Source organism: Ruditapes philippinarum, unplaced genomic scaffold (genome assembly GCF_026571515.1).
Source record: "Ruditapes philippinarum isolate M1 unplaced genomic scaffold, ASM2657151v2 ctg4830_1_1_1_1, whole genome shotgun sequence".
NCBI lineage: Eukaryota > Metazoa > Mollusca > Bivalvia > Venerida > Veneridae > Ruditapes > Ruditapes philippinarum.
In genome coordinates this window covers 56,527-128,615 of record NW_026854607.1, presented here as the reverse complement: position 1 = coordinate 128,615, position 72,089 = coordinate 56,527, and the positions used below count along the sequence as shown (strand labels likewise).

At 32.1% G+C, this 72,089-nt stretch overlaps 4 protein-coding genes across 6 annotated transcripts in view; 1 reads left to right on the top strand and 3 right to left on the bottom strand.

Moving 5' to 3' along the window:
• The window catches only part of LOC132740578 (annexin A4-like), a 30,032-nt gene extending 12,636 nt beyond the window's left edge, over positions 1 to 17,396 (bottom strand). For both annotated transcript variants that reach the window (XM_060728505.1, XM_060728506.1), the window contains exons 1-12: positions 17,247 to 17,396; positions 13,169 to 13,313; positions 9,994 to 10,107; positions 8,991 to 9,080; positions 8,246 to 8,677; positions 7,614 to 7,695; positions 5,182 to 5,276; positions 4,595 to 4,708; positions 2,996 to 3,086; positions 1,967 to 2,046; positions 1,410 to 1,466; positions 1 to 118 (exon numbers count right to left, since the gene is read on the bottom strand). The exon at positions 1 to 118 is cut by the window's left edge and continues 72 nt beyond it. In XM_060728505.1, coding sequence (XP_060584488.1) covers positions 1 to 118; positions 1,410 to 1,466; positions 1,967 to 2,046; positions 2,996 to 3,086; positions 4,595 to 4,708; positions 5,182 to 5,276; positions 7,614 to 7,695; positions 8,246 to 8,677; positions 8,991 to 9,080; positions 9,994 to 10,107; positions 13,169 to 13,294 — 1,399 coding nt within the window. In that variant the 5' untranslated portion in view covers positions 13,295 to 13,313; positions 17,247 to 17,396. The remainder of the gene's footprint in view (positions 119 to 1,409; positions 1,467 to 1,966; positions 2,047 to 2,995; positions 3,087 to 4,594; positions 4,709 to 5,181; positions 5,277 to 7,613; positions 7,696 to 8,245; positions 8,678 to 8,990; positions 9,081 to 9,993; positions 10,108 to 13,168; positions 13,314 to 17,246) is intronic.
• A 20,470-nt stretch (positions 17,397 to 37,866) lies between these two features.
• Positions 37,867 to 42,975, bottom strand: LOC132740575 (WW domain-binding protein 2-like). Its single transcript, XM_060728500.1, has 5 exons — positions 42,820 to 42,975; positions 41,386 to 41,488; positions 40,694 to 40,832; positions 39,836 to 39,928; positions 37,867 to 38,051 (listed from the first exon to the last, which is right to left on the bottom strand). Exons 1-5 carry the CDS (start codon positions 42,873 to 42,875, stop codon positions 37,867 to 37,869), a joined length of 576 nt encoding a protein of 191 aa, XP_060584483.1. The 5' UTR covers positions 42,876 to 42,975.
• Positions 42,976 to 44,795: 1,820 nt separating this feature from the next.
• On the top strand, positions 44,796 to 64,778 carry LOC132740577 (uncharacterized). 2 transcript variants are annotated; one of them, XM_060728504.1, is made up of 6 exons: positions 44,796 to 45,202; positions 52,292 to 52,414; positions 54,624 to 54,761; positions 58,373 to 58,485; positions 60,441 to 60,578; positions 63,766 to 64,778. In XM_060728504.1, exons 1-6 carry the CDS (start codon positions 44,962 to 44,964, stop codon positions 63,973 to 63,975), a joined length of 963 nt encoding a protein of 320 aa, XP_060584487.1. In that variant the 5' UTR covers positions 44,796 to 44,961; the 3' UTR covers positions 63,976 to 64,778. The 2 variants fall into 2 exon arrangements, with proteins under 2 accessions (XP_060584487.1, XP_060584486.1); XM_060728503.1 differs by lacking the exon at positions 60,441 to 60,578 and adding an exon at positions 60,212 to 60,358 and having other exon boundaries at positions 44,805 to 45,202.
• A 2,323-nt stretch (positions 64,779 to 67,101) lies between these two features.
• LOC132740574 (uncharacterized) lies at positions 67,102 to 70,266 on the bottom strand. The gene is made up of 3 exons (XM_060728499.1): positions 69,809 to 70,266; positions 68,667 to 68,724; positions 67,102 to 68,470 (listed from the first exon to the last, which is right to left on the bottom strand). Exons 1-3 carry the CDS (start codon positions 69,860 to 69,862, stop codon positions 68,061 to 68,063), a joined length of 522 nt encoding a protein of 173 aa, XP_060584482.1. The 5' UTR covers positions 69,863 to 70,266; the 3' UTR covers positions 67,102 to 68,060.
• Positions 70,267 to 72,089: the final 1,823 nt, after the last annotated feature.

The following is a 72,089-nucleotide window of genomic DNA, read 5'->3' as shown; positions in this document are numbered from 1 at the left end:
AGATTCTTGAGTATGCATCAAATACAGCCCTCAGCTGCTCGTAACTTTGGGACGCCATAATTATATTAAACTGTGACTCGTCCGTACCCCATCTCTTCTCTCCAGCTTGATATAGGGCCTGTTGAAATATAATTGTTTTTATTCCATTTCATATTATTGTCAAGTACAAAGTTTAATCATTTTTTTTCTTCTAAAATTTGGCAATTTTCCAGCTTTTATTAACACTTTACCAAAATTGACAAGATTCTCCTTCAAACAGTTATAGCTGACTTAGTCTGGCTCAATGTACATTATCCCATAAATAGACCGGCACCTTCACACAATTGGTAACTATTGCAAGGAGGTTGAACCTAACTAAGTACATTAGTACATTGTATATGTCACATAGTTCATAGGGAGCGAGCCTAAGAAAATAGATGCCTCTATCATTTCTCTAACATTCCGAATGATCCTCTTAGCCTATTGTCGAATATGAAAGTATTCATAGCCTTTTTTCTACCAATAGATAGTTCCCCGATCTTTACCTCCCTTGCCAAAAGTGACAGTGATTTTTGGGGGTCAATTTTCTATATCATATACTTGACAAAATATGACAAAAATAATATAAACAGCTGATTCATATTAATTGTCAGATTCTTTTATACATATGCAGAAAATAATTTTTATCAGTTTTCATGAAAATGATAGAATTATGAGAGATTCTTATCTTAAGCATATGATATTTCGGAAAAGATCCCCGGAATGATTGCCATGGGAGGTAATAATTTGCTGTGTGTAAAGCATCTACATGTATATCATCTTTACCAAGATTGATTACATTCTCAATGATAACTTGTCAACAAAATATGTCCTAAAATTATTTTTTGATTGATTTGTAGGTTTTACCATCAGTTTAACAGTAGTTCAGTAAAACATGTAAAACAGTAATATATGACAAGCAGTTAGTGTTTTCTGACTCTGTGCCAGCATTAATCTGTTATTAATTGCAAACTTATCTATGCAATCATAATTATTAAATTATTAGAAATTGCAATGGAGACTAAATAGCATCAGACATTTTGTCAGTGAAAATGTCACAGAAAATTATTGTGACACAGAAAATACATGTAATATTTCTAGCATATAAAACCAACAAAATAAAATTATGGAGACTCAATACTGAAACTTATCCTAAAGACTTTATTCAAATGTCATAAAATGTCAAAGGCCTCCATCTTTATATAGTCTTTATAGAATCTGCTGGTCAAAATACAAAATTTCTACAATTGACCTGCATAAGAAACTGCCTTAGCAACATTATTTAAAATTCACACATATTTTATGCATTTATCTTGGCTTAAAAATTTAGATTCAATATTTCAATATGCAAACTGATGATTTTATATAGAGAGATAGAGAAGATTACGTACTTGAGCATCAGAATTAGCTTTGTTCATGTCTACAGCCTGGTTCTCCATTCTTCCACCCTAAATAAATAAAATAACACATACTACAGGTATATATGATGTAAAATTGTCTGTACATATCTATCATACCATTTATTTCTATGTAATTCATTTATTGTTGAATTGAAATATGAAAAAGAATTAAAATAGTTTATGTGTTTAAACACTGACAAGCCAATTCATATATTCATTTTTCCTCTTTACTTGAGGCTGGAAGAGGAGGGGGAGATGGTGGTTAATGTCATACAACAACTTTTCAACAACTTGGTGGAGATGGACATCAAGCGGCCTTTCGACCCTTATTTTAGGCATAAGCAAGCACCCGAGTAGAACCACTAACCTACTGTGAGTTAGCTTGATAGTTTTCTCACATGAAACAATCTGATGTCACCAGTGAGAATCAAACCTACAGTGGTTGACAGGCAAATTAATCAAAGTAACACATAATGAAAATTAAACTAAAGAGACTTCAGATCCTATTCTGGTAATATATAATAAAACATGTTTATTTATACACTTACATTTGCCATGGAGACCATGAGTCGTTTGAAATGACCTGATGTATCACTAATAATGTCTTTTTCTAATTTCTGCCTGTACACTGAAATAATAACATTACAAAATCCAGATAACAATTTATGAAACATAATAAACATCAATGTCTGATATACAGCCAAATTTATGTTAAACACCATCTTTAACCCTTACCTAACCCAATATCTTTAATGGACTTGTCCATCTTTCAATCTGGACAAGTACATTCATAATGAAAAATGAACAAGTACATTCATTTTTATGGGAAATTTTCAAATCATGAACAAACAGTGCAGACCAAAATCAGATGGCACAGTTATGCTGGTTAACCTTGGTTTATACTTGTTGCATGGGGTAGATTCTGTAGCAGCCAGCAGACTAAGAGTTACAGGAAGAAGTATCTGTAGTAAATATGGCATGAATCGTTGCCAACATTTTAGTGAGTTTTTTTTTTAATGAATTGTTCAGGATTACCTTTTTCAGAAACACTTTCTTTCAATAAAGCTTTTTAAGTTATCAACTTCCATAGTAAAGTAAAACAATAAAATAACAACAATGTTGCCATTCATTAGGAGATATTATTCACATTTGAAAGCCAATCTGGATGTCCTTGATATTTTACTAGACTAAATGTACTAACAGTAAATTGCATTATTTTGATCCTACAATCCCTTAAACTAATAATGGATAGTTCAAAATCAACACTGGACTAGTTCATTATACAAAATTAGCATAAGAAAGGTTAATTTATACGAAATTTTTTCTAGATTGATTGTGTAATAAGCTATATATACGCTTATTGAAACACTCACAAATCCGTTCCTGGAACCAATCAGTACTTAGCAATAAGTGTAAAGTGTCTTGCTCACTGAAGCAACCACTTGCCCCTGACTGGGTTGAAACCCACATGGCCAGCAATCCTTAGATTACTATTCTGTTGTGTTAACCACCCGGCCATGCTTCCACTTACAGAATAGGAAGATAAAAAGAGATTACACAGGTACAATCGCACTTACTTCTTTGGTATGCTTCATTGATTCTCTGTATTTGTGCATTACTTCTAGAACACAAAATCTCAATCATAGCATCTTCATCTGTACCAATACCCTGAAAATATATATCATTTATATATACATATTTGTGTATCCAGAATGAATGGTTCTTAATGGGTACCTCTGGGATTTGGTTATTCTGTTTCAAAATAGATGTATGATTTAAAATAGAATATTACATAAAGTTTTAATATTACTTCATGACTTTTAATGAGGTTGGAATCATGACCCCATTTTTTTTGAAAACTGATCAAATGTCAAATCACCTCTGCATTACCCCTTGTTGACATTTGGTTCTTCTTCTGGTAACTAAATCCTGGATCATGTGTGCAAATAGGTTACTATTTCCAGTGAACTTTCCTTCAGTCAGACAATTTATTTTTTAAGAGAATTTGTTCACTGTTTCAGTTGGTTGTTAGAGTGAAAACCAACAGTAATTCTTTGTAGACTTATCAACATTTATGTTAGCGGGTAATAACTCTAGTTGATATTTTGAAAGAGCAACAGCTAATTGGCTTTAATTTGCAGTCAAGACAACTTAACAAATGAACTTTTAGTTTTAGGTTACAATCACACTGTTAAGGTCAGAGCTATGATGAGATTTCATCTTAAATATTGGAGGGGCACTTAAAGTAAAGTGCCCTTATTATACATGTACATTAATTCTGACAATGTAGGGCTTAAAGTAGAACTACTGATCTCTTTAAAGTAAAGAGGACAGCTTTCATACTGGAAATAAAAAAAATTCAAACTTGTAACAGTTAAGAGTTCAAGTAATTGTAAGTCAATGACCATAACAATTGCACCGGAGAGGCCTATTTCAATACTTTAAACTGCATGCCTCCAGATGAGCCAAAATATTTCAAGAAAAATTAAATTTGAGAAAATTCTGCTGACATGTTAAGGAACGAAGAATGTTTCAAGATTCATTTTCTTTTTTTTTAAATTGCGTTTATTTAAGGTCGCCGGCAAAAAGCCCATATGGGCGACCGTACACTCAAGTCGGGCCATCCTAGAGCTTCCCGCCGAGATTTTTTGTCGATTTTTTCCAGCTTTATTGGTGGAGGAAGACCCCAGGTGCCCCTCCAGGCATTATTTCAGGCACGATCGGGCACCTGGGTAGAACCACCGACCTTCCTTAAGCCAGCTGAATGGCTTCCTCACATGAAAGATTTCGACCCGAGTGAGGATCGAACCTACAGCGGTGAGGGACCTGTGATCTCAAGTCAGCGACCTTAACCACTCGGCTATGGAGGCCCCCTCAAGATTCAAATAATGATTTACATGTTATACGCGATTAAGGGCTGATTAAAGCGGTATCTATCACCATATTTCTACTGTGTTACGTACGTAGTAAGGGCTAATTTTGCTTATTTAGAACTCTTTTTTTGGTAATTTATGTAGATTGAAAGAGCTGTTTGCAATGTGTAAATTATTTTCTTTGTTCACTTGACAATATTTTACTTTTAAAATTTTTTTAAAAACTTTCATGAAAATTAGCATGAATCTGGAGGCATGCTGCTTTAAAGGAATCTAAATTAAATGTTTCTTACTATCACTTACCCTCATTGCTCTCTTGAGTTCATAGGCATCAAATTCTTCAGGTGTCATCATTAAACCAATTATAACATCCTCAAACTTTCCACCTAACTCACTCTTTAATTCTTGAATCAAATCCTATGATAAAATATGATAGTTGAGAAATATGTCAGAACAGCTAGTGATATTTACTTAAAGTTACATTTAGCAATTAATACATAGATGATGTATGTATATTCTATATTTTCCTTTATGCTGAATAAGGCATTAAAAAAGCTAAAAACATATTAATTTCATCCACTCAACAAAACTATTTAATCCATAAGGCTCAAGTTGACTCCAACATTCAGTATACTGTGAAAATGCTTACATGTGTGTAGACATTAATAACACAATGTAATAATCAAATCAAAACTCCACTCAACTGTTATGTTTAATAAAAACTACTTTTAGTTCAGTAGATCAGTAGTTTTAATGCCAGACAAAACTACCCCAGACATACAAAATCCATATAGTTTCATATTTTCAAATTTTACAAAATCCATTCAGTTTCATATTTTCAAATCTTCTTTTATATGATCAATATGCAAAAGATAAATCTAATATTTTACCTTTCCAAAGCAAGTTTTAAACATTTTTTTAATATCCTGTCTCTGACTATTTGTTCTATAAGCCAATATGTCAATGATGGCCTTCTCATCAGTGCCTGAAAATATGCAGAAATATGTGAATGCATATGTGTATATTGTGAAATGTGTAAGTTCAGTAACCCATAAAGGTGGCTTAATGGTATCTAAAATATGTATAGTTTTGAGTAGACATTTTAAAATGATTGTCTTCATTCTTGCATGGTTATAGATGATAATAATTATATATAATTGCAAAGTACTGTAAACAGACCGACATTTAATGTCAGTAGCAAATTTACTTGGAAAAGCAAGCCACTATACCCTTGACTGTATCTGAACATTACTGTTGTCATATTAGCAAAACTTGAACCAAACTAATCTACTTCAATTGACTTACTCCGGAATTAAGAAAATTTTGCATTTTCCCAGCTAATCTGTAGGTGTAACAAGCTAATAGAGTTCGAAAATAAGCATAAAAGGTTGACCTGGAAGTCCATCATGAAGTGATAATAGTTAAAGTTTGTACCTATGGATTAGCTGGGGAAAACCCATACTTGCTGAGTTCCGGATAACATGTATTTAAAGCCTTGTTCCAATCCTTACTTCATACATTAAAATATAACTAGATATGTTTAGACAATTTTCAATATTAAACCCTAAGCCCTACTGGAGGTAAATGATTCTACACATGTAACCAGTGACAAACCAAGATTAACTGTCTGATTATGATCTGCACTATTCATTATTCAGTCACCACATACCAGTATTTTGAAGAAAAAAAAAAGACCTACAGCTGATAATTATTCTCAAGGGCATGTCTCTATTTCTACATTCAATGCATTCTGCATAAATAAGTTAATTACAGTTTACTATTTTACCTAATTCACCTAATTAAGGCTAAATTATTCATAAGTTTTGCAACATTAACATGCAGCTTGATAAATTAACTACAATTCAGACATATCAACTAAGCTATTAGTGAAAGTTTAACTAATGAGTTACACTAATTACTTATATTTAGGCCTCTTAAAAAAAGTACTTGTTTTCAGTCTCCCAACACAACTTTACCAATATAAGTAGTCCAGTCAGATCAACACATTAAAATACTAAATACACTTTATCTCATAATTTGTATGATAAGCAAAATTTTCAGATCACCCTAAAACATATTTTTCTGATAATAGTAAATACTTTTTTGAAATTTACATCATATTGCAATATATTATATATATATGATATAATTGGCTTAAACTGCAATTAAATAAAAGTGGATTAAAAGTTGCACCATTCTCTTTCAATTCTGCAATAAGATACTGCCAGATAGATGTCCTTACTTTTATTCATGGAAATGTTATTTTCATTGAAATTTAGTGGGTACACACTAAACACATGTTTAACAACTTTTGTCTAAAATTACTCTATAAACATCTACTCGTAAAAAAGCAGCAATCTGGTATTTTACTATCCTAATAAAAATTGTTAGGTAGCTGTACAGTTGTTGTTTTTAAATCAAACACATATAGTTATCTACAATATACAGTAAATAGGTACATTTTCATACCAAAAGTAGTTTGTTTTTTTAACTCTTTTTTATTTTTGTAACTTAAAAAAACAACATCTTTTTATTCAATTACTCTGTTCTATTCAAATTTGATTTGATTTTTAAAATTGCTGCTTGATCATGGTCTGCAAAGTTCCCAAGTCAGTCAGTAGTTATTTTAAAATTTCCCCTAACAATGATGAATGGTTTTGTCCACACTGAAAGATGGACAAGTCCATTTAAGATATTTAGTGGGGTCAGTGTTTAAGTGATAATGTAAAAACCCTAACAAGAACAGTAAGCTCTACCAAAGGATCATCATTACCTCCCCTTAATGCTTTGAACAAATTTGAGAATAAAAACGACCAGCCAGTCTTGTCACTAAAGACCACAAAACATTCCATGTATAAATTAACCCATATACCACACTAAACATCTCAAATAGACTTGTCCATCTCCCAATCATGACAAAATCATTTTATGGCTTTTAGAAAATTTCAAAGTAAGTACTAACTGAGAAATAGTACAGACCATAATCAGACAGTATGGATGTTCTGCCTGATCTTCGTCTGCACACGCCACCCAGGTAAAATCAGTTTCCTCCAGCAGACTAAGCAGAGCAGAGACCCACATGGAATATTGGGAAACCAAATGTGTAGTCTCGATAAATAAAGCCTTAACTTACCTACTTACCTGCCTACTTACCTACTCTACTTCAATCTAATTACTTACTTACTTAGGACTAAACATTCCCTGTTAACACATCATTGAAAATATTTTTCATTTCACTCACACATAAAATACTGATCTTCAAAGGTTAAAAAAAAAGATAATTTTTTTAAAAAAAATGTGTATATAAATAAATGTTACTCACCAAAACCTTTCATAGCTTTTCTTAGAATCTTTGCATCATTTTCAGCATTGAAATTAGCTGCTGGTCTCAAGGTGCCATCTTCCTGTGAAAAAATGTAAAAACAATCATATAAGATTGACAAAAGTAATCAATGTATTAATATAATACTCTTACATCTCATCATATAGCTAAGATGAAGATTCTGATCCAAAGAAACTTCTGACAAAACAATTATCAAGACACCATAATAAATTGGCAATAAATTTATCAAAAGAAAAGTTATCACTACCACAAATCATGATAAAGCAAAAGAATTTGGACAACATAGGTTACGATAAGCACCCAATATCCATTTCTGTGGAGTAGTATAAAAATTATACATGCAGTTTTAGACAAAGATTTTTAAAATACTAGTATTCTGTATTATACATGTACATAAAAGAAATAAAAAATAGACTCTTTAGAAGCAATGTTTTTATGACAAAACCAAATAATCGAACAACATTGGTAGATGGTCATCAAATGACTATTTCTGTAAAAATACTTTCAAATCTGACCAACAGATTTTTCACTAGATCATTGTCACATATTATTCAGACAGACAATAGATGATCATAATATCTCACCCTGAGCATGATGATCTGAATACTTACCCTAACTCTATAGCCAGTGTTTGCCCCTCCCTGGCCTAGGGCTGTTACGTTATGTCCTTGAGCAACATTTCCAGCATAATGCATACCTCCTGGTGCTGATGCCGGAGCTCCTGACTGGCCTTGTCCATAACCCCCATACCCAGCAGATGGAGCCTGGCCTGGTGCCTGGCCTGGTGCTTGTCCTGGGTAACCTGGTGCACCAGCTTGCTGGTACCCCGGTGCACCACCAGCCTGGGGATATCCTGGAGCGCCTCCTGCTTGTGGGTAACCAGGGGCACCACCTCCCTGTGGGTAGCCCGGTGCACCACCTCCCTGTGGGTAGCCTGGTGCACCACCACCTGGTGCTGGATAACCCTGACCTCCTGCTGGGTTGTACCCTGGCTGAGGGGCTGGTGTGTTGTAGGCAGGATTTTGTCCATAACCCACGTTTTGCTGAAATTAGTAGTAATTGTTATTAGTCTTTGCTGCAAGCAATGAACAACATGACTGAACTAAACTAGGGCTTTATTGCATGGCATTATAAGGTCATGGAATGAAAAATTATGATCTTAGTGTAAACAAGAAATAATACATACAAAAAACAAGTATATTATTAAATCAAACTAATTACTTATTACTGTTTGCCTCACATTTTTGCATTTTTTAAACATGATATATGTATTTTGTTCTTTTCTTGTTTTGTTATTATTTCAGCAATTTAAACAGTTAAACTACATTTGTTAATAAAATATATGTTCCTATAAACCTGGTATGTTGGTTGCCCTGCTCCAGGGCCTGCTGGCATAGCAACACCAGGGGGTTGTGGATATCCTGGCTGTGGAGGTCCAGCTGGCATCTACAAAAATAAAGTAAGTATCTCATGTTCACTAGAAACAAAGTTACATATTATTTATATCTATTCTTTAATACATTGTATCAAAATTATAAATAGAACAACTGACCTCAGAGGGATAAAGATATCTCACAACATCAAAATGCTTAAACTTGTATTACGATTATTATTTAGCATCTCACATGGTTCTCCCCCATTATTACACAATTGCTGTGGATGCCATCAAGTTTTCCCCAATTATTACACAACTGCTATGGACACAAACATGTGACACAACTGCTATGGACTCCAACATGGTTTCCCCCATTATTACACAACTGCTTAAAATAGATTCCAACATGTGTCCCCCTTATTACACAATATGGACTCCAACATGGTTTCCCCCATTATTACACAACTGCTATGGACTAAAATATGTGTCACCCTTATTACACAACTGCTTTAGACTCAAACATGGTTCCCCCCATATTACACAACTGTTATGGACTCCAACATGTTTTCCCCCATTATCATTAAACTGCTATGGACTCCATCATGGTTTTTTCTCCACACCAGTATGTACATGACTGCTACTCTCATGATGTTAGAATTAATATAGTATAAAAGTTTTGTATAGCTTCATACTTCACCATACATGTACATCATAAATACATGTATGCATTTTTTTTTTATTTTTTTATTTTTTTACTTATTACTTTTTTTTTTTTTTTTTTTTTGGGTTAGGGTTTACTTCCCAACAACAGGTTGTTAGCAACTTTCTAACTTTACAGGTGGAGAAATTCTCAAGTGCCCCTGCGTGCATTATTTCAGGCATGAATGAGCACCTGAGTAGAACCACTGACATGTCAACAATTGTAGTTATTTATGTGAAAAATATAACTTTATATTCTAATTGATGTAAAAGAAATTATCTTACCCCAAATCCTATGCCACCAGGTTGTCCACCAGGTGGCGCTGTGCCATATGGCATACCACCAGGCTGGGAACCATAGGCAGCAGCAGACGCTGACTCAGGTGTCGGCATGCCAACCTAGAAATAATGAATTATGCACAAACATTAAAAATTGTAGTTTAAAAAAATAACAACACAATGCTTATTATAAGTTTTACAGGTATTGTTTTTAAATAGGCATCTTATAAAAGCACATGTTAACTATTTAATAAAATTTGGTTAAAAGTTGTGTCTAAGACAGACAGAATACAGCATTATAGCTCAATCAGTAATTTTTCTCACTTAATTGGGAAGAGGCCTTAACCTCTGATTTTGGGGAAAATTTTGCTGAAATTGCTAATTTGGGAAATAAAAAAGCAGGTTTAAGTTAAGATTTTTGGGAAAACTGCATGATTTTAAAGAAAATTTCAATTCGGAAGAGGCCCTTTATCAAAGTCTGTTATATCAGTAGAAAAATCACTGTTATTGCAAAATTTAATGAAGATTAAAAAGTTGATTTTTTTACATAGAAAAAATATTTCGACATGAACAATGCACTATTAGTTATCTTAAATGTGTCAAAATATCCAACAATAGCCCTTGCTCTGTTAGTAATGGGATGGAAAACTGTTGAGAAAAATCAGTCATATTTTATTACGTGCTGTTTAACCTTTGATTGTGAATATTTATGAATTAGGTTTAATTAAGTTTTAAGATTTCTAAAACGTTTATCTGCTGGAGACTAATGATAGCCTGGTTAGCCTTCTGTGTCGTCTTCCCTGGCTGTCTATACTGTTGGTAGTTTAATTTTTGTATTTAGATACTACTAGTATAATATATTAAGTTTTGAATGGGCTATTATTAATCTAAAGCTTGACAAATTCAGCAGGTGAAGAGTCAAAGCTAATTCACCCATCTGGAAAAATGCAGCTTTATCCATGTATAATAGGTTAAATATTTAGTACTTAAAATGTTGATGAAAGTAAAACAAAGAAAGTGTCTCTGATAAAAAGGTGGACCTAACATAAAAATTTTACTTCAGTTGCAAATTCATAAGCATCTACTACCTTTGAAAGTAATTTAAAGTAGAAATGCATCTAAGCATTAATTTACTTCTGATAATAATAACATAATGGAGTCGATGCTACTGGAACAGTCGGGATAGATATCAGATGTCCAGTGATAAAAAGGGAAATTCCCAATCACAGAATCTACATGTATCATACCTCACAATTACTGAATGCTAAAATAATGGTCAGCAAGCATCAGGGTAACTACAGCTGACTTTCTAAGAGGATAAATGTTGGTATAATTAAGGATGTACACAAATCTACATTTTCAGGACATACAATTTACATATAAATAGCTCTCTTAGTGTACATGTATATACATCAAAGATACAACAAGGAAATTAAGGTAGTACACCCCTAATGGGCACTATAAGGAACTGTAAAATTGACAACATAGGACAGTTATATGCCTTAAATGTCACCTGTATACAAAATTTAAACAAAATTTACCGTGTGGTTTATGAGTTATGGACATTTTTCTGAACTAAAACTTTGCCATTAGAAGGGCTTTTTTCAGAAATGAGGAAACTCTTAATAATTTATAATATCATCATTATGAAAAATGTTTTCCTATTGCTCATTGTTAAGAAACAAAGAATGATATTTAGGTAACAAATTAAACAAGCAAAATTATTGTTTTTAAACGAAATGTTTTTAATATGTATAAAAATGTAACCCTACCCCACCCACTTTTAACACTTATTTGACCATTTCCATAAGTACATTGTAAAAAGCCTTTTTTTAAATATCCCTAAAATTTTCCACAATAAGGGGCAGTTTTCAAAGTTTGCATAAATTTTTTTAAATGTATTTTGGTTGGTCTTGCAAAATATAAAATACTTTTACCGTGTAGTTTTTACTTTATTAAAGTTTGAAAATATCTGGTATCATAATTGCTATTAAATTTGGCATTATTTTGTAAATAAATACCTACAAAAATTATATAATTAAAATGAAACACTTTTTTCTTCCATTAGGGATCTGAGAGACTAATAAAAAATGTTAAAAAGAAAAAAAAGAAAGAAAAAAAAAGTTGCCCCTTGAACCCACGCCCCTCAGTTTCAATACACTTTACAGTGATTTTAATTCTAGCCTATTTGAATACTCTTCAAAGTGGAGGTAGTGCATTAGGGGTGTACTACCTTAAGTAATGAATACATAAAAGAGAGAATAAGTACAGGGACAAGTATACTGGAAGAAATATTCCTTATTAGTGTTAAAAGAATTTTTATAATAATCATTTATAATAATCATTTTATATATGGTTAATGTAGAAACATGAGAAAAGGTGAAAGTTGTAAATAAATAAGCTTCCATTTGTAGATTAATTCATGATATGGTAATTCATGATATGTAACTAGGAAAAGCTGCACATATGTTTGGGTCCTGAGTCTGGCATATATTACTCCTCTTGTCAAATTAGTTTGTAAAAATGTGCCTAAAAGCTTAAATATATGTACCTAGTTTAAAGATAACAAAGTGTTTTATTTATATGGAAAAGTTGGCAATTGGTTGCAGGAAAATTAGTACTGGTCATAAAATTCCAGGAACACTTTTAGATAATTGCTTGTCCGACTGTAACTGAACTGAGTGTTAAACCCAAACAAACCATTAAATACACACAGTAATCTCTGTATATTTCTCCATACAAAATTCAATACCAAATATGACATCAAACAATGCATGAACAATGAATTAACAGATAGCACTCGGGAATTCTGTCATTCAAATGGCACTTGGAATTGTATCAATTTTATTATGTAAGCCTTGAAACACTTCATAATTATAATCAATACCTCTGTAGTCTTAATATCAATCGGGACAATGATATAGGGGGTGCAATTAAATTATTATACTTGATTATAAATCTACAGGCTTTGATCAATAATAAAAACTTATAATTATTAAGAAATATACCAGTACAAACTGAAATAGAGGGTTTTTGGGACAGAAAAAAAAAACAACATTTTACACCAACAGAGAGTAAATTATGAGTTTTGTATACATAGTGGCCTTGAGGCAGGAATGGGGGGACTGGTAATCATACAAATATAGGTAAGCTAATGATATAAATAGAGTTATAAACATACCCCAGGTTGTGGTGCACCATAACCTTGCTGGGGGTAACCACCACCAGGTTGGGGATAGCCCTGATTCGGGTATCCCGGCTGACCTTGACCTGGATAACCTCCGCCTCCACCGTAGGGATAACTCATTCTGTATATTTATGTATATCTGAAACATTTAAATTAATATTGTAGGAAATATTTACATGTAAACAATATGATCAATTTGTCTGTAAATCTAGGCAGATTTTTTCTCTCTTATGGGACCATTATAGTCTGCCCAGATATACACTGCCAAAACAAAGGAATGAATAATATTGAATAAATCGATGGTATATCTGCCCAATTCTACAGATCATTTCAACACATGAACAATTTTTTATTGGCACAGACATCTACTAAATAGAACCAAAAAGCTTCAGTGTGCTTCATTAAGTATGTAATAAGTACTCTTTTTTACACTTTTTTTTTGAATAACTGGAAAACATTCTGAGATAAATGTCACTATATTCATACATTGCTCAGTATTGGATTTATTTTTGTCCTATATAAAGTATAAAAAAGAGAAATAAAGAAATATGGTATCCATAAATTATTAATTCTATCCAACTTTACTATATATTTCAAATCAAAACCAAACATCCAAATTAAGGTTCTGAGCATAAATATTTTTATGACTATTTTCCTCATATCACATGATTTGACAGTGTAAACCTTCTATCATATGTTACATACAATAAAGGTGTTTTTATATACATGTACACTACTACAGCTTCTGCCACATATTTTAAAAATAATCAACCCTATATTTACATTAAACCACAAATAAACAGAAGCCTGTTTTTAGATAAATCAATGATACTACAGTCACAAATCAAGTTTTAACTTATAAAGTATTTACTCTATTTCAATGAGTGTGTTTATTGAGAAAATAATGTTGAAAATTTATTGATTATCAATAACTATTTCCCAAACGTAAAATTTCATGAACAGGGTCGCTTTGGCACAATTAGTAGCTATATAGTTATCAAAAAGATGACTGAAATAAAATGACTTTTGACACAGTTGGTAATGTCAAGTGTTTTTTTAAACTGACATGACCTTGAACAAAAGGACATGACCTTGAACAAATAAGGAAGCCATCAGACAGTCTTAATTGCTCAAATTGTACAAGGTTAAGCTTGACTATAGTGACCTAAATCCTCTACTTTGTTTAGAGTTATATGCAAAATGCTCTACAAACTAAATATCTAAGATAATGGTCACAAATCTTATTTAATGTTTACAAAGAACTATAAAAATATCTTTTGTACCTTTTTTGAAAATTGGACAAGTCCATTTACGATTTAGTGTTGTTCAACAACGTTGAATGAGTGATTAGACAAGTAATATTTGTGAAAGTTGGAGCAATGTCCTTTGATGTCCTAATGTACCTGGTCAGTAATCCACTGTATACCTGGTCAGTATTGACCCTTCATGTAAATGCACACTACCATTTGGTAAAACCTGTATATACCTGTACATAAATACTGTTTGTAACTGGTGATTTCATTGGTTGTACTGGATTGCTCACTTTATGTCAATATAGTGGGTCTGGCTGGGACTAACTAACCCAATGCTTAGTTAGGCATTAATAGTAGACCATTTTTGACATTGTATAAGAAAAGTGTTTTAATAATTATCACTGGCTAATACAATACAGTGTAATAATAAATTGATAATATCACATTTAATTGGCTGTCAAAGGCAGGATTCAGATGCTAACAACTTAAATGGCTGTCAAAGGGTTCAGGTGATAACAATTGTTTGGCTGTAGTTGATACATTATGCATGTCCAGTTTCAGTGATCGTCTTTGGAATCAGAGAGACCGAGCTTATGATGACGGGTTTGACAAGAGCAAAAATCGTTTCCTCACTATAGTGAGATAGGCCGGACTGTACCAATGCAGACTGTAGATCAAGAAAGGACAGATTGTGTTTTGGGACAGGGTGGACCTTGACTCTGAGTAGTTAATAAATACTTTATGTATGCTTGTTTTACCATTCATCATTTCATCTTTGAATATATTTGTTTCATTAAGGATGTAACGGTTTACCGGTATACTGATATATTGGAATATGAAAAAAAATAAATTTCGTACTGCGGTACGATTTTGGAAAACCGAGGTACTTTATAAAAATAATCATAATTTCAATTAATTGCCTTCTAATTTCGTACAAATTTCGCATAAAATCTTTAATTCGCGAATTTTATTAGCCGCCAACATAAAATAAAAAATATCCGACCCAGATGTGACTAGTTTTTTTTATCAAAATGAAATTGTGTGACACTTTACTTTCTATTTATTCCTTACATTTTTATTAAGTTTCTACTAAGAAATATACATATATGATAATAATATATAATGTTACTGCATCTTTACATCAAAACATATACACAACAATACGCATTGCAATATATTGCAGTATGCTTTCGACAAAATGGCAATATATTGCAATACGGGTTTTTGCCGTATTGTTACACCCCTAATAAAACATATAAAACATATAACAACAATTTGAATAGAATTTTTTAATAAATTCAACTTCATTAATAACTATTAACCCATAAATTTATGGCACTGAACTTAATTAATTGAACACCTTGCCTCAGCTTCTATTAAAAAAGACAACAATCGAGCTATCCAACATGATTGATGTTTATTTAAAGTTCTGTCCGATATATTTTATTGTCACAAGGTCCTCTCTGTCCCTGTAGTAGTCCAACTAATTAGACTTATCAAAGAGACACCGAGATAATTTTGGATGGGCTGTTTCCACGTAACTGTTTGACAGTTAGAAAAAAAAGTCTGTAAAATGAGTCATACCGTTCACTGCCCCAAATTTAATAAGGCTACTCTGTCCCTAAATCATAAGACTAAGAGAGAACCATTTGTCTAACTTCAATGTTCCATAGGCTCTGTCTCCATGAAAATTCGTGTTATAAATTTTAAAAATGAATCTTCTTACTGCATTATTTAATATGGGGAATTGAAAGGCCGGACTCTTGTCGGAAACTGAAAATCACTTGTAATAAAGCAGTATCCTGATCTGTCAACACTAGCTTAAGGTCTTCAGCGTACCGTTTATATACTATGACATGACGTGAACGCTGAAGATAACCCCATAGGGAAAGTCTACCAATAATCGTGCCAGGAATCTGACACGCTCGTATTTATTCATCATCCGAACATTGCCCCATTTGAAGTAAAGTGAAGCATACCTTGATTTTTAAAAATACTATATATAAATCTGTTGATAAGCCAAGGAATGGACAAATAAAAAATCTTATTACGAACATTAAACTACCTAATAGTTTCCGACAGGTTAAAAATTTCGGCACTTGGCCGCCATAATTGCCAAAATGTTTGATCACAGTGATTACGAGATTTGACCTTTCCGAACCCATGTGCCGTTCAATATTTTTATAATATTTACAATCGTATTAAAGTACTAAAAAATTAATGAAATATAAATTAAAAACTATTATCGTTGAAATAAAAGTATCGAAATCATGTCAACAAAATGTTCTAAATATATAGCTACACGAACTCTATTACAAAATCTGTTCCCCCCGCGAAAATGAACGATCCATTACGAGATCTCGTGCGTGGGCACACTGAATGTCATGGCCAACTGTAGTCGGTCGTTAAATTGATATTTACAGTTAAATAGGCAATTTTAATGACGGTATTAATATTTATGAATACTTTAATTGGTATAGAATTGATATTTTAAAGATGATTGTGTTATCGTAAAAATGCACAAGAATTGATTGGAGATCAAGATGTATTTTGCAAGTGAAAAAAACAAAGAATAAATCACACTTATGTTTCCCTATTCTGGTTAGGATTTCGTAACGGGTCTAATCCAAAACTTTAATGCCGCATCAGATGAAAAACAAAAATGTTAAAAAGCGGCTTATAAAGTTTTGGAAGCCAGAACTATGTCAACACCAAATTTATCCCCGTCTCTTCAAAGCTTCTTTAACAGTTTTAAAATTACTTTTCGCAATGATAAATTCAATATTAAATAGGTAGGAAAAAAGGTGTAATATACATACATCTTTTCTGTAGCAATTGCAAACTGTATTTCGAAATCGAGTTTCGAAATAATTTATCGAATAAACAATTTCAGGAAGTAGATTTTATCGTATAAACACAGTAGCTTCCCCTTGATTACCGTTCTAAATATCGAATTGTAATATTTTCGCGAACTGGTCAATTTCTCGTTCTGTATCAAAATGATTGATCGGAGCATGAATATTTTCACTGACCATTCAACCTGACCATCTTCTACTGTATATATTTTGATAAAAAGCCACGTTAATTTTCTTACAACGTACAAAAAATAGGTTTCCTGCCGGGCCGAACATTTTTGATGATTATAAAGATATTTCACTTAATACTATCCAAACATTTGTTTGTGTGGCGTGGATAAAAAAACGTTTGTCATCAGGTAGTATGTTTGACAATAAGTCATCAATATAACAGAAGAAAGGTCTTGGAAATGTGCTGACCCTATCGAATATCTTGTTAATGACCGGAGCAAGGTTCGAACATAAAACAATTATATTCTTTTTAAGAATATGATTAAATAGGTTCCCTACCATTTTATGAATTAATTCTCGAGCCCAAAAAAAAAAAAACAAAACCACACACATCAAGTTTTTCGCAGAAAACATTACTACTATTTTTATGTGCAGAAATGCAGCTATTTACTGAGCGAAGATAGATATTCATTTCATTATTAGACTATTTTGTAGATTTGTTTGTTTATCACTTATATGCTTTAGTTCACAAGTGCACACAATAGAAATTTATTGAATATTTTGGTTTAGCAACCATACTTTTATCTTGACCAGTGCATCAGAAATAATTTGTTGACAACTTACTCCGTTGTCACAGTTAGTACAAGAAAACTAAGTTAAATTATCAGCTTGAAATATTAGCAAAACAGCGCATTCCCATTTACAAGTATTTACCTCGTCCACCTTCATAATATGAGCCCTAAGGATAATTATTGAAAATCTGAAATATTGAAATATTAAATTTTATAATATTTGTTAATATTATTATTTAATATATACATTTAGAAATTTACAAACAAAATTACATATCATCTTAATTAGGAGATCATTGTTGTGATCATACATATAATTATTCAGGCAAATGTTCGTGCTTACATGATTTCTTTCATTGACAACATGAAAAAGCTTAATCTCTCTCGTATAGCTTCATGTACATACCCCGCTTTATTTCGATTACTACAGACGTGCATCCAGAAACCGATGTGCCCTAATCAACTTCTTGATATATTAATTGCTGTTTGATTAATGACCGGTAGGCCGAGGGCGCAATCTGAGGATTCACACTCTTTCAAATTTAATTTCAGAAGCGAAAGTTGTCCTTTATTCAACTCACCTCCTTACTCTAGATTTCTGGTGTTAGGTTTAACCACGAGGAAATATCCGTAACCGTACCGGCAAAAACGGTTATTTAGCCAGGTTTTCGAAAAGGTCAACCAAACATATATAACGCAGGGAATATCATTCATCGAAATCTTGGCGTTTTACATTTGTATCATCTTGTCGTTAAATTCCCTTTCCATAATCTTCATAAACAAGCGGTGTACACTGAAATGAAATGCAGGTATCACCAACGCTGACTGCCCCCCCTCCCCTCACTACTCGCACCTGCAAATAAGTTAATCACACACACTCTGGCGTCACGCTCAATACCATCAAAGACACCACAAGCTTACCCTTCCCCACACACCAAGAGCAAATGACAATGATGCTTCACAAACATGCATTAAACTTCGTTTGTGTGAATGTCTATGTCATGCAGATACTTCTCACGATTATGCTTTTAGTAAGATGTTTAAATCTTTTCAATACTAAAGCACTTATTAATATAATCTATGATATAAATGTTTGTTGCCAAAAACTTCATATTCATTTATAATCATTTCAAGAGATTAATTACTCCAACTTGAGATATATATTGTAGTTGAACCGGCGTTTAACACAGAAACTATGAACAGTACTATGCCCTGAGTTTGTCCAGTATTATTTACCCCTTCTTCTTAAACCTTGTATTATCAGACGACGCCTCCATAATATATATGCAAACCCCCACCCCCTTTATTATAGAACCCGCCTCAAACAGTTGTTCGAAAAATAATTGAGTGAATGAAAATATACATTGTATATTTTATCTCAAATGGTTTTTTTTTTCTCTATTTTTTATGATCATTTTTATTTTTAGGCCCCCATAGATGACTTATTAAATTCATCTTTTGTTTAACGTGTGTTTTTTCGTATTAAAGAAATGATTAGTACGCGTTAAAAAAAAGTTGAATCCCATTTCTTTTCTGAGAAGCCATCCCCATTAATCTCCATTTTTCAAATTAATCTGTTAATTTCATACATTGAACGCAGAGACATCAATCGAAGATATTTTAGTATAATTGAATGGCCATTTGTACAGTGCAGAAAGGAGGATGTACTCGCGTGGAAAACCAATCCTTTCTCATTCCTTGTTAGGGTGGGAGTGGTTGGTTTTGCCTGCAGTTGTTGGAAGGGGAGTCCTCCTCTTATCGTGTCCCAGAGAAAAAAACACTATAAATGGTGATAGGACACATTTTCAGCAAAGAAATGTATGCAATTTTTGTTTTTCAAGAGTTTTGCTCCCTTACTTTCTATTTTTGAGGTTGCTGACATAATTATAGTGGCATGCCTTTCCCAAAGTTCAAATCTCATTTAAGAAAATATATATATTTTATAAAGGTTTCTTTAATATTTATGGGAAAATTTAGAACATATGGAACAAAAGTTCGTAGGAACTTAGCCAATTATTTAAAGCGTCAGTGTGTAAAATTGTGCTTTAGATCTAATTTATCTTTTTAGGACTGTTGCTATTGTGAATGTTGCGTTGTCCTTTTCCAAAAACTTATTTTGTATGAACAACGTGGTAACCGACGCTGAGGCTTATCAGCGCCTATTTTATCCATTTCTTTCGTATACTCATTATTTCTTTGAGATATACGATTTGGCGAATTAAGTCATCTTAATTTATTAGATATACGATTTTATCGAATGTAGAAAATTTGTCTTGATAGGTGAAAAAACTAACAAATCGTACACACAAAAATATTATCAGTGCTTTGATTAAGGTTGTTGCATATATTATTTAATTTATGATCGTGCCTATCTCAACCCTCACCTATTTTATCCATTTAAAAGTTGTTTTGTTCGTCAGAATTGTTTTATACGCTAGCGTGTGACAACTTTTGAGCGGACTTGAAGTGAACATGAAGAACTGTTACAGAGCTTAATTATGTCTAGTTTCTCTTATATTAACACTAACCTAATGAAGGAAAATGACATTATAGAGAAAATGGGAGACAGTTCGATCCTGACGAGATCTAAAGGATGAGACAAAAATAAATATACAGAAACTAAATTAAATTGACGATGCGTGCTGAAAGGAAATAACATGGTATCGACATTATTCCAATGCATAATTAAGGTACAAGATAACCTACACAGAAAAAAAACCATCGTTGCTTATCACTTCTCCCACAAGTACGTTTAATCAGTTAGTTCAGTTTCAGTTTCTTATTACAACCTTTGACCACAATAGGCATATAATATACAACTGGATATAACAACAAACAAAACAGAAAAAAAATAAAAGTGGCTAATAAACGCCAAACTATTTATCACTCCATCACTATATTGTTTACATAATATATGGGTACTACTCTTTATATAGTGGTTTAACAATATCACTTTGCTCACATTGCATGAACTAGCTAGAATAAATAAAAAAAGGAGATCATAAAAATGTCTTCTCATTTCAAGTAGAAGGGCTGCCCCATTCGGAATCACAACATGTAGTATTTATATTTGTAACATGTAATTTGGACGGAGATATCAGAATAGTATTTAATATCTAAATAAATCTAACTAAATGCTTTTTTTACAAACAATAAAACGATAATCCGGTTTACGCTAGAATCTTTTTCCATCATCAACCCCAACCCGCACATATATCAGTTTAATTTTGATCAAGCCTACCTTTTACTTCACAAGACACATAATGTGGGTACCCCCTATTCGACATAGCGTCTAACACCCTCTGGCGGTAAGTAATGGAGAATTGTTACCCGTCATCAAAGAAAAAAACCATGAAATCTACATACTGATCACATTAATTAGGTATATGAACACTCAAATAACGTTAGTGTAATACAGAAACACCTTCTAGTGATCACCCCAATAGCTTGATGAATTACGTGTGCCATAGAAATTAAGGGACAACAGACCCCATTAAAATTAGTATGTGATTACTGTATCAATATTTTGGTGCCAAACTCGATCTTGCCTATTTACGTGTCTCACTAAAATTGGTTTACAATAGCGTGTACCATTGTATTACACTTGTTCTAAATTTTACAAAATCTTCTTCCTATGCTCAAAAAGGAATGTACTTATTACAATTTATTCATTTACCCAATATAGAAATTTTGGAATAGGTGATATAACCTTAACATAACGACATGTCGGAATAACTATATTTCACAGTTGAACTCTGGATGTACACTATATTTTAATGTCACCAGAAATTTTCATAGATTAGATTCTCCTACCATTAAGATACTTAATTTTTCCGATTGCCTTCCTGAAAATGTGTGGAATATGAGATGACGTAAACACCCGTACTCTCTGACTTATAACAGGACCGATCTGAAGTATTTTTTTAGTGTTTTAAATTACTAAGAATAAGGCTAATCATGAAAAAGGTGCCAGCTAGAGGACATTAATAATGTGAATGCTTAATATAATAAAGGCTGCAAAACTATTTGAATTCAATTTGTTTAAAATTAATTAATGGTATTTGAAATTTTACATTTAATGCCATGCAAAATATTGCAATATTAAATTTTTATTGAAATTTTCCAGATATGATTAATGTTTTCCTTCAGCCTTAATGATCCCCCATAGTTTGTAGGTAAAACTTCTATATTTATATTTTGTGTACTTTCCTGTTCCGTTATATATTGTTATCTGCCTTTTGCTTAACAAATAGATATAGCTAAACAAATATGTGACGCAAGCTTCATAACAGACTTTTACCAGGTTTGGCTTTCAATAAATTCAGTCGTGCTAAAAAACAAAATCCTATGCATCTTTTTCATTTTTATAATATTATATTGTATTTAAAACAATTTTGCATCCATAAAAACTTGGTAAGATAATCAATTTCATTAAACTATAAATATTAGGTACTCACTCGTTATGCATTTGCCCGGTACGCTCCTGTTACTGTCTTTGGCACTAATTGCCTCCTTAACTCCTATGACCGATGGATACCAATACCACTTGTGGTATTCACTCATAGTGAACCGCATACAGACCATAACACAACCGGCTCATATAAAACAGACGGTGTCTGCTTAGGTGAATTCCATTTAAAGAAACAAAATTTTGGTTATTGCAAAATGAAAAAACTATTTCAGACGATGACATTTTATTTCCATTTAATCAATAAAAGGTAATCACGCAGATCTGGTATTTCTCAGGCTATGTATTGACGTTCAATTGTTTATTATATCTAATTGCCAGATATCAAATTTCTGAAAGACATGATTCATTACGTTATTTGAACATTAAAGGAAAGCTGATACAACATAAAGGGGAATGTTAACAGAAACAAAATAACCCCTACTAAACAATGACCCTGTCTTTTTAGTGATCTGTTTAAATGATAGCCCTCGACACTTCCATTGTAGAGCCCTCGACAAAAACAAAGCTGGAAAGATAAATGCAGTTTCTAAAAATACGGTAATCTTGTTATCCAAATGTTCTAGGTGAGATAGCATTCTTCGATTTTTTAAATCAGATATTTTATAACAACAATGTCTTGCTAATTCAATTAACAACAAATCGAAATCAACCCTGTCAAAAATAGATGATTATGGGCTTTAAATAGATAATTGTGATAAAGATGACAAGAAAATGCATCTTTCTTGATTAATATTATTAAATTGGTAATAAGAAATTTCCTATTAAGTTACATGACATGTTTTAAAAATAAACAAACGATGGTCTAATTAGAAAAATAATTCGGGAGTCATCAAAACTTTCAAGTAAATTGGCAGCCATTCAAGGTTAAAGTAAACATTAAATGAGTCATATGCGTCCGCTTATGAATTAAAAAATTTACCATAAAACTGAACTTTATAACAGAATTGTTCCAACCTGATTTTATTTTAATGCATACATCTAGATTATTTTTGTATGGCAGAGTAAATAGAAACAGTTCATTCAGAGTAATTTTCTTATCGATGTCGAATTCACGTCTGGAGATGATTTTGATATGTTGGAATGGTGAATCATGTAGTTAAGTTTGACATTTTTGGGTTTTCTGTTGATATGAAAGATTAAATATATATAGTAAAACAAGATATCTTTGCGCTTTTACTCATTTCCCGCTGTATTTAGATCCCAATAAGCCCTTCATGATATCTCTGTGCATGACATGATATATCGTTGCTAGGTGAAAAAAATACAAAAAAAAAAAAAACTAAGAGACCGCCGTAAAAATAGTGGTCACAATATTGGCTAGCTCTGGTTAAATACTTTACTTAACGTTTGGAATAATGTAAGAAAAAAACTAGTTGACTACCATACCCGAGTATATACTGAATGGGTCTATGATATATCTCAAAAGAGCACACAATAATGATCAATTTCGTTGCGTTCTTCTGTATAATAATCAATCAAGAGAAAATTTCTTTCATTATCAGACATAAAACAATTATAAATTGTGTTTATACTTATGCTTAATTATCTACTTGTGATTCGAATCCTGGCAGTCTTGTTACATGGTGCCTTTGAAGATACTTATAGAACTTAAATTGTTTAGTAAAAGTTAAGAGACTTATATTTCTGAATGATATTCAAAGTCGTCAATGACACTCCAGAACAGATTGAAATAGGCAATTACATCATTCTGTTTGACTTACTTATAACAATTGATATCACCTTCAATACTCATATCTGACTATTTAATTATAAGATTTTATGAGTTTATAACTCGGTGCTATGGCGTTCATCATCTCAACTCCATCGGCGTTCTAAATGCCCGTAAATTGATCTAAAGTATTAATTTTTTATCTGAGAGTGCAAGATGCACATTGGCTTGAAGTCTCACAAATTTTGTGATATGTTAGTGATTCTCCTCAGATATTCTAAAATATTGATTCACAATGTATTCATGGCTAGCAAAATAACGAGTGTGCGTAATCACTCAGATAAATTTACATCACGAAATCCATCTTATAGTCAGGTCGACAATTCCAATTTGACGGAGCAATTACTTGACCGTTAAATCCACATTAATTACAAAAATACTTATTGCAACAAAGTAAATTAAATTCATGATCATCATAGTGTTAATTTGATCTGTTGCTATACATTTATAAAAATATTTTTCTCAATATAAGATGAAATCATACTCCTACTCATTGCACAGGTAGTAAGTATTGTCTCATTATATGAGTGCCATACAGAAAAATCAGTGACATCTTTATGAATACAGTAGTCTGCATTAATAAAAACATGATGCTCAGTGTTTTGTTTTTTAATGTGAGCATAATTAGATATAATTGTATCAACGTTATTTAAGTGAATGCTCCACAGACACAATATGTTTTAATGAGTTACTAAGCTACTATATTAAGTGAGTGAAGTCAAATGGAATCCTAGGACTACGATATAAGTTGTATTGCACGATGATTCTCTATGAAAGCGCAAATACACCCATGAAAAAGATTAGAGTATGTGCGATGAGAATAAAGTTACTATCTCTCGTGCGTCTCACTAGGTGAACAGTCTACACAAGAGTGTATTGTATAATAGAATATCAAACAGAGTAAAAATTCACAATATAACAATGAAAATCGATCTGTCTAAAGAAAATACTGTTTCGAGCTAAAATCGACCCTTAGGCCTCTCAATAATAACATTGTTTGCTATACAGGGGTGATTAACTCATCACTAATATTTAAAAGAATTGCTCATTTTTGATGCTTCCGGTAGCATAATTTCTTGTATTCCTAGTTTAACGAACAGTCTTATTCATGTTATAGTGTATAAAAATAATGAAGACAACTAATAATCACAATACAACAATTTTACTCATAATTAATTTTATCGACCAAACAAAGAATGTATGTTATATCTAACACTGCCATCTTTGGAGATATATGTAAGGTTATATTTAAATGATATTTTCTAATAAGAATAATTGGTTTGTTTCATTTACTATGCCTTCACAAACACAATTAAGAACCTATCTCAGTAAATTTATAGATGTCGCACATTCCCTATGTCAGGTTCAAGATGTATTATAGTGAGTAAAGTGCGCATATTAAGTCTAATTCATAGGAGAGTGCTGATCTTTTATATACTCTACATCTTCTTTATTCAATATATATCTCCTCTTGTAGTTGCGTTAAAGTTAAAACTGAACAAGGATACATATATCTTACACTTAGAATTCGAAAAATCAATGAGCATTCTTATCTATATTCTATTAACAATGATTCCAGCATGTCTTAGTGTCTAACGCATTCCTATCTTCAAATTAACTTTTGAATTAGTAATTAGGAAGAGTCTTTGATAACATATTAGGGCATGCAATAAAGATTTGAGTGGTACATTATAACTGTCACTATGAGCTATAATTGTATTTGTTCAACATGAGCTTTAATATATGTGTCAAGCAATACTGTAGAACTATTCTCACAGCTTTTTGTGATTTCATCTTGAGATCAGTTGCGTGATAAAACAGTATATATTATTATTTATTTGTTAAGAAACCTAACGATTACACTGGTTTTTCTTTGTGCATTACTAAAACACTCTAATTATCCGTCATGAAGTGTGTGAGACTGCTTCGTTAACGCAGTAGAAAGGTCCTAAACCTGTTTCTGCGTATTAGCTGGTTATTTAGGATGTCTGAATTTACATAATGTATAACAATTGTGACTACGGTTTAGTGTGTCCAGTGGAATTGTATATTAATTATACCGAATAGTTCCCGAGCCTCTCCATTTGCGCATTAGATCATAATGGTAGATATATGCAATGTAAAATTGCACAGACTATAGGTAAGGCTGTAATCCATATCATCATTAAATACAAATAAATGGATAGTGTGTATAATGAGTATTGATGAGCGCAACCAGATGATGATGAGGTCAAAAACTTTCTCTAAGACCAGTCAAGCGATGATCCATCGAGGAGTTATGAACTCATAAACATACGGATCTATGTTATACCTATATGTTTCATCGTTTAAGGATCTACGTTATTAAACTGAGAAAATTAATACATGCACTGGTTTAAATGAGCAGCTTACAATATAAAATACAGATCGTGTCTATATTATAAACAAACAAAATCATAACTCTCATCGTATATTATCATCTATTAATAGAGAAAAGTATATTTAATATTTTGTACTCATATATAGAACAATAACATTGAAAATCTATAGCGTATAAGTAAGAGCTAGCTCTTTCATAAAGAAATACTTTTGTGTGTAAATAGCCTATATAAGAAAGAGAATGCTTCATTATCTTGAGAAGAGCAAACAGTTCTAATATTATGGATCAACAACCACAATAATATCCTAAATTGCATATGATTTACATTATATATATTATGAGCAAAACATATGCTATAAAGGACCAAAGTTAGGCAACACTACTTGTGTGATATTGAATTAAATATATATAGTCTTTAAATGGGGTATCTCCAAATCACAAGCTATGCTTGTCCATATCTCGAATAAGCAAACAGCTAATATAAAGAATATAAACCTCTAATAAACATATTAAAGCGATCTTAAAATGGAGAGGATGGAGCCTTCACAAAAAAATCTTCATATGTTTAAAATTTGTTCTGATAATGCATGTAATAACTTCAAATATAACGGATTTACAACTGTGAATATCATAGATATAAATAACTAACTTGTGTTACTCACTTCTTAACGATTTGTTGTATAGAAGATAGAGAATATACGACAACAATATATTTGCAGTCCAGAGCTAAAAAATGCCGCGACCTACTTAAACTATTTATCATATAATCAAAACCGATACAATAATCTGATAATATATTATATGGACGAAGAGCATAGATCACTCTATTCAAACTACAATAAAACAAAATATTTTCTTGTTAATAACCACTCATTACTTCATATCCCAGTGACTTGTGAAAATATGCTGGTCCCTTTAGTTGTTATTAAATCATGATAACCAACATAGCCTAGTAGTGACTAAACACAAGTAAAGTACTATTAATTGCATTTTTGTGTAATTCATGTAAATTTCTAAATAGTAACAAACTAAGAGTTAATGATACTTGCAGATGATTATGCCAAACTAAATGTTGAAGATTGTGAGCTCAAATATTATAAATGATTATTATCATGTGGTCGAATATTATCGCTGTTTTTGAATATCTCTATGATTTATCACTCATAATCATTTTTTGTCCTGTAGATATTTGTTAATATATATCTCTGATTTGTCTGTTTACCAGATCGATAGTACTTCACATTAATGTAATATACACATATATAGATATCTCAGATATATCATTCTAATTATATCATGGTTCATTTTAACATAAAAGATGATAAGATAACATACACTAATATAATCATATTCATTACTAAACATTAATAGATCATTAAACCAATTGAAAAAACGAGACTCCAATATTTATTAGCAAAATAACTTCCTAGCAGATGATACAAATTCTTCATCCTCATAGATCAATAGATATGTTAAAATATAGGATGAGACAAAATGTGACACTGTTGTGTATTAAGCTTTTAATGTACTTATATAGAATTTATAAATAATTACTAGATCACATACTCTAGACATGTACTATAAAAAAGTATCATTTTCATAGTTTTATACACCTTCACATATATTATTGCTAAGTAGTCGATAAATGAATTATTACTTCTTCTTTTACAAATAATTTTAAAGAATGATTTTTGCACACTTTTATGCAGAAGTATATAAGTAGAAAATGCAAAAGAAGAAAAACCTAAATACTTTATAATTTATCAGATCACTATCTAGCGTTGAGGATAAACCTAAAGTAAATATGTGAAGAAATTCCCTTTTATATATCTTTTGCCTGTGGCGGGAGGGTAGCTGAGTCATTACTGCCAAGCCTAAACAGTGGTGCTAATAATTTGAAAGAGGAAACTAAGGCCACATCAGATTTATGTAGTACCACACATACTGCCGTGCTTTATGTGTCTCACTAGAATAATATAATCTTCGATTTGAGAAAAACAATCAATCTAGAAATATATAAAAGAGTATGACGAATATCGAAAACTGTAAATTTCTCACCCTTTTTTTCTATCGATGATGTTGGTTTATCATATCTCTACAACTAGAGCAGAGCGAGAGAGAAGTGAGAAGAATGGATTATAATACGATACATATTTTTTCGATCCTCTCTTCATTAACGAAAAACGCCTCGTCACAATAGGCATTGACATCTAGCCGATATCAACAGTGTTATCACACGTAGTGTGTTGTATAGTATGACTACATATCACCACTCCGAGGGCAGCCTAGAGAGACGCGTTTTATTGAGGTCAACCCACGCTCGATCCTACTATGAAGCTTTACTCGGATTTAGCTTTTATGCTATCGTTAAAAGTTTAATCCGAACGACATGTTGCGACTCATATTTGTTTATTCTCTAGTTCAATCCTACTGCGCTCTCTTCATAATACGTAATATATTGTACGTATCCTTGTGGCGCGTAGAGTCCATATGAACACCCACAAAATACGACATAATATTTTAATATATAATTATAATAGTATTTTCAACTGATTTCAGATTTTCTATACGTAAATTATAATTTTACAATATTTTACTCGAGTATGATAAACTCGAATTGTTACGTACTTGAGTTCTAGAGTTTGAATATCTTTCGTGCTATGCCAAGCTGGAGACGAAGTTATTCTATAGGTTCGTCAACATAATTTTTCTATGCATCTTGCACATTAAGTAAGGATAGGTTGTCAAAATTAGAGTGTTTTACATATCAACTCGATGAGGGAGTATCAAATCTAGATACGAATAAAACATATATCAACTGAACTGAGTTGTATATTTTTCAGACTTCTACTAAATTATCTACAAATTATAGTAACAATCAGTATTCATTCAAATAATACAGAAACAGACAGTAGATAACAACCTCATCCCTTTACAATCAGACTCATTTTTATACTTTATACTAATGATTCTTGAGAACTAGGATCTTCTTTCTTCGCGACAATAGAAGCACTGTATTTGAGACATTTTCTCTAATAATTAAGCAACATTTTGTCTTAAAAAAAAGAATTTTCATTTCCTTTAATTCCTGGCAAATATCGCAGAAGTGATGAGTCATGTTTTAGAGGATTATATTTCATTTTACTCAATTGCTGCGTATAATTTCAGCATTGTTTAACACAAAGGTAGTAAACACAAAGGAATATTGTAAACAAGTTATTTCAAAAGGACTCCATTTTTTTGACATGAACAGGACTGGAAATAACTTAATCGAGATTAACATTCCATTTGGTGAAGGTCTGGTACCAATATCTTATGTTAAAAATTTCAGGTCATTCACTCACTCCGTGTTCCAGAATATTTATTGCAATTGTGAAAAAATGACCCAAAATGGAAAGTCGTTCTCCATTCGCTTTTTTTTATCTGAAATGTTGGCTAAGAATTGCACAAAAATCGATTTTCAATTTATTTCTGAGTTTACTTCTTAAATATATTTGCATATTTGTCTGATTTTAAATACCCCAGTTGATCTGATTTTTGACATCATTGTTATCTTTTAAATGTTCTTTAAATATTCCATGTATTTTCATTACAAGTCAAAGCACTGGTCCGAATTATTCAGAAAAACATATGTTATCCAGGGTTTATAATATTTCCATTTCGTAACTGATCCGATTTTATTTACGGTAATTAAAGTTGATATGAAGAGATTTGAATGCCGTAGAAAATATCGCCTAATTATATATTTGTCATTCATATTTAGATTTAAGATGGTTAGAAGAAACCAGTTATATTCCAAGTCATGAGAAGTGTTATTTATAGCTGCTGACAATATCACTAATAGTTTCTTTCCACAGTAATTATCTCAACCCGAAACCAAAAGCAAAAATTATATATAAAATATATGAAAGTATGGTTTCACTTCAAAATGAATAATATGAGACTGTAACCTGTCATCTTTACATACTAGCACATATGTATTACATAGTTCATAGAAGGTTATTATTATTTATTATCCGGAGAAGAGAGATTGACTTTGTAAAACTCATTTACTGTAAACCTCAGTATGTTACGATACAGATGTGTATGGAAATGTGATAATTGATCTCTGTCTGTTGATTGCTGGCTTCGTTAAAAAATATTAACATGCAATGTATCAAATGGAATAACATTCAGGTTTTTATCTTGTTTGTTTCATTTTCGTGATAGGGTTTGGAGACTGTTGAACGTAAGTGCCCTCCGTAATAACATTTAGTGGTGTAAGCGACGGCATTTACTTGTATGAGAAAAAAACACATTGACCAAAATTATGTGTTTGACTAGCTTCAACCGTACAGACACACAGTCACCGTTGCAACACAGCTCCTGACACGACCCCCACATATTCGCTCTCTCAAAACACTATCGCCTCTTTGGCCTATTTCTATGATTGCATGATGATGATCACTATGTAGAAGATGACGCTCGTTAAGGAAACCCTGCGAAGAATTCGATTCCTTTTCCATGTCAAACATCAACTTAACATTTGACACGTCTCCTGAATCCTGAGACAACTCATTTTCAATCAAATTAGAACTCCTACTCATCGTCTTAACCACCCTTCCTGCGCGCTCTCTTCTAACAATAACATCTCTATTCGACTACTTTGATTTTTGTAAACAGTCTTCGTTCCACCATTACACAACCAAAAGATTGTGAGAAACAAAGTATTAACTGCAGGGAATCGAGAAATATTGTCATTACTTTTGGTTTGTTAAGAATGATTTGGACCACAAATACATCGCAAGAACTAATTTCCTGCGTTTACAAGTATTAGAACGACTCGTGTTCACTATCCAATAATCATAGGAATGATATCTAGCTAACAACTTGTCTATATCGTGGGTCACTCGCATGCTATACAGACACATACAGTATATCATCTGTACTACCATAACATTCTATGATGGGAAAGAATATATTCATTTAGAACTCCCAAAAGATATCATTAACTCTCGGAAATTATCCTGATTATGAGAAATAATAACATATTAACCCATAATATAAATGTCAGGGCACTAAATAGAGTATGCTAACAGACTGATGTGGAGTCAGTTGCAATGTCGAGCTAATTGTGCAGTCCATTTTGTGTATATAATCAATAGTTTTAGTCACACAGATTGTGCACTCGTTTTGGAAATAAATTTGTCAGTTTATATCAACAATTGGGTCTAATACATTTTTGGTTTATGATATAAATTTTCAGTGTTTTTCACATCAATAATAGTCGAACACCATCTTGGAATTAAATTGTTAGTTGTTTATCACATCATTTGGTCTTTTATTAACCATTTTTCTCCATCAAATAATCACAATTCTCTTTTGTCCTAATTTCATAGTAGTACAATTTTGCATGTAATGATTTCATACTTATTGTACGTTTAGTCTTGTCAAGGCTTTTGTCTTTAACCAAAGTAAAAATTATTCAACAATTAAAAAATTGCGATATAATTAGCCTAACACTACAAATTATAAAATAAAATTGACTATTCTTACATAATTGTTGCAAGATGACAGATGATAAAAATTGAGTGATTTTGGTTATGCAAAAAAGTATTCGTTAGCGTCATTATAACAAAAACAACAATGTCTAGTTCGGAATGATGTCTTTTTTAATCTACAATTTTAGCGTTTTGACTACATATGATTTTACATAAATAGGTCGAATAGCCGAAACGTCATCAAATATCACATGACATCGTATCGTCTGAGTCGCCGGAAGTTAAATATGACCGATATTAACCCAATAGCCATAACATTTCTTATTCATTTACTGTCTAGTCAGATGGAATACTAAATGTGTTATTCTATGAAACTAACAGATGCGGTTTGAAACCTAATTTAACTTAGGAATTTATCCATTTCCAAAAACGAGATCAATTTCTGACAGTCACGTGACGTTTTTGGTCATGCCCTTTTGCTGAGAGATTGTAAATTAAGTCGAATGATTTGATTATTTAAATGACCCCAATCATAAACCCTCATATTGAATTTAAAACAGATTTATGTTAGTGTTGCTCACAATGTAAAATATTTTTATATACACTTTAAGACATACACGTGTCAAATTTAGAGTCATATTAACTGTCGACTATCCTTAAAAATAACTAATTACAGAAGAATACAAAGTTTCTTTCAAAGTAAATATTTACTATCAAATCATATTTAGTTGCATGACTAGATAAATTTGAATTAGATAAAAGTTTCCTTAATTGAATAAACGTTATGTGTACGTTTCATGCCTCCATATTAATAAACAATATATTTTCTTAATTTCTTATGGGTCATCTGTCAATGCTTTATCATGTTGTAACACTTCCTCAGTAGTCATTGATAGAAAGTTTTCATAAACACGCACACTTCCAATTTATATATAGATTGTTTATACATCTTATAGTTTTTAAGAATCAATCGTCCTAATGTAAATTTATTTTACATCTTTTTAAATGTTCTTGTTTATATATTTTATTGTATTTGTCTATCAAAGCAGCCTGGTTAGCGAATTATTTTCAGTAAATAACAGCGTTATGTTATGAGCGCTACGGTGATTACTCTCGCGACTCCAAAAATATTTCACCTATATTCACACGAAACCGATTGTTTATTTACGGTAATTAAAGCTGACATGCTGGAAGAATGATGATGCCGTAGAAAATCTCGCCTAATTAATGTTTGTCATCATATTTTAGATTTAAGATGGTTAGAAGAAAACAGTTATATTCGAAGTCATAAAAAGTGTTATTTATAGCTGCTGACAATATCTCTAACAACATACTGTCTAGTTTCTTTACACAAATACGCTGTTTCAACCCGGAAGCAAAAAGCAAAAATCCATAAAAATATATTCGTACATATATCCAAGCATGTTTCTCCTCAAAATAAATAATATGATTCTTTAAACTGAAACATTTACATACTAGCATACCGGTATAGTTATATTACATTAGTTCATAGTAAGGTTAAGGTTTACGAAATCATTTAATAAGCCAAGCCACAAAGACCAATTATCACCACTTCTTTACACCAACTTAACATCACTTGTGTTGCGTGCCGCTTTTACCTGCCAAGGCAGATAATTAAGCAAATATGTTTTTTACTTTATTTGGTTGATTATTTGCAGAATAGAATTATCGCAATTACATTACACCAGGTTAAACAAACATGATTGCAAAAAATTGAATTTAACTAATGTAATATTCTTATCTGACCAATTAATATTTCGTCTGAATGCTAATTGCATTTTGTCTAATAGAGTAAAGAAGATTAAAATATTACAGGAACAGTATCTAACAGAATCATCTAAAATAAGTGATAAAGCGGTATTATTGGTATCATACAATTGCTATAAGGCCAGCAACGAAATAATTCCGGTAAATTCAGTGAACTAGTTGTGACAATTACCTAATCCGATCATAGTACAATTAATTAATTGTTTGAATTGATTAATTGATCTTCAGAGACCATACAATAAAAATTTATTCGTGTGATGATTTTAAGTATTTAACCATTCTATTTGTTAAGTAGACACAATTAATTAAAGAAAAGGACCAAAATATTCCATCTAAGTAGATTTTTTGAAAATTGAAAAAATAAAAAATGTCACCTAATGTTCCGATCATAAAGCAGTTTATTTAAATCTTCTTTGTCAATTGTTCCTGTGATAGCTGTTTATGCTCAATCATAACATTTGTGAGGTGAAAACCAATTTCACCGATTATCCCCACAAGACATCGTCAATACTCTGAAATAATTCAGAAAAAGGAATAAATGACTTATTAATTATGCAATATTTTATATAATACTGTATAATATCAGTATAAAAACACTGATTATAGAAGCTTCACAGAAGAATGACATTGATTATGATAACATGATAATACCGAGCTATTTGTGCGGTATATTTTAAAACATATCTAATGATTTAATAGGAAAAGAACTGGAAAGGATCTTTGCTGTTAAGATTAGACCGAAATAACTAATAGATTACTTCATTTTTCATCAACATACCCATGTTTTTGATATTTTTTATGTAAGAAAAAAATGAATTGCGTTTTATTATTCTATATAAGAATGGTTACATATAATATGCATATTATAATTTTTTGAGATATTTCACTGAATTACTACAGGTATTGATTCACCGGTGTGTATATAAATGCCACAAAATAACATAAAGTTATACATCAGTCATTTAGGCGAGTTGAAGAATATATATATACATGTATTTTACTTAAATGACGTTTGCACATTGTTTTCAGCAACCAATCTACTGATCAAATTTCAGTTAATAATTCTTGGATAACTTTTTAGATTAATTCACTTTTGTTTTGTTTTGATAGATTTTTAAATTATTCCGGAGCTTTATCTTATATTAGAAATATTTCCTGCTTTTAAAATATTTTGTTTTTTGGGACAGAATGTATGTGAAACGCAGACTTTGATAACTAAAATTTTTATCTAAGTTTGTTTGGCCCATTGTTTTCTGGTTTAGAGCACATATTTAAATTCACTTGGGGACCACACGCTGCTTTTATAGAATGGCAAAAGTGTCACATTGATTGTTCCATGATCACTCCCTTATGAACACATAGGTTGGTGTTTCTTATTTCCGAATTTAACCATTATCTTGTTATTAAATGTTGGATTATTAACTTAAGCCATACTAGGATGGTGGGGTTTGTAAACGTTAGCTTTACTAGATATCATCCACAACTGATGAGTTCGCCCAACAGAGTTCATTCAAGACCTGTACTTCACACATATTCTCTTCTATCTACTTCATTTATCTTTAATCTCCTCTCTCAATGAAAGCTGTCCGATAATATATTTTCAAATTATTTAAAACAAATGCGCAATAAAACTGAGAGTCGATTTTAATGTTCTTTGTTACACTAAATTGGTTTATTCGAGCCTCATGTTGACCGCCACTATGTTGTTTTTCACATTCAAAACATAGCTGCGGACCACGACACGACGAGTAGTTTTAAACATTCTATTTACAACATATGTCTCGGCGAGGAGTACATTTCATCTTAGTTACAACTACGTGCTATGTACTTTATCAGCTTACGAAAACGGAATGTTGTATGATTTGGGGCTTCCAGCGTGTGTTGAGTAGCTGCTGATCTCGCTCTAATGAGAGCACATGTATGTTGACTTGATTTACTATTATCTCCATGACTACTTATGTGACATGATTAATCAATTAATATAGAATATAATGTGACATTTAGAATGCCTCGACTATTCAATAATTGTCTGTGTTGTGTTGTATCATAGCTATTTGTTACTTAATTGATATGAAAATTTAATATATTAGTTTGGCTAGTTCTGGGAGCTGTTATTTGAAATTATATATAAAATATATATAAAGTTGTTATTTATTTTTGTTATTTTATTCTATTTATTGGATAATTTTATATAATTACATTTACATTTTCTTTCATTTGCAACATATTATCAACATAGATCGTTCAACTTATTTTAAAGCACTTGGACCTGAACAATTCTCAGGAACAGAAGCCTAGTATACTCTTACTGGCATCTATGCTTTTTACTGAAAGCGTTGATTTTATGGAACAATTTCTATTTCTGATTCTATACAAGAACAGAAGTAATTGTAATCGTTATCAAGGACTTTATTATATATGGCAGTGCTTCAGCTCAGATAGATGTTGCATTGGATAATTTCAAACACTTCAGCCCGATTTAAAACAAATGTTGCCCCGTACTTCATCTCCATATTGCTATATTTTTCTGGTCCTTCCAAGTTCTTTGATGATGAGAAATAAATTCAACCTAAGTCGATGCTAGGGAGCGTTGATGGTGTATCACTATTGAATAAACTTTATAAAACCTAATCTGCAAATTTCAACTTTTTTATTGTTTTCATTTCTCTCGAAGGATGTGCCTCTTAAAGAATTGTCTTACAAGTTATAACCTTAATGCAGATATTATATCATACAATAATAGCATCAAGAATTTGTTTAGAATTGAAAAAAAATGGGATCAGTAGATATAATATTTAGATCTGTGCTCATAATTATATCCATGCTTATGAAAGCAACAATTTTAATCTTCCGTCACGCTTTAGCACAGCGCGTTGTATTGCAATCAATTGATATAAATAGTGTCCATATCCCAAAATCACATTTATAAGTCAATTTTCAACAAACTCGACGTTTAATGACAATTGCACCAGAAGGTGTACTAATTTCTCAGTGATAACCTACTGGGTTAACAACAATAGTTGTTCAACATACGTGTTCCTGAATTGAAAGCAAAGAGAAATTTACCATTTACATGCCGACGTATGTATCATCGTTAATGCATCTGTCTCTAATAATAATAACAAAATAGATTATTTTTGTTATTTTGCAACTATATAATCTCCTACATAGTATATTGAAACAATTTATCCTGAAGACAGAAAATCTGGAGCAAAAGAAGTTTTCCTCGAGTGCCAAGTTTGTTTAATAAATATTTAACAACTCTAAATTGTACAGCATAAATCAATATACTCCATTTTGTTTAAAACAACTCATCTGAATACAAATATATAGCCTATGTGAACCAACTGGCCCTGAGTCTATCTTCTGGTGTTATGAGGTCCTTTTATTATTCCAGTGAGATAGTTCCATCGTGTGTATACAAATGGCGTACAGATTTAGGGAAATTGTCGATCTCTTTATCTGTCACAAACGAGAACGGATCAGACTATGTTCAGGTACAAGTTATATAATATGTTAATGTGATATCGAATCCTCTAGCTATATTAAATGGTTGGCCACAAAAGAACTTACATAAAGGTTGGCGCCCATTCTTGTGCTACTTATCAATAAATTCAGAGGCTGCGAATCATAACTCACACTGAATATAAGTGTGTCTGTATCTTTATTACGATAGACACTATACTCCACAACATTAATATATCTCGGTTTATCATGAGAGAACTCCTGGTCAGCATGTCAATTAGCTGCTTTAAAAGTTGGCAATTCACATACATAATCTGCACATTGAAAGATTCCCTGCGATCAAACTCCTAGCAGCGGTGAAGTGGCAAGTCTGGTTTTGTAAGTCAATTCGTCACCGTAAACTCACTCGGGTCATGTTACACCCTTATGGATGTATGTTATCACGAATTGAGTGTATTGTTACGCCTTTTGCATGACATCTTTAGAAGCCTACTTGTGCAACAACTTTTCATGAGCATATTATACCTTAACAGAAATTACACTCCAAGACTATACATTTTTTGATAAAGTCAAGAATGAAGAAAACTTACGAGGGGGAGCAGTGGGGAATGTTGTGTATGGTACCCAAGCGTAGTATTCTGTGTGTGGAGCACTGTATGCAGGGGGTGGAGCCTGGTACACTGGTCCCTGGGGCGGGGAATATGCTGGAGGATGTGCTGGCCTGTTCTTTGATGCTGCAATCAACGAAAAATAATTACATGTATATAGATCAAGTAACTAAAGTAATGAAACAATGTCAACCTTTATACTACTGTACTTTATATGTACAACATAATTATATGTATGTATGTATGTATGTATATAGAAATCCCGTTACTATTACGATGCAATATTATCCCTAACCCTGCTGAATATGAAAAAGTGATTAGCCTCTACCACTAGTATAGAGCTAGGCAAGCCCACCAGGTTCTATCCTGTATATGACTTACTTTAAATTTTCATCTAGACATCCCCAAAACTGATAATGGACAGTTCCAAAAATGGAAACTGGACAATTTTGATTTAAGAATATCAAAAGGTTAAAGGTTGAAGAACAATGACCTTATAAATTTATCTATTTCCACTGTAGCATATTTTTACAGACAAACAGGGAGTGCATAAATTCACATGAGATGGCATCATTCTGTGTCTATGTGAATCAATTATAATTATGTACTTTGAAATATTATATCACCTCTTTGCAGGCTGACAAATGTCCTATAAATAAAACGAGCATCGTAACAAATAAATACAACATTCTTGCTTCTTTCATTATCCTCTTATTTAAATTCTAACATTCGATCGTCTCCTGGTCTCTTGCAAATAATATGGCTTTACCTTCTTACACGAGAAACTAGACAAATGCGTATAATTTATCCGACCTAATTATATAGATCAAATTTCTTTTAGCATGTAAAAAAAAGTGTGATCAGATCTGGTATAAAACAGTGAAGTAAGGTTTTTACATAAGATTTAATAAAAGACTATGTATTTTAAGGGCTGAATAAAAGGAAAGAGTTATGTATAATACAGATGCAAAAACATATTTAATTATTCTTCACTATAGAATAATTCATATGTTAATCCATTATCACAAGTACACATTAGTTTTAACATATAATTATATGGATTTTCTTGCATCATATTTAACACAGTATTTAAATGAATGCACCAATAGTCTCTGTATAAAGCATTTTTTTTATTTGTGAGTTCCATTTTAAATTCTCTTTTTTAATTATAACTATGATAAAGAATGTACTTGTCTTTCTTTCAATCTGAATTAAACTATTCATCATTTTTAGTGAAAATTTCAAAATATGTAGAATGAGTAGGGGACAGTGCAGACCATGATCAGAGAGCATGAATATGCTGGCTGATCCTGGTCTGCACTGGTAGCATGGGTATAATCCACTGCAACCAGTAGTCTAAGGGTTTAATAAATTACATTTTCATGAATTATTCTTAACTCCTACTAGTATACTAGTTTATTACAATCTTCACCTTATTATCAAGATTATAACATATTTAGCAGTCTGCTTACAGATCCTGTATGTTGTGATTAAGGTGGTAAACCACACTAAGTGAAATTATATATGTACATAATTATGCAAATAAAACAATTCTTAAGTTAAACATCGAAGAATATGTAAAATATGTACTGCAAATATTTGTGCATATTATATGTAATCATTAAAATATATGCATTCATTTCTTATTGTACAATTGTATAATTTGGTTTAAACTTTATAGAAAATATATTTTTTATTATCTCCCTTTATTTACATGAAATGTTAAATTCGGATATATCTTTATAAATAATGCTTTTTGGAACCTACAGTATTGCTGAATCTTAATTTGAGCATCATATTTATGATTTAAAACCATTAAAAAAATATGTCACAGGATCTTTAATCTTTGTAAGTTTTATAATTATCATAACTGAACATTGCTTTTTCAAAACAAAATTGAATCCACTGACCTAGTCTTCCTGCACGCAACATGGCTTGACCAAACTCTATGGCACCTCCACTCTTGAACCACATCTTGAATGATCCATTTCCAGTCCAGTTACCTTTGGGAAAAATCAATAGATACCATGTTCACCAGAATGTGCCAAGTACAGGTAATTGTCAACTTTCACTACACTTTACTACATTTCAGTCAATAACTTTTAATATTGATATCCCTTTTTCTCACAATATGCAGGTCAAAATTCAAAGCAAAACATATCTTTTGTGTTACAATAGTAAATGATATATCTTAACATGGTCCTCAATTCACAAATTCTGGTGCCTAAATTTAGCACTATTCCCGTCCTATGATTCATTACAAATCATGTTTGGCTTTCATGCCACTTTTCTGGATAGCATTAAAATAAATAATTGTTTGAAATCTCCTCTGCCTTTTTTACCATTTTCGTCATAACCGCTATCACATATGTTAATTACATAACAACAGCATAGTTTTTACACACATCCTTTTAACAGAACACCTGCTTACATTAAATGTTTTGGGTTTAAAATTAAAATAATTTCTAGACATTTCATTAACTTGTCTAAATAATCAATTTTTCCAAACATGTACCAGTAACGGATCAACACATAAATATTGATTATACATATTTAATATTCTATCAATGACAGGTCTAGTTTAAATGAATTTTGCATGGTTTTTCAACAAACAACTACACTTTATTATAAAGTTAATTTGTAGCCTATAATTTATTTTTTTACTGGTTATCAAATAGGTTAAATGCTATACAGATTCAGGGAGAATATGTTAAACTGATTCTGGGGAAGCAAAGGTCTAAAAAATATGTCCCTTTAAAATGATATACCTCCTGGCTCTGCTATCATTTTCCCTTTGATATAGTTGGCCCCAAAAACTGGCTGTTCCAGCTCTACTTCTCTCATTTGAAGGAATGGTAGACTAAATGACTGTAGTAATTCTTTCTGACTTTTGTTTGTGAACAACACCTGAATGATTAAAATTGAAGACATAAATATATTTAACACATGCATAAAATCCAACTTCAATGTCATATATATTTAGTATGAAATAATAATAATTTAATAAATCTATATTCTTCCTACTTCTGTTTTCCAAACAGCACAGTGGCCCATGTTAGACATCAAATGTCATTGGGTGAGAAAGATGTGCAGTCTAATCAGGACAAACTTACCATAATTAGAATACTGTTCCACATCTAAATAAACTACCCCACTGCTTACACATTTTCTCTCAAATTAGTAAACAGTTTTTTACAGTGTCATAAATTCAGCAGTCCCTCAAATGAAACTGTGAAGTCTATAGATTAAACTTAAGATTTTAATTATGAAAAATACAAACACAAAACAGACAAGCCCATTTCCCTTTACATTATAAAATTAATCATTAAACAAATGCCTGGAATGAGCCAATTTCAGACCTCTTCACAATCATAGCAAAAATCTGCTCTGACAGAGTCAATGTGAGCATATCCAGACAATATACAAAATTATATTTCTTATCTTCTAAAAAAATATTTACCCTATGTGTAGTGAGATAGACTGTTCCTCTTTTATTTCCCTTGAAATGTGGGATAGAGCTTGGCTCAAATCCCATCTCAACTCCATCACAGAACAGCAATATTCTGAAAGTATGAGAAGAAATTTAACTGTCATTTTATGAATATTAATGCCAGATGCACTGAAAAGTGTTGCCAAATTTTTAATATTTTCACTTGGCAGACAAGAAAAATAATATTGAAGTTGCTTTTTTATTCAAGTATAAATATCTACTTTTTTATTGCTGAAATTGATGGGGTTATAATATAATCATATAATACTCATTCTCATTGATATTTCCCTATACCATTTTTTTCTCACACATGAAATGAAATGTTTGTCTATACTTACAGTGGCTAAAAAAAGATATATAAATAAATGTTGATACTGATTCCATAAACCTTACCGATACTGATTTATTAAAATTTTTAAAAGAAGAGTCCACTATTTCATTATTAAAACTAGAAATGCCTCGTAGTAGAACAACTCATTGCCTACATCAGTTTTCAAGACGTGTAATTAAAACATGGAATAATTTGCCAAAAAATGTAGTAGACTCAAAAAGTGTTTATGAATTTAAAATAAAGCTAGACCAACATTGGACCGGAGACGCTCCATATAAAGTTTAAAATGTTATTTATTGAAAAATTACGCTGTTAAAATTATACAGCAGTGTGAACAGAAATAGGTATAAGTGTATATGATTAAACATAGAAGTGGTGAGACCAATAAGAAGAAGTAGTGAAAGATTGTCACAAGAAGAGGGGCTTAAAAAGGGCTTGGCCCTTCCATCAGAGCCCAGAATCATCCTACAGGTATCCTACAGGTATTATACAGAGTTTCATGCAATCTAATCAGAGATGCTTATCATGAAGATAGTGTCAACTTCATCCCATCATGAGACAATATAGTCTACATGATTTTGAAGAGGTGAAAGGGTTGTAGAGTAGGTAAGGGGAGGGGGGTAGTGACCAAAGTCACCAATCAACAAGCCGAACACCTATGATATTTGGTTTATCTTTTACAGATAACATTTTAGTTTGGCAATATAATAGGCATATTATTGGTTTAGCAGAATGAATAATTACTAATCTCATTTGTAAATTGTATATTATTTTATTTTACTTTCATAATCAGAGTTTAAGTATTTGCTGTTATAAATAAGATTTGCTGAACATTATAAATAAGCTGGTAAGCAGTCTTTAAATTTGAGCCTAGTAAAACATTTATTCGTTTTCAAAGACTTAAAAGATTATATGAAAGACATTTAAACATGTTATGACTAATTAGCAGGTGACCAGCTGAAGTTTTACGTCTTTTTTACGAACAGAAAATTTATGTGCTTGCTTAAAATCACGATTTGTTGTTCAGCTATATACAAAATGTACTGCCATCCGTATCTTTATCATATACAAACCTTTCTCCAGCATAAATAAGAACACCACCATTCGCGTGTGCAGTATTAAGTGACATTTTTAGTATTTTTAAGATCTGTCAAAACCAAAATGTAAACAACCGGAAATTTATTAACGGTGCGTAATATCGTTATTACCGTGATAAACACTTTAGTATAGGTCATAGACCACGATACATTTTACACAATGTTTGATAGATGCTATGGATTGTGTCAAAATGCATATGATATCTAACAACTGAACTTTTAACAGATAGATTCTATGTGGCCTATATATGCTATCACGGATTTATATTACATAATATTACATATATTATATTGTAATACATATATTGTAATATAAATCCGTGATGCTATGCTCAAACTACAAGTGACAAACTCATATTAACATGTATAAATATCTTTCATGAGAGAGTTCATTTTTATGTGTATAACCATGCAGGTCCACAGCGAGAATTCTAAATGTAGGCATATGAGTCGTTCGTCAAATACCTATAGATGTATTCTATAGATTTGAGCAGAGATGTAGATGTCTCTGATTCGAGAATGGATTTGTAAATGAATTATGCATTATAGCATTATACAATTAAACGGCATTAATTAGTAGTTTAATGAAGATACTAATGAAAAAAATAAAAATAGCAGTATCGTTCAAGTTCTTGATATTGATGTTCATTTTAGATATAAATCATTTACTTATTGCAGTTTTAACGATTTCAAATAATTATGGAAGCATCTAGCTTAGTCGTTATCTTAAACAAGAACTTGATATGACTTTACGAGACTTACAATGTAGGTCTAAACACTGACTTATCTGTTGGCTAGGCAAATCCAAGATTTGGGAGTATCGGTTGAACTGTATAGCTGCTTATTTTGGTATATCAGACACGCTATACCAGGACAGCATGGGGGATTTTTCTATCTATTTCAAGAAGTTTAGCAGTTAAATTTGACGAAAAATACTTTGAATGATATTTTTACACATACTATTTATATCTAACTGTTGTTTATGATCAATATCTAGTACGTCAAATTCATGGCATAAGTCAGTTAATAAGATTGTACATTTCGTATAGATTTTATTATTAATGTTAATTAATGGCCTATTATACCCAAAATATTTTATGTTTGTTTCACAAAAGCTTTTTTTTTGCGTAATTTTATAATTTCCAGAAATTAAATCTTTGGCAATACCTGAATCATCTTTTTCTTCTGTTGCGTTTTTGGCATTTGTAGGTTAGATCTATATAATGATATAGCATTTTGTCATGACAAATAATTTCACATTAAGCGCTACTTTTCTAAGGGAACAAACATCTAAGTTGCTCTAAACAAAAAAAATCATGCTCCACTCTCTGATTCTTTATGTGTTTTTCTCTATATTGAACAATACTTACATGCAGGCATTAATTTTATTACTTTGTCCAAGACTAAAAGTTTTATATATGTAGCTCTTATTAGGTGATAAATAATTTATTTTCGCTTCAACCTGGGACCAAAAATATACTTTTATATACAATTTTATATACAATTAAATTTAAGTCCGTGCTTCAACAATTTGAAAGCGAATTAGAAAATGAATACGTGTATTTCTTATCAGAAGGAGATAGATTTTCGATCAAAGTACTTTTGTGCTTTAGAATAAAAGAACACTTCTACCATGCATTACATGTGCATACATGATTTTACTGTCAAGAAATGCGATCTTCCCTTTAAACGCCACAAGTACACCAATACAGCAATGCTTTACGGTTAAACAAGACAAGACAACATTGACCTCGGGTATGACATTCGCTCTTGTTCCAATTATCGATCTTTTAATACGTTTTCCAATACACCTGACACAACTCTTGTTAGACTATTTTTACCTTGTGTCCCATGTACGGTATTGCTTTTATGATTAAAGGTATTATTAGACGCAGCGGGGCATGAAATAACTGCAGTATACAATGTTTACGCGTACCACGCTTGACAGTGTCTTTTGTAAAGACTTTGTACGCTACAGTTGTCATTGTGGGGCGGTGTACCAGTCGGTATTTCTAACATATTTCGGTTTCGTCTATAACGTAGAACGGGTGTAATAGTGAAGACACCTGTGATAAATTTAGTTATTTCTCGTCGGATTTTGAGTAAGAAGCCAGTAAGATGGGCAGGAGTACGTGCGGGACATGTATGTTAGTGACTGCAACAATTTTAGGACCGATTGTAATGATCTTATTAGCAGTATCGTTCGCGACAGATCATTGGTTGGAATTTGATGTTGATAAGAAGGATTTATCCCAAGCGGTCTTAGCAGCGAGGAACAGTGACTTTTTACTGGCACGATACACACATACACGACACAGGGGGCTGTTTAGAGAGTGTTACCCAGGAAACGATACTATATGTAAGTACTTCAGAGTTATTGGAATATTTTAGAAATAAAGAGCCCCACCTATTTTTTCACAATGAAACGCCCGGTTACTCATTCGTGACCAATAACCTGAATAGGTAACATAGCACTTCTTCTTTTCTTGTATCACATTTTAATGGTTTTAACTTATTTATGACATATACAAATACATTTCAAAATCGTCTTGTTAGTGACTAAGTTTTATTTTTTCAAATAGGCGTGTTGCTTTTTTATCTGTCACGGTTTTCATTAACCGGTTTATTTGATTTTAGTAATAGGTCTTCTATTTTAGGACTTATTTTGACTCGGGGAAATATTTACCTGTTTAACAGATCAATACATAACAGTCAGGAAAATATCAAATGTCAAGTTATTGTTTATCATTGCCTATATGAGACAAATTATGACATATGTTGCATTATCAACAATCAAAAGTAGCCACAGGCCCATGTATTTTATGACCAACTGTTCAATAAACTGTCAGTGAAAAGATATGTAGCTAGATTTATTGTTTTTCGAAAGTTATCGTGATCGCGTACTAATTATCTACGAATATTTTAACTGTTAAATTACTAGTACAAAGGTCCAGAAAAGTTCTTTTTCAAACTACAGTATACAAGTTCTTAATAGAGCATTAATTGGTCCATGGAAATATTTCTAATTTATGAAAAATAGATCATATCATCGTTTTATATAACATTATGTTTTCATCGTTCAAAGTATGCATTTACAAAAAAACAACAATGTAATAATAATGATGATAAAACAATGAAATATTGTAAGTGACCAATAGATATTAACCATTAATGATTTTGTACAAGGAAATCTCGGCGTTGTGTTTCACATAAATAAATGCAATTTACAGGTGTAAAATTGCGCATGTGTCTGTAAAATTGGAACTTTTCGCAATCTGATACAGTTAAAATCTAGCTTTTGTATTAGAATGATTACGAACCATACAACGTTGTATTCTCTGAAATGAAAACTCTTTTTTTTTCTCCCTCAGCACAAAAGTCTTGTTGAAACTGTGTTAGCAATCTGATTATGTGTATTGATTTGCAACTAATCTTATTAACGCGTATGTACTAGAAAGATATAAACCGTTCAAACGCCTTTGAAACTCGTCATTCTTGATATTCATTATTCCGTAAAAAGTTATGACATATAGACACTATAATAATGATACTTTGAGATACGCCCCTATGCTTATCATATGACATGTTTCTTAGGCTGAATTGAACATACGGTTGGAATCAAAGATAGGTTCAAGTATTGGCAAGTTGTTTTTTTTTAATGCCTAGTGCTCCTTTAAACCATGTTTTTTATTGACTTCGTATCTCAGGCAATGTATTGAATTTCCCAAAGTAAGGGCTTGAGAAAGAGAAAAAATGTTTAGCTAGAAACCAGGTCATGCCTTTTTTCAGACACACGAACAAGTGTTCATATAGCGTTCATAAAATATATTTATTAACAGCAATTGAACGTAGTTCAATATAGAATTGAATCTTGCGTTATAATTAATCATACAATCATATGTATTCAATCAAGGAGTCAAGTTTAAGATATATACGTCACACGGTAAAATATACATGTATAATTATATGACCGAATCTATAAAGCAAACAATTACAATGTTTTGATGAACGGACAATAATTTGCGGTCGTTGACTGACATTTCCTGGTGTTAAGTTATTTAATTTGAACAAAGAAACAATAAAACATTTAATCGGTAAGTTTGATGAATTCACCTGTCATGACGGTTTTACTTTTGTCATTTTTGTTAATTGGGAGTTCAAGCAAATGTGAACATTAATATAGATGTTATAATTAAATTTTACACACATGACTATCTTTTCAGCCGGTGCTGGGGGGGGGGGGTGAGGGATATTGCACTTTTTCCATTATCCCCAATGACCAGACCCAATCAAACCTAGTCTGCAATTTCCTTGTACATTGTTATATTGTTGTTTTCGTTTCTTCCAATGGATCACCTATATTTTACGGTTTAAAGATTATCTTATACAATATCCCACTTTTCTGTTTGCTTGAGCTTAAAACAAAATATTATTCTGCTATTTCAATTAGGATTTTATTCGTTTAGCTATGATTTCGCGCATGCGCCGTTAGCTTTAAAGGCAATAAACTACCATATTTATTTCATATATCTACATGCATTTTGGAATTATTTTTTTAAAATTCAAACAGTAAATTGTTGCAGCAGATATATACCTTTCTACACTTTAAAAGGACACTTCCTGTCGAATGACTTTAAAAATGTTACCACTACTATCAAGTTACTCGTATCATATCCGCGCACATCGCGTTCCTTTTCTAGTGGTTTTGGATATAGTTACTGGTCCCCAGCTTTGGTGTATTTTGAAATAAAGTACATGTAATCCTATCTCTTTATCATGTTCAAATGGAAGAATATAGGGGTTTACATGAGTTTCAATTGTAAAGTGGCAAAAACGTCAACTTTTTCAAACAGCAAGACAACACGGCGTGATGCCGTTTTTAGTCATCAATTCAAAACTTAATGTTCATTCTATTTATTATTGGTCAATAAAAACACTGACATCTAAAGTTGTTTTAAGTAAAATACATGTACATATCTATGAAATAAGATGCCAGGTATCATAAAATACAATATCTCTCGTTCTAACGTATGCTACGTCCGGAAATGAAGGCTCCAGCACCTAGAATGAAGAATGTTCATATATGGCCTTTGTTAAATGTTTCCGTAAAGAAATTTAGGATGTTACCGCAAAGAAATTAAGAAAGACAACAACAAAAAAAAAACCCAACAGCAATCATTCAAATAGAACAGTAGCAAGAATTTACTCGCTCTAACCCCTTCCCCATCCCCATCTCTGGAGCTGTACGGGATGATGAAATTGCAAATAAAGTTCGAGATACATTGCTTCATAGCGCGCATGTCATCATATAATCAGTAATCCGTTCCTACAAAGAAAATGTTGTCTTAACGTCTAAATATTTCAAGGAGGCTAAAAACCTTTTGAAAGTTTGAACTTTATACATATCTTAACTTCGTTGAAAAAAAGGTTTGAAAAGGCTTGAATTTCATATTTTACGCTGTAAGCACGGGTATGTCAGAAATGTATTATGCGGTATATCTGAGGTTTAGGTTACACTATTAAAACCTCGACCTGGGAAAAAAATTACCCATAACGCACTACTTTTTGTAAGATATTTACTTGAGTTTAGTCTCCAATTTCAGTTTAAATTTTTTTGAAAGAATTTGCGTTTGCTTTGTTCATTTGAAGAAAAATTGAGAAATTTACTTGACATATATGTATATATAAAGCCGAAATGATCGCGATGTTGCACCAAAGCAAGCATTCTGGACTTCAGATTGATGCCAATTTGCTTGAAAAAATGTAGAGCGTTCAGATCATTGCAATGTGTTCAAATTAAGTGATTTAACACAAACTTAGACACACAAAGTTTTAGTATTACTGTCAAAATTTGCGAAAAGGTGCATTTACACAGTAAGTAACGGCTTATAAAAATGTGATTCAATAGTAGACGCAGTCATGTCTAACAAAGTATCACTGACAATATGAATAAATTACACATAACTTTATGAACCCTTAACCTGCTGAATTTGTATGATGTATTTTCCCATCCTTGAATTCGGAACATTTCTATTCAAAATGTAAGGGATCTAAGAATATCAAAACACAAAAATTGAACTACCAACAGTATAGAACCTGGTCAAACTGTATCGGTTGACCTGGATTTATGCGGGTGGCAAACGGCAAATAACTTTTGGTTCCAACAGGTTAAGTTTTAAGTTTCAAGTTTCCTTTCTGAAAATTTGTTTTTACTGTGCTTCAGCCGGTGCTGAGAGGTATGGATGGTAGCTTGCAATTACCACTACCATCCATGAACATGCTCAATCAAACCGAGCCTACATTTTCAATTTTGCCGTATTGGATTTTCTTTAGCGATTATGCTGTTCTCTATTTTACTCATTTGGAGGCATGCATCTTAAAAAGAGGAATATAACAACCTTGCTGTGCCACGAAAAGCACTTTGTCAAAATATAGGCCTTTGTGAAAGTTTAATCGTTTGTTATTTTATATATACATATACAATGCACATTATCGTTTTGCTTACAGGCATTTATAGCTTTAAAGCAGCCATTTATATGCAGTTTTAACAAATTTGAATAATTCTAACGTTTAGCCGCCGCATTAGAATTACATTGTCATCCGCACACATTGTCATCCAAAATAACTTACACCCTCCTTGCTGAATTTACTTACAATGGAATTGCCCTGCTTTGAATTGGAACTTCCCATTATGTACTTAAGGGATTTTAATATTAAGATACACATTTAATTATAAAATTGTTCAATATCAATATCAAAATACAAAAAAAGAGTTACCCCAGTAAATAGCATGTTCTGACTGGACAGATGTGCAGGCTGGCCTGGATCTATGCTGATGCCACAGTCCTTTCACTTCCGGTTCCGAAATGTTACGGGTGTACAGAAAAGATAGCTGTATTCAAATTGTAAACACATTTTTAAAGGGACGTCACTGAATTTTTTATGACACGACGGGTCTGAATATATTTTGCCCGAGATTTGTGTACCATTTGATGTATGTCTGGACAAATAACTTGTGTGCACATTCTAAGATCATTCCTTCATCCCGTTTTTCCTGAATACAACTTTGTATTGTGCAAAATGACTGAAATGAAAAGCGTTGCAACGCTTTTTACTCAAATCTGGCATATAATTGCTTAAAAAATCGATATACAATTTAATTTTTGGTGACTGTCTCTGTAACTTGAGACATCAGGAATTTTAATTTTTTCAAATTTTTATTTTCCCGAGGGATACAAATGTACACAGTCTTAAAGTTATTACTTTTATTCAATTTGAATTCGAAAACAATTTACATATGTTCTATCCTTTGAGAAGGAAGTTCATGCTATGAATCACATATTTGTGAGATGCATATTTTTAACATCTGACAATTATAAATACAATGGGTAGGAACATTATCTTGATGTATCTACACAATCGCATCTTCTCGACCTTTTCCGTCAAACTTCGGATAATATGATTACGAATAATAGCCGGAGAGTTCCGATTGATATCTACATTATCTTTGACACCAAGGTATCATTTGTTGTCTTGTAAAAATAGCCCGCAGTATAAAGTTACATGGCCGAGGTGATTTTAAAATTTACACATTCACCACCCTCTTCTCACCTCTATACAGGTATATGTACAATATACATGTATATCGCTATTTTTGGTGTTACTCATCATTTATGCTTTATAATTTACAGGAATGTAACTTTTGAAAAATGAAATTGGGAGAATTTATCATGTTTATATGACCAGTATAATTTTGTAGTAGGATTGACTGTGGCCAGCGTTTACACTTAATAAGTATTTATTTAAAGTTTAATGATACACCCTTTTTGAAGGGTTACTGGTTTTTCTTTGATCAGATTGTAAAATTTTATCATATGAAATCAGATGTCTTAAAAAACAAACTCGGTAAAACAGCAGTTACTTAACAAATTTTTATAGGCACATAAATCGCTTCAGTGCGTTTTGAAATATATTTTATGTATATGGTGACACAATAAGTATCATAGGAGGTTTTTTGTTACCAAGCGCACATCATGGACAACTTTGTTACAATATTACTCTGGCGTCGTCATGGTCGTATTCCCCGTCGTTATTATCACCATCATCATCATCATCATCATCATCATCATCATCATCATCATCATCATCATCATCATCATCATCATCATCATCATCATCATCAACAACAACAACAACAACAACAGCAGCAGCAACAACAAAATCATCATCATTATCAACATCATCATCATCATTAACAACGACAACAACAATATTATCATCAACAACAACAACAGCAATAACATCATCATCGTATGCCGATTAACCGTTCTGTGAAACATCACTATGACTCTACTCCACTACTGTAATCATCAGTATCATCATCTTTATGATGATCCTCGACGTCATCGTCTTCATTTTCATCAGTGTCATCATCATCGATATCGTAACTGTGGTCTATCTCGTCACTGTCAACAACCTCTATATCCAACATCATCTTTATTATCTTCAGAGCGATTGTCTTCGTCGTTTTCATCGACCTCACCGCCATCATAGTCATCATCATTATCAACATCATCGTCGTCGTCATCGTCGTCTCTTTTAGCTTTATCATTCAACACTGTAATCATTTTTATTAAAATTTACGTTAAAGTGAACCCTTTGATTAAGACATTAGCTGCAAAAAAAGACAGACATGATATATTTGTCACCATTCCATTCATAGCATATTTTATAACCTTCAGATTTAATTTATGTTTAAAGCAATAACATTCAAATATAAAGAAGTACATAGATCGTCTGGATCTATCGTGTTTACATTTCATTCTTCGTGTAAGTAGGATAAAGAGCTGTATTGTATTTATTTTTTTTCAAAAGACATTTACTCCCACACTTTCTCCCACGTGTGATTTGTCTTTTTATAGATGGTACAGTTTTAATTTCTTAATGAATAATTTCTATGTGAAGAAATTCTTACATGTTGCCATTACCAACGCTCGCAAGAAATCGGCTATTTCCGTCAAATTACGTATTGTCGTCTGCTTTTTCGATCGCTTATGTTGCTGAAGATGGTCTGAATATGAAATCTAATTGCAGATTATCGGTCCATATCCATTATAATATTCGGACATATTATATTAATGAAAGGTCGTCTGTTATATTGTAAAGTATGCTAAGCAACCCTTACTGTCATCAACAATCGACGATTTCCGTAAAATTACGTAATGACGTTTGCTCGACCGCTTATGTTGTTCATGACCGTCGATTAAATCTAATTGCAGATTGTTCATTCATTAATATTTATATAAACATGCAAATGAAGGTTCTTTTGTTCCATTGTAATGCACGTTCAGCAACAGTTACTGCCAACAGGTTGACTGCATAATTATTTATATTTGTATAATGTTATAAGTTTTCCTGATACCAGCTAACAATGTTTATTTCATTACAGTTTTAGAGACCAGAAAATCAACAGATGAAGAACCAGTTGATGATTACTGTTTCTATGTACGATATGAGATTCCAGAGGAATCTTCACAAGGGGATTGGTCCGATGATTTTCTTTCAAGAATACGTAAGTTTAAAAATTATCATATATTTTACATTATAACAGGCATAATGGTGGATTCTTGAAGATATTTGTCAGATCTTGACATTTTAAGATAGATTTTTATCCCATGTATACGATTAAAATATTTGTCGATATTTCTCCAGAAATTGGTCGTCATCTAAAGTGTATCTCTTCGGCTATTTTCGTCATATTTCGGTTAAAGGATTATATGGTCCAAGTGGCTCCGAGTTACATTTCTAGCACTGGTGGACGTCTATGCCATGACAGAAAGGTCCTGACATGACTTCCTTAACTGTTCTAAGCTAAATATGACTGCATGTATATGCGCAGTTTAAGCTCAACAAACCCTTCTGAGTGGGGTCTTAATAGCAATAAAAACATAGATTATGCACATTTTATGTCATTTGTTAGTTAAAATATTATACTTGAAGGCGCAATTAAATTTTGGCAATAAGTAAATCTCTATGGATAACTTGATTGTATATTGTATCAACTTTCTAAAAACTTCTGATCATCAATTTCAGCAACGCGTATAACCCTGAATATGCATACATGTATTATATAAAATTTCTTTCTTAACGGTACATTTTTTATTCAATACACTTATTATTGAAATCTGTACCATTAAGTCAACATAACATTTAAATGGTAGAAACACCCGAATGTTCACAAATCCAGTTTTACCCGAGATGTATTTGGTAGATATATGGAGCATTGGTGCGTTACGTACTAGTATTTGTCCATCTAATACATTTTCATAACTTTTCTCAACTTATATTTATCTTAACAATCTTGAGCCGTAAATGTACAATCATTTAAACGAAAAAAAAACGATTGAATGACTAATTACTAGAAGGTTGAATCTGTCTAATTTATGATAATTAAAACGCAAGATTATTTATAGGTTGTCAAGAGTAACAATTGTCACAATGGCTGCGTTGACAGTGAATTTTATTACATGTACATTATTATTAAATCTATGTACATTAAAATTAAGATTATAGTGAATTTAAGGTGCATGTAATAATATTGCATGTATATATCTATATGTCTAGATAGAAGATTCAGCTTTATAATTCTAATAATTAAAAGACAAAGCATCGCCCCTCCCTGTCCCCACGTGTAACAACCCCCTGCCCAACCTAAAATCCTTCAACAACACCAGGTGTATTACAGTTAGCCCGTCCACAGCTTTATTTGTGAAATGACATTGACCTCCTTAGAAAGCTTAAATATTCTGTGTTAAATTTAATGACTTTTAAATAAAGATTGGAGAACTTTAATTAAGCAGTCTGCTTACACTTTTATCTGGCCGGCTGCAGACTTTATTGGTCATGTTCTAGTAACGCTGTCCAAAGTTTCATACTCACGCCTTGGCACTTTAGCCCAGTCGTGTATCATTTAGCAAATATTGGCTCCTTCATAACGCTCGAAGAGATCAACTCTAACGATGTTTGATGTCCGCCTGATATACATGTACATTGTATCTGTATTGATATACATGTACCATTGTACATGTATATACGTTGACAGAAACAATTTGTAAACTAATAAGCTGATTTGATTCATCAATAATCGATTAATAGATTCGCATTACGTTTACTTTGTCGGTAAAATGATCTTCAAATACATTAAGAACATTGATTTTTATATCGTTATTGTAAAACAATTCATGTTATAAAAATATTTCCAGCATTCACCGAAGTATAAGTGGCAACATAAGTTTCAAAACAGTTATTTAAAATAACCATTTCCATAAGAGTGTAAACTAACATTTCATAAGAGAGTAAACTAACATTTCATAAGAGTGTAAACTAACATTTCATAAGAGAGTAAACTAACATTTCATAAGAGTGTAAACTAACATTTTATAAGAGTGTAAACTAACATTTCATAAGAGTGTAAACTAACATTTCATAAGAGAGTAAACTAACATTTCATAAGAGAGTAAACTAACATTTCATAAGAGTGTAAACTAACATTTCATAAGAGTGTAAACTAACATTTCATAAGAGTGTAAACTAACATTTCATAAAAGTGTAAACTAACAAAGAGACCGATGTAATGTTTGAAACTGAGCAAGAAACTTTACACTCGTTGGTTCCAGGAACGGATATAAGCTTATAGCTATCACACACAATCGAACTAAAATAAATAAGTGTAACCTAACAATTTTTGAATTTACGTTTTTATTTTTCTTCTTTTTTTCCAGATTTGATGAGATGTTGGTTGGCATTTTTCATCGTAGCTCTGGTAATTTTCCTGGTTGCCTATATATTTGGTCTGGTCTTGTGTTGCTGGAGACAGTCAAAATGGGCTTACATTGCCGGTCTGTGCGCTTACGTTGCAGGTAAAGTACATTTGTTAGTATAAATCCGCCCCTAAATATCTTAAATGGACTTGTCCATCTTTCAATCAGGACTAAACCATTTGTCATATTAGGGAAATCTTTTTAAAATAAGTACTGACTGAATAGCAGACATTACAGGTATCTAATATTACCCTGCCAAATATCTTAAAATGGAATTTTCCCTGTTTAAATCGGGGAGAAACGATTTATCATATTAGGGAAAAATTTGAACATAAGTACTGACGACTGAATTGCATATATTGCAGGAAAGGCACATTTGGTATCTAGCATTACCCCGCTTAATATCTTAAATGGACTTGTCCTTTTTCACTCAAAACATTTTAGGGACATCATTCAATCAGGGCTGTACTATTGATAACATTTTCAAAATAAGTATTCACTGAATAGAAAACAGTGCACATGAAGCACACTGATTTGGTATTTAGAATTACCCTGCTAAATATCTTAAATGGACTTGTCCATCTTTGAGTCAGGACTAAACTTTTTAAACATGTTAGGGAAAGTTTCAAAATAAGTACTGGCTGATCAGCGAACAGAGCAAACCATGATCAGAAGTGCCGGTTGACCTTGGGTATCTTGCAGGCAAAAGGTTAAGGTATTTTTTCTATGTTAACCAAATCTTTCGAATTGGCTTCTTTAGATACAAGTTGTCTGAGGAAAATATACATTTCTGTCAACAATGACACTGAAAATACTGGATTTCACATTAGCGCAATAACAAATACGAATAAGATACGTATTCTCGAATTTTATAACATGACTGTATGTTGAACATAAATGATTTAATTGATATAATGAACCCGGTAGTATCTGTTTCGTAAAACATTTTCTCAAATATCTCCTAACATCACGTGAAACATAATCATTTTTAGGAAAAATAAAAGAAACAAGGAAGATTTTTGAAAACACGATCTGCAATGTAAAACTTAAAAAATTTCGAATGTTGAAAATGACCCCAAAATAGAATATTCGAAATCAACACAACGCTGCGCACTAACCAGTCTTATAATTGTGTTGAAAGAGAAATAATTTAACTGTGCGAAGGGGTATATCAGTGGGGATTTAATTAAACCTAACCAGTAATTTTCTTTGCTGTGCTTTCAAGTTGGCCATTTCAAGTCGTCTCGTTTCACTAACACAGACAATTACCTGTCATTAACTGATCGATCTTGCTATCATTGTAACCAAATACTGCGTGGACATTTAGGACAATGTGGGGACATTAAACGACTTTGTTATGGGGACTTTAAGTACTATTTTTGTGTATCGATATGATGTATTGATATGGCCTATGGGATCAAGTCTTAGGTTTTGCAAGTTTTTTTCCGATAGGTTTGACCACTGGAAGGGAAACTTAGTAGTTCTTGAGTATCTGACAGCATTTCAACAAGTCTTAGTGCTGAATAAGCATTATGTATAAATTTATATACACGATGACTATTTAAAACTGAAAACTCATTTCAATTGCAATACCTAAATATTGTTCAGTCAAAAATACGTACAATTCAATCACTTGGAATATAAGAATGCAAATTTGTCTACCCTTACCGGGAAACCATGTTCGAACCCTTGATTTAGATCATGTTGTCTTTCATTTAAAACAGTTGCAATTGTCATTAGATTTTTAGCTCGACTATTCGTAGAATAATCGAGCTAATGCAGTCACCCATTTGTCGGCGTCGGCGTCCCTGTGGTTAAGTTTTTGTATGTAAGCTGGTATCTCCATAACTACTGAAGGGAATGGTTTGAAAATTCACACACTTGTTCTCTCTGATTATCTAAGATGATTGGCACAAGTCCCATAACGCTGATTTGCTTATTTCCAGATTTATGCCCTTTTTCACTTAGAAATTCTTGGTGAAGTTTTGCATGTAAGATGGTTTCTCCATAACTACTGAAGGGAATGGTTTGAAACTTCACATATATGTTTACTGTGATTATTTAACATGATTTGACAAGGTCCCATAACTCTAATTTGCTTATTTCCATAATTATGCCCCTTTTTCGACTTAGAAATTCTTGGTTAAGTTTTTGTATGTAAGCTGGTATCTCCATAACTACCGAAGGGAATGGATTGAAACTTCAAACACTTGTTCTCTGTGATTATCTAAGATGATTGGCACAAGTCCCATAACTCTGATTTGCTTTTTTACATAATTATGCCCCTTTTTCGACTTAGAAATTCTTGGTTAAGTTTTTGCGTGTAAGCTGATATTTCCATAACTACTGAAGGGAATGGATTGAAACTTCACACACTTGTTCTCTGCGATTATCATAGATGATTGGCACAAGTCCCATAACTCTGATTTGCTTTTTTACATAAAAATGCCCCTTTTTCGACTTAGAAATTCTTGGTTAAGTTTTTGTATGTAAGCTGGTATCTCCAAAACTACTGAAGGGAATGGATTGAAACTTCACACACTTGTTCTCTGTAATTATCTAAGATGATTGGTACAAGTCCCATAACTCTTATTTGCTTTTTTACATAACTATGCCCCTTGTTCGACTTAGAAATTCTTGGTTAAGTTTTTTAGTGTAAGCTGGTATCTCCATAACTACTGAAGGGAATGGATTGAAACTTCACACACTTGTTCTCTGTGATTGTATTGAAACTTGAAGGGTTTGTACCTTTTCGTACAATTTTATGTATTCATATAGGTAAGCATTATTATACTCAATGAAACACCCTTGTGACAAATTTTCGAATAGTCGAGCGTTACTGTCCTCCGACAGTTCTTGTTATCCATCTTGTTGAACATTTTGATTTACCAGTCTCAGGTCGAGAATATTTTTATTCTGGTACAGTTTGATTTACCAGTCACAGGTCGAGAATATTTTTATTCTGGTACAGTTTGATTTGCCAGTCACAGGTGGAGAAGATTTTTTTATTCTGGTACAAGTTTGATTTACCAGTCACAGTGGAGAATATTTTATTCTGGTACAGTTTGATTTACCAGTCACTGGTGGAGAAGATTTTTTTATACTGGTACAGTTTGATTTACCAGTCACAGGTGGGAGAATATTTTTATTCTGGTACAGTTTGATTTACCAGTCACAGGTGGAGAAGATTTTTTATAACTGGTACAGTTTGATTTACCCAGTCACTGGTGGAGAATATTTTTATTCTGGTACAGTTTGATTTACCAGTCACAGGTGGAGAAGATTTTTTATACTGGTACAGTTTGATTTACCAGTCACAGGTGGAGAAGATTTTTTATTCTGGTACAGTTTGATTTACCAGTCACAGGTGGAGAACCTTTTTATTCTGGTACAGTTTGATTTACCAGTCACAGGTGGAGAATATTTTTATTCTGGTACAGTTTGATTTACCAGTCACAGGTGGAGAACTTTTTTATTCTGGTACAGTTTGATTTACCAGTCACAGGTGGAGAACTTTTTTATTCTGGTACAGTTTTATTTTACCAGTCACAGGTGGAGAACCTTTTTATATTGGTACAGTTTGATTTACCAGTCATAGGTAGAGAAGATTTTTATACTGGTACATATTTAGTGTTGTATATTGAAAAAGCATGTTTTTAACAAACGTAAGAATTTTTTTGTCTAAAAAAGAACATTTTATCACCTTTCAGCATTTTCAACTGCCGCTTCCATTGCATTTTTCCACGGTGCTGAATACCTTGAGAGAAATAAAATCTCGCAGGTTGACCCTTACATGGGCAAGTTCTACCTCTCCTGGGATGCTGTAAGTATTTTATACAAGGATTCATAATTGATCAACCAGTTGGCACACAGGTCACATGATAATTTTATCTTCAATTATTAAATAAAATGGGGAATAGATGAGTCATCTTTCTATAAAAATGGTCACATAGGGATCATTCTGAATAAAACTTCAGCTGTTTGGGAGTATATTTTAACAACTATAATGGAGTAAATTTCTACTTAAAGTTTCTCATAAATTCGAGCGATTTTATCGTTTAAAAGTAGTTATTCATAAATGCACGAAAGTAAATAAACAGTTTATTTTTGAATGTATATACTTAAATGTTTACAACTTTAAATCATGTTCGTTTTACCTATTGATTTTCATCTTCCAAACAGTACTGGTAATTTATGTTATCACTTCATACTAAAACAATATACATCTACAAAAATAGGATTGCCAACAATCCTCAATATTTCACTAATCATTCTATTATTCAACGGTACTTCTTTATGCAAAGGTAGTTTGAAATATCCGAAATTTCGATATATGCGAATTGGAGATAAAAGGTAACAGGGAATGTATCGCATGATTATATCGTTACCGTATAAATGCTGTAAAACAACAGGAGTTTGCTACACAGTTTTATGGTTTATTGATAAATCATCTACTATTCCGCGTGTAAATTAAATATTCATAATGCTGGTGTATGTGTGTATTATAGCAATAGAATAGAATTTCGTAAAATACGTGCAGAAATGTATTTTCATTTGTTATCATGTAGATTATGTATACACGTTCATAACTCAGCAAAATTGTAAATCATTCCAAGCTTACACACATGCTTATTTCCTGTCATCCTCGGTCACCTTGGCCATTTTCTGTAAAGCGGTTTTGTGTACCGTGGGTTCCGACTGTGATTTCCTGTATGCATTCTGAATAAATAATCGACTTCATATTTGTAATATTGCTTAAGCAAAACTAAAAGTTGAAAAGGGGCATCATTTGATACTTAAAATATCTTATTTTTTTATCTTTAATAAATCACTACAATTATTTCCGGTAGGTAAATTACGGTACATTTATGTGTTTATTTTTCATATATATCGATCTAAGTAGAGTATATAAAAACTCAATTTGTAGTTAAACGCAGATGACTTTGTATAAACCAGGCCTCCTTAAATGTCATGTTTTCGACTAAATTGTTTTTTTAAACTTATTTAAAAAGGTAATGAGCAGATTTTAAGTATATTTCTTATGCAAGCAGAGCAAAACGCAATTTATTTATAGTTATGATCAGAGGTAATGAGCAGTGTTGTCTCTTAAAGGTCAATAGTCAGGTAATGAGCAGTATGAAGTTATTGAAAGTAATGAGCAGTTTTCTTTTTTCAAAGTTGAAAACATTGTTTTTACAGTGGGTATTTTAAATCAATTAAGTAATTAGCAGTTCTTACTAGCAGTTTTTTCTTCTGATATAAAAAAGATATATTTAGGCAATGAGCATTTTAAATAAATGAAGTAATGAGCGTTTTAAATTTCAATGATATGCATTAGCAAAAACCAAGATATAAGATTTTATATTTTGTAACCATATTTTACGAATGATTGAATCTGTCGATATCAGTTGATATAAAAGTTGTTTTTACATGGAAGTGATCATAAGTGTTTTTAATGACAATGTGAACAGTAATTTCATTGAAGTTAAGAATATTTCTATTATTACATGTAAATGTTTCGTAATAAATGAGTATGTTTTGTTTATTAGAACACGAAGACGGCCACTGACCGTGACTACGGGTACTCTTACATCCTTGGCTGGATCGGCATGGCGTTCGCCGCCATAGTTGCTACCCTGTACTCCATCGCCGGATGTTACATCGGCCAGGAACGTTATGCCGACAAGAGCGAGAAGGTACAACCCTGACACATGTCATAAGCTTTTTTTTACATCCATGACCAATCTATACACACGTATATATTTTATTATGTTTTAGGCAACCCAGAGGGCCACCGATAGGACTTACGGTTATTCGTATATAATCGGTTGGATAGCAATGGTGTTGGCCGCATTCACGGCAACATCTTATTCCGTCGCCGGGTGTTATATCGGCGGTGAACGATATAGAGAGAAGGTATCCTAGTGTCGTATCCCGTCTTTGTTTACGCATTATGCACCGCACCTAATACCCTTAACATGCATGTTTCTTTTTAACTATGGGGCGCCTTGTTGTCAGGGGACTGACAGTTATTTTACTAGCCAGCTTCTCATCGGGGCTCGGGAAAGTGGTTGGGGACGGGACTGGGGGAGGTTAGATATTATTTAAACATAACGAAATGCAGCTAAAAAAATTTTGTTGTGTCGTATGGTATGGAATTCAGTTCCAATTTGTGATGGTTTTGCTTGATTGAAATGAAAGATTAAAATTCCGGGCCATACTTAACAGAAAAGTATCTTTTCTCGGGTACATTTGTTCAATCCTAATGAGAAGCTGGTTAGAATAGATTAGCTTTTAGGTATATCTTGAATAATTTAAGTTTTGCACAATGTGTTGAAAGTTTTCCCCGGCCAACGTTTGTAATTCTGTCTATGCATGGTTTAAGAGATCTAATTCGGACGGTGAACAGTAAAATTTATATATATGTTTTATGTATAAAATCTATAACCAGAACGTTCAGGTCTAGGTATTTAATTTGGTATTATGATTACTTTTAGGTGTTATCATCAACAACAACATCATCATCATCTTCATGATCATCAGTGTCATTATGATCACCTAATGGTCTTTTTCTTCATCATCATCATCATTATTATTATCATCATTCTTACTATGTAAACAGATATAAGCTGTTGCATACTACGTATTTCAGGGACTTCCGGTATAGCATGGTGACTTCCGGTATCGCGCGCATGCTTTACATTATGTCACATGTTTTCTATCTTTTGGAGAGGGTATTTCTTTGGAACTTAATAAAGTTGTTTTTGTAAAATATTCAGTCAATCTGCATTTGTAATTAACACATTTATTTGGACATCTGTCATGGTACTTCCATATTAGCTAGACTGCATTGCTATTTGTTGGCCTTTGCGCTTACAAAGCAAATATGTTGTTTTTTTTTAAAGTTAAGAAGATATTATCATATAGTTTTTAATAGATTGCTGGCACGTTTCTACTCACACTTTTTTACATTTTTTTTTTGCTTCAGAATAAATGTATTTGTTAATAAATGAATTAGAATCTGTATTTTTTAATTGAACATTTCTAATTATTCATAGTTCATTTGAACGTTCGTGTAACAAAAGTGTGAGAAAATCGACAGAAACACATAATTACAGATATGCTTCAAGGATGCATTTCTTGATATTTTCATTAGGATTTTTTTGCTGTTTTTGTTTGTGTATTCAAGGCGGCAAAGATTAAGAAATGTAAATACATTATACAGGTTACAGGCCATACTCCTGACAAAATTTAATGCGTTTTCCAGATTGCTAACATATTCGTTGATAACATCTCCCCATTTTTGAATGGAAATATATAAATTCACATCGTAACCAGACCTGCTTTTCAAACGTATTCAAAATAAACAACACTTTTCAATATATCATTTGTAAGGTGTCATTATGTAGGAAATATTAATTTACTGGATGATATGACAGTATTAATTAAATATGGGAATTAACTTTATTTACGTGAAAATGAGATAAAATCATGAGACTGTTAACTAACCATTAAGATTTATAACAGTTCGTAACAGTTCAAGGGAAACAACTCTTGTTACTTCGCAAAACATGGTTTATACTGCTTTTATTTATTTTGCAGTGTGGTGTGCAATAGATTTGCATTTTTATGAGATAAAAAACCTTTGCGTGTTATTGTGTTGAAATTTTTGCACAAATAGCTGGTTTAGTTTATTTATATTAAGAACAAGGCAGGTGGCCGCAGTATTATTGCCTGCATTATTTCATATTGATATGTAGTGAAAGCTAGTTAGTTAGCCGATTAACAAATTAGTCAGCCCGAACCCCACGTATACCCCACCTTAGAAATTACGTCAAGTAGGTTACGAGTAAAATGTACGTAATTATATCGTTAACAAATAAGAACGTTAACAATTTTAGTTCAGTTTAGTTTTATAGATAGTAAGATTTTTTATTATTGTTTTTTTTTTCTAATAACAAATCACCGAAAAAATCATATCACAATAACTGATACAGTTTAAACCTGACCTTCCTGGAATGAAGAGTGACCAGCCTTAACCACCAGTATAGAGTCAGCTGCAGGCTAGCCTTGTCCGACTAGGTCTACTTGAATTGTTCATCTTGATATCCCTAAAATTGATAATGGACAAGTCCAAAAAATGGAAGTTGGACAAGTCCATTTAGATTTTAAATCACTCAAACTCTAGAATAAAAACTTACATCTCAATCGCATATTACACTATAGTCATTACCTATGGTTAAGTTAAATTTGTAAGTGATCCAGAAGATTTAGAATACCGGGCGAATATAACAATACATTGATTAACCGTTAACTTTATATATTAATTAACTAAAAGTTATGTTTTTGTAATGCCACCACTTTTTATTCACTGATACATCACAGTCATTTAATTCTATACTATATGCACTGTCGTTTCACAGTCATTAATTTTTTAAGCAAAATGCAGAATTATTTTTACAAATCAGTAGAAGTTGCTATAAATTGCAATTGAAAAGTAATTTTTCGGTCAATTGTTAGTAGCCTCTTACAAATTATTCACAATATTCTTATAAAATAAATATGTCTGAAAAGCAAAAAATGTGTGATTTAAAAAAAAATAAATAAAATAGGCATCCTTTTATTTGTTAAGTCTATATCATGCTTAATTGGTGTGTATTTTGTGATGGTTCATGGACATTTAAATAACCCATAGACACCAGTGATGTGACTGCTTTCATTTGATTTGACCAGAAATGATGAAATCTTATTTATTTCATTTATTTATACGATTAAATATGAAATACATTGTATAAAACATTAATTTTATAAGCTGCATTTTATTTTCTCGACTGTCACAGAATAAAGTGCTTATCAGGCAGTATTTGTTATATACTGGGAAAATTTATTTTCCTTCGTCATAGCCGATTTTTTGTTATAACCGTGTTCGATATAAAGGAGCTTCAGAGTATGTAAAAATTTGGTCAAAATAAATCTTGCGAGCAGAAACAAAATATTATGATTAATATTATTGCATTAGACATAATGTTCTAAGAGATATATTGATATTTTATTTTATCTTAAGTTAAAAGTCTTATAAATGTACATGCCTTACTTCTTTCAGGAATATCTCGACAAAGGTCGTTCCCGTGATTATCTAGAGCGCAGCTACCCGATGACACTTGAGCCCGCACCAAAGGATTATTACTACGGATACCACCAAAACTACGGGTACCAGGGACCAAACCTGTACGATATGGAAACCCGTCAACCACTTCCGGCCATTACCTATGGTCCACCGGAAATGGCCCAAGGAGGGTGGAGATGGCAATAATGCTCGAACTCTTTTTAGATTGTTTGAATGATTTGCAGTAACTGTATTTGCCAATTGATGCTCGCGAATGAACGGTGCCAAATAATGCGTTGCTGGCTTTTAAATGATATTAAGAATTTCATTGTTGATAGATTTTTCATTTTTTTTTTTTCTTTAAAAATTTAGAAGGATGGCTTGGATGGTTGATTTTTATCGCTTGACTGTCCCCATACTTACAAAAATCATCGTCGTTTAATTTAGTATCCTAGCACCGCCATGAGAATAGCAATATCATGAAAATCACTTTTCATTTTGATACAAATTAAAACGTAGACGGCACAAAATACTTTTTTTAGCGTTTCTTAACATCAAAATGTGACAGAGTGAATTGAGGTGTGTTTGCATTAATCAAATACGTGTTGTAAGCATGTATTGAATGTGGAAAAAATGGAAATTGTTCTTGATTTCCAAAAAAGTATATAATAAACATTTTACTTAAATTCATTTATTCATGTACATTATTTTTTCACATTTCAGCATAATTTTGTATAATATTATTCTAGTATTCTTTTATATGTAACTCATTTCATGCAATAATATTTTGGGATATGAGGCATTCATGATTAAATATGGCAAAAACTTCAGTATAACCTGTGTCTTTTTAACTGATTTTTGTTTCAACATTTTATGATAAGATAAAACCACATATTTATGCAGTGGAAATGTTGATGATTTCAAGTTCTGTGACACATTGGGATTTTGTACAATTACTTAAATACATACTTACAGCTTATTTTCATTATATCAGATTTTCACCTTTTTTTTATAAAATTTTCTAGAGCTAACTTGCATACGTTCAAATTGTCATCTTTTTTAAAATTTTAATATACTTTTTCTTTCAATTATGTATTCATTAATTATGTATATATATCTTGAACTTTTAGTATAAAATCAGATTAAATAAATATATATATATTAATAGATGAAAGTTATTTTTTTATTTATCTATTATGTTCAGTCATCAAAGGAGATGCATATATATCTGACCGTCCGTCCGTCTGTTGATGTGTCAGCAAACACTGAAACTTTACACTCAACCAATCTATACCGAAAGTTTCATGCCAAGTGGAGGTGTTCGTATAGTAGATTTATTTTACACAATTATGCCCCTTTAATTCCTATTAGGCTGTAATTTATGTCCGGTCTATTGGTCAGCAATCTTTAACTGCATGGAAGGTGGAAAGCGATCTCGAGCATAAACAAGTTTTGGTTAATAAATAATTTCTTTCACAATTATGTCCCTTTGATTATGTTTTTCAGCTTTTAATTATATTCAGCTATAAAATTGGTCGGAACTATTTCTCAGCGACCACTAATAAGAATTCATCGAAACTTCATAGCAAGCTTCTTTACAAAACAGAGGTGTGTACCTGTATATCAGTGAGTTTTTCAAAACGCCTCTCATTTGAATTTCAACTTTTTTTGTCCACACGTTTTCTCAGTACCCACCCACTCTGTTGTATTCTTCAAGAGATGTGCATATTAGTGAACATGTTCTAAGTATCTTTTTTTCTAGATTTATGTCTTTTGATGTCTTTCGTTTGTCCTCCTTTGTCCTTTACACACTTCAAAAACTAGCCGACGTGTTTACAATGTCATCTTATAACAGCTCGCAAAATAAATAGGAAGTTAGGCTTACACACGATCCTAACTACATTGTGTCAAATAGTTTAGGAGCATCCGACGAATTCCCTTTAAACTGATGTCACAGGTATTGGTTAAAATCCTGGATTCTTTCATGTGAGTAAGCTAGCTATTCAGCAACGTCACGGAATGTCGGTGGTTCTACTCGGGTGCTCGTTTGTGTCTGAAATAATGCACGGAGAATCACCTTAGGCCTTTCTGCACATGAAAAGCTAGAAATTCGCAATTATTGACATTTGCCGTGTCGATGTGATTTAAACTCCAACAACAACGGCAGCAGAAGCAAATTTATCCTCCCCGAAAAGTTTCGACAGAGGACACATACCAATTTGTCCCACTACTGATTCTTATAACATCATTATTTAATGACCTATATTATAAAAATGTCTTATCTGGTGCCATCCGCTGATCTTTACTCTTGGGTGGACTTCAAGGTCGATCGTGTTAAGGTTAATTAATGTCACTAGAGCTATAAATAGATTTTCCCATATCAATGACATTTCTTTGTTTTGTCAAATCGGCTTGAGTTAGCATACGTCAGAGCTATCAGTGCCCTTCTAAACCCATAACCTGCAGAAAGCGACCATAATAACCTTTTTCAGATAGGCTTGTACATGACCACAAACAAAGCAATTTGCAATCTAGTCATCTTTTTGACATTCAGGAAATATAATGTAGTTCATCTGGATTTTGAAAACTTTACTAGGTAAAAATAAAACGAAAGTAGACGAATACATTTCCCTAGATTGGAAAGGGTTTTTAAAGATATACTTTGCTCAAGTTTGATATAAAAAATATTGATAATTTAATTACCACAATTTTTTTTTTGTAAATACAAGTTAAGCACGTTTTAACTTCACACGAAGTATAGATATGTTATATTCAAAACTATACACACTATAGATGGTCACAATATGAATGCATTTATGTTCATTCAGTTTGAACGATGATCTGCTAAGCTATAATACCTTGAAAACTGATTTTTTTCCTGGTGCAAGAATTTTCAAACTAGTGATTATAATCACGTGATAAGAACACTTCTCCGGAATTGTATTCTATTTTGTACTGTAATGACACTATAAAACTATGCCACTTTTAGTATAAGTACACGTAGACCTGGCATGTTTTTTGTTTTTGGTTGTTTTTTGTTTGTGTCTGTTTTGTTCTCTAAGCTGATATCTTTAACCTCACACATAACAAATCTTTATAAACTAATGCATTCAATCTTATAACAAAGCGTGATATTGATTGTTTGAATATGACCTTGACCCTAAATGACATTGACCTTACAAAAAGGTCAACATTTTAAAACTCTAGATTTTTGAAAAAGGCAATTGTATTTAACGGAATCTTTTAGATCGACATAAACTTAATGTCATTTGATTATTTGGTTCGTCTAACTTTATTATAATATCAAAAGTAGGAAAAACAAATAAAAAAAAACATATTTTATTTCATTTTATTTACATTATGCATTAAATAAATACAAATAAGATAATTACAAAATCCTATAACAAAATATTTACAAAAATGTGCTATCCATTTTATTTTAATCCAATATTTTGGAAGAAACAAAGAAAAAAACATTTCTGTGTTTCCAAGATTTTCTCAGAAATAATTATTTCTTATTGTTTAGAAAAAAAAAGATTTTTTAAAAGTAAAAAAAGAACAATATCCAGTCATGATTTTATCATTTAAAATCATAACGTATTATCATGATTGCAAAAATTCCATACAACATGTTTCTTAAAACTTTATCAGAACTAAATACAATTCTGTATAAGTATCAATTTGCACAAAAGTCCCTTGAAACACAAACTACATGTATGTCAAAACTTTATAAGGTTCAAAAAATATTTTACAGTGTAGAAAAATTAAATGGCTTACATTATTAACATAAGAAATATCCTTTAATAGTACAAATGACTTTATAGGCAATTCATTTTGTTTTATGCTTCTTATTAATTCTCATTCACATATATACATCATAAAGGTTATTGTTTAACTTAAAATGTCAAACAAAAACTAAAACATTAGTAATCTTTAACCTGAAATGAACTATGGGCCACCTTTAATCTTCACTTTTTTGTGGGAGTCACATAGGAGTGTTACTTGAAGAAATCATCATTTCTCTCTCCGTGTCTAAGCTGTCTATAGAAGTTTGCTGCGTAAAGTTACACTTAGTAGTTCAATATAACAATCAGACGCCGAAAAACAGAATTTTGAAAATAAATATCGTATTTTTATTCCAAATCTTGAAATATCAAGTATTGTTGCTTTTTTGAAAATTACACGTATCCTGTGAAATCGCATGGTCATGTATGGGAACCACGTGACTTTGCATCGTGTGATTTATCTTAAAATAGATCAATGTAAGGTGCAGCCGTTTATGTCATTAAGTGTTACCTTCTGAAACAAGGATAGTTCCCCCACATTTCTAGCCTATCATCCCCTGCTTTAAACATTGAGAACATCAGTTGACAACGAAAACACCAGCAATGTTTTGGTCGATATGAACCGTTTTGCAGTTCTTCCTTAATACTTTCGCTGTTTCTTCTTTGTTTGGCGAATTTGATCTCTTCCGGTTCCGGTGTCACTGAGGGAATTCTGGGCAATTCAAGGTCGTCGTCTTTTTTGCAAGTGTCAGTTTTTGTAACTGTTTTCCCGATATTTTGACGTTCCGAGACAAGTTTTGGTGCGCATATTGTTGAGAATTGCCGACGGAGCACTGATTTCTTAGTTTCCTCAATCTTTCGCACTTCCTGTATTTCGTGTAAAGTGACCTCCGATCGGCGACGAGGAAGAAGGCTTGCTGAAACATTAGCCAAAGTGAATAATTAAGGCATTTTCTTTGGATAAATAAAACTACTGATTTAGCCTCAATATAAGATTAAAACCTGTCTATTCATTTACATTTTCTTTTATTGATAAAAACATTATAAAAACATTATTATTTTGTTGTCTCCACAGTACGTGGTCATTTGATTTGGAGTTATTTTTTTACTTACGCTTTGAAGAAGTAAGAGAACCTCTTCTCGGAAACCCATTCACTACTGGGATGCCTTCCTACAAAAAAAAAGACCACTGGCTGTTATTATACACATAATTTCTATCGCTTTTGTTTCAATCAATTAATCAAATTTGTACTTGGATAGATGGTTTGATCAAGAACTTATACAATTTAAAGATATACTTTGCTCAAATATGATATAATTATTATTATTATTATTATTATTATTATTATTATTATTGGCTACACAGTCTCTTTGTAAATATAAGATAAACATTTTTTGCCTTCACACAATTAAGGTAGATATGTTCTGTTTCTGTTTAAAATTAAAAAAAAATATCTTTTTAAGAAAAGACCACCTTTACTTGACCTGTGATAGGGAACACAGCTTCCCATACATAGTTAATTCACTTTTTATTCAAATAAGACATATTCTGTAAGAATCTCATATGTTTCAAAAGACTAATTAAAGTATTTTACTCAAGGATGAACATAGTATATCTTGTAATATATAGCTCTGTGGTTCGGTCAAGTAAAATTAATGATGAACAAAATAGTGAAATAACTTAATATACATAAGAAACAAGATCAGCATTTCGTTGACATGATGAACAAATATATATAAATAAGGGCAAAAATGATGATGAGATTTTTATCACGCCAACACTAAAGTAAAATCCATCACATATACCGACGACCAAACTTAACTATATCAGGGTCTTTACAAAAACCTGACTATATTGAATGTAAAATCAGTCAAATGTGTTCTTTGGTATACATGTATTCATCTACGAATACTTTCAAAGAACCACCTCAAATGGGAGCAGTAACCTTATAGTTATAGTATCTGTCTCACTACCCAGATATCGCGGGCTCGAGCCCTACTCGTTTCAATAACATATTTACATATGTCATCAGTGCTTATTTCTACAAAGCGGACTCGAAATAAGAACAAGAACTTGCTTTAAAAATCGAAAATGTTTCTAAACTGAAACAATCGAACTTAATTTTTAAACAAAATTTATGTTTGAATTATTCGTGCGGCATTACTAACCACGAGGTCAAGTGCACAAGTCTTTAATGTTGCCTGAAATAAAATTGAATTTAAATTTTAAAAAATGAAAATAAAACGGAACTTACTAGCTTCTCTCCGGCATCACATGACTTCCTACGAGACAGTATATTGTCGTTCATTTTACACGACCTTTCCCTCAGGCTGCCGAGACAGGTATAAACTTCTACGTGCAATTATTGAGCCATATCTTCACGATTTCCATGGCAACATATTTTCAAAATTATCACATCCGTGCTGAAAGAAGGAATCGGAAGGAACCGGTAATATTGTACTAATATTCACCATGTTTTTGAGGATTTATACATGAATGCGGTTATATTGAACTTAATTCACAATCCTCCAGAAACAAACCTATTATCACCGTACCATCCTGTTTTAAAGAGTAAATTTGTCTATCTAGTTGTTGTAATCCAAATAAACAAGCGTTTAACATACCTGTATAACAATTTCACACACTCAGTGATTTCTTTGACTTAAATTTTCTGGGACGAAAGCAGAAGAGGGTTCTTGGACGAAGGTGAAATGAGAAAGAAACTTGCACTCACTAAAATGTTCATACTTTTGACCCATCCGTATCACTTTAAGTACGAATAATAAAGACAGCGTAAACTATATGAAATCATCATACTTACCTTTTGTCAATCAAGAGAGATAAAAGTGGCATTGTAAACCCTTTACCCCCTGACTTTGTGTAATGATTTTGCCCTGTTTTAAATTTGGAACAGTCCATTTGCAAATGTAGGGATTTCAATATCAGCTACCAGCCTCGTCCAACTGTCATGATACATCTCATGAAGACTTTATACTCAGTCTGGTGGTATAAAGGCTAATCAATAAAAGATAAATGAGCCGCGTCATGACAAAACCAACATAATGGGTTTGCGACAAGCATGGATCTAGACCAGCCTGCGCATCCGCGCAGTCTGATCAGGATCCATGCTGTTCGCTTACAAACCCTATAACAAGTAGAGAAACTGATAGCGAATAGCATGGATCCTGATCAGACTGCGCGGATGCGCAGGCTTGTCTGGATCCATGCTGGTCGCAAACCCATTATGTTGGTTTTGTCATGGCGCGGCTCAAATGTTAAACCAGAACAAGATTTGCAAACGTGACTTTAGCTTCCGGAAAGATAACCTTGCCCTCCTGAGATAAACGTGATCTGTACTAGCCTTAAGTTCATAACCTAAGCAACATTTCGTCTGCTATGTATTGGCCTTAAGGTTGTAAGACATTATGAAACATCTCGTCTGCTCCCTCAGGTTGTGATAATTATTCTTACACTTTATCCACGACCACTAGCAAAATTATTCTTTTCATCGCTATCAACATTATCGTAAAAATCAGTATCATCATACATCATTCTTTAATCATCATCATCATCATCACCACCACCATCACCATCACCATTATGATCGTTAAAAATTACACGACCAAGCATCATTAACCAACTCTAACATCATCGGCATCAACAAAAAATGTATCCATCATACTTGTCATCGTTTAAGGATACTCTCCGTCATCATCAACACCGCCACCATCATTATCATCATCATTTAGATAATTATTTTTTCAATAAGCATTTTGCTATCATTTTTTTTAATTCAAATAGTTTTCCCCGCATACATTTCCGATAAATTAGATTTTACTTTTTCACGATACAATTAAGCTTAATAATAGACATGACTGATTTTGAGAATTTGGCTGTCAATGCTAGAGGCATTTTGTAGTACAAGTGGTATCTTGGTGTTTTAACCTATTTATGGTATACTGAATTCGAGAAAGGTGGATACCAAATTGAAAAACTGGATCTTGACCGTTGAAATGGCCTTTTAAAATGACCACTAAAATGGCCGCTAAATTTCTTTATCACGTCCCTACTCCTTTGAACCATCACTATATTTAGGGTTTACGCAGCGAACACTACATTCTTCCCTGCCCTATCTGCTAAATATAGAGCTATCATATTTTATCTGGCACTCTATGTTGTTGTCTATGCAAGCATATAGAGTGGCTACTCAGATTCCTACTTATGTTTGCACGGCGTGAGGGGGGTTAAAACGTGTGCATGCAAAATATACATTAATTAAAGGCACCTTTCTCTGTGTACTCTTTTAGGTTTTGGTGTTCGTTTTTTCTGTTATCGGTTCGTCGTCTTCGTTCTTCTGTTATCGGTTCTATATAGAGTGGCTACTCAGATTCCTACAGATAGCTTGCTATGTGTGAGGGGGTTAAAACGTGTGCATGCAAAATATTAATTAAAGGCCCTTTCTCTGTGTACTCTTGGGTTTTGGTATTCGTTTTTTTTGTTATCGGTTCTCGTTGTATTTCTCTGCTGTCAGTTCT

Coding starts and splice junctions, on each gene's coding strand:
- LOC132740574 (XM_060728499.1), bottom strand. CDS start 69,862: ATGAACGACAATATACTGTCTCGTAGGAAGTCATGTGATGCCGGAGAG. Junction 68,725..69,808: donor GTGATGCCGGAGAGAAGCTA/GTAAGTTCCGTT, acceptor TTTTTTTTGTAG/GAAGGCATCCCAGTAGTGAA. Junction 68,471..68,666: donor TTCTCTTACTTCTTCAAAGC/GTAAGTAAAAAA, acceptor CTAATGTTTCAG/CAAGCCTTCTTCCTCGTCGC.
- LOC132740575 (XM_060728500.1), bottom strand. CDS start 42,875: ATGTCACTTAATACTGCACACGCGAATGGTGGTGTTCTTATTTATGCT. Junction 40,833..41,385: donor TCTATCTCACTACACATAGG/GTAAATATTTTT, acceptor TTAATCATTCAG/GTGTTGTTCACAAACAAAAG. Junction 39,929..40,693: donor AATGATAGCAGAGCCAGGAG/GTATATCATTTT, acceptor TTTTTCCCAAAG/GTAACTGGACTGGAAATGGA.
- LOC132740577 (XM_060728503.1), top strand. CDS start 44,962: ATGGGCAGGAGTACGTGCGGGACATGTATGTTAGTGACTGCAACAATT. Junction 45,203..52,291: donor CCCAGGAAACGATACTATAT/GTAAGTACTTCA, acceptor ATTTCATTACAG/TTTTAGAGACCAGAAAATCA. Junction 54,762..58,372: donor TCTGTGCGCTTACGTTGCAG/GTAAAGTACATT, acceptor ATCACCTTTCAG/CATTTTCAACTGCCGCTTCC.